This window comes from Mauremys reevesii, linkage group 2, assembly GCF_016161935.1.
Source record: "Mauremys reevesii isolate NIE-2019 linkage group 2, ASM1616193v1, whole genome shotgun sequence".
NCBI classification, from domain to species: domain Eukaryota; kingdom Metazoa; phylum Chordata; order Testudines; family Geoemydidae; genus Mauremys; species Mauremys reevesii.
Window position 1 is genome coordinate 216,277,688 of NC_052624.1, and position 60,948 is coordinate 216,338,635.

General features: G+C 41.2%; 1 protein-coding gene and 1 long non-coding RNA gene across 2 annotated transcripts; both read left to right on the plus strand.

Moving 5' to 3' along the window:
- The first annotated feature begins 22,021 nt into the window (after positions 1–22,021).
- On the plus strand, positions 22,022–25,332 carry LOC120399125. The gene is made up of 2 exons (XR_005594973.1): positions 22,022–22,710; positions 24,809–25,332. It is a non-coding gene; the product is annotated as an uncharacterized LOC120399125 (long non-coding RNA).
- Positions 25,333–32,324: 6,992 nt separating this feature from the next.
- Positions 32,325–37,116, plus strand: PPDPFL (pancreatic progenitor cell differentiation and proliferation factor like). Its single transcript, XM_039521730.1, has 5 exons — positions 32,325–32,556; positions 32,995–33,099; positions 34,545–34,637; positions 34,729–34,828; positions 35,484–37,116. Exons 2-5 carry the CDS (start codon positions 33,045–33,047, stop codon positions 35,494–35,496), a joined length of 261 nt encoding a protein of 86 aa, XP_039377664.1. The 5' UTR covers positions 32,325–32,556; positions 32,995–33,044; the 3' UTR covers positions 35,497–37,116.
- Positions 37,117–60,948: the final 23,832 nt, after the last annotated feature.

Genomic DNA, 60,948 nt, shown 5'->3' on the forward strand with positions numbered 1-60,948 from the left:
ATAGACGTGCTCTTTGTTGCTCTATGGCACAAATTCGCGGGAGACCACTCTTTCAAACACCAGTGCCCTTTTATTTCCTTGTATTTTCCCACCACCACCACGTATATACAGCTTTATACACTTCGCTATCAGGCAGGTAGCCCCTTGGAGAACAGCTTGCTCTTACAACTAGCTGGGAGCAACAGGCCCTCACTCTTCACTTTCCTGTTCCTCTCCTCCTACTTCCTTCCTGCTAGCTTTATAGGCCTTCCCCCATCAGGCTCACAGGTGTCTCTCCTTTAGGGCTTTAATCAGCCACAGCCTGTCAGCTCCAATCTCTTCCCCTCACTGGGAGCTGAGCTAGCAGGCTCTGAGCTAACAGGGGCTGAGTCAGTGCCTTTCGGCCAGCATCCTGTTACACTTACACAATCAGACATAAAAATACAAAAGTGGCACAGCACACTGTTACTGAAAAATGGCTGACTTTCTCATTTTAACCATATAATTATAAAATAAATCAATTGGAATATAATTATTGTACTTACATTTCAGTGTATAGTATATAGAGCAGTATACACACGTCATTATCTGTATGAAATTTTAGTTTGTACTGACTTTGCTAGTGCTTTTTATGTAGCAAGATGTAAAACTAAGCAAATATCTAGATGAGTTGATGTACCCCCTGGAACACCTTTGCGAACCCCCGGGGGTTCAGGTACCCCTGATTGATAAGCACTGCTATACAACCTCTGCTCACCACAGAGCACCCATGAAAGAACCAGGAAGTATCTGGCCCACAATGAAAAGTTCTCATTGCAAAATGGATGAGATAATGGAGATTAAACATAACGTATAGAGATTCTGCTCTGGTATGCACTTTGGTTTGTAAATCAGATAGTTCTATGATGCAGACACAAATTGGTGTAATTCTGCCCATTTTTCCAGAAATAATTGCAGAGATCTGACCTTTCCATAGAGCCACAAAGTACTTTGCTGAGTTTTACAGAAAACAAAACATTGGTTTCCATCCAAAATTCATAATAATGTAGAGAGATACTCCACTTGAAAAAGAATAGGTCATGGGTTGTTATAATTTTTAACAAAATATTTCTAATGTTGCACTTTTAAATTGCTTACTGAAAGCTGTATGCTTTTAAAGGAGATCAGTGTAACTGGCTTATATTGACAGGGCATTTGCCTGGTTATGTCTCTAACAAAGTATACAAGACACATTTGTATCTGGCAGAGACAACAGAATCTGAAATGAAAGGAAATCACTTTATTATGGTGGTACCCATTAGCTTGTCAGCTTGCTGGAATTATTTTAATGAGATATATGAATCTGTCAAGAGATTCGTGCTTACAAAACAGCTACTGAATACTTGCAAAATCTAATTATTGTTTTGGTTGGCATGAAATGTGGTATGTGGACAGCTTAACCTAGTACATACTGTGTTAAAAGATTTAGACAGGTTAAGTAGCAAGTAACATGGGCAAGCTAAGAAAGGATCGCTTAACATTCAAACATATAAATCAATATTAGAGTTGTCAATTAATCGCAGTTAACTCACGCGATTAATTAAAAAAAAAATCATGATTAAAAAAAACTAATCACGATTAATCACACTTATAACAATAGAATAACAGTTGAAACGTATTAAATGTTTTTGGATGTTTTTCTACATTTTCAATATTGATTTAAATTACAACACAGAATACAGAGTGCACAGTGCTTTATATTACTTTATATTATTATTTTTTATTAGAAATATATACACTGTAAAATGATAAACAAGAGAAATAGTATTTTTCAATTCACCTCATACGAGCACTGAAGTGTAATCTCATTATCGTGAAAGTGTAACTTACAAATGCAGATTTTTTTGATTACATAACTGCTCTCAAAAACAAAACAGTGTAAAACTTTAGAGTCTACAAGTCCACTCAGTCCTACTTCTTATTCTACCAGTCACTAAGACAAACAGGTTTGTTTACATTGACAGGAGATACTGCTACCTGCTTCTTATTTAATACGTTACCTGAAAGTGAGAACAGGCATTCACAAGGCATTTTTGTAGCTGGCGTTGCAAGGTATTTACATGACATATGCTAAACATTCATATGCCTCTTCCATGCTTTGGCCACCATTCCAGAGGACATGCTTCCATGCTGATGATGCTCGTTAAAAAAATGTGTCAATTAAATTTGTGACTGTACTCCTTGGGGGGAGAACTGTATGACTCCTGCTCTGTTTTACCTGCATTCTGCATATATTTCATGTTATAGCAGTCTCGGATGATGACCCAACACGTTTGTTTTAAGAACACTTTCACAGCAGATTTGACAAAACTTGGCAAAGAAGGTGTCAATGTGAGATTTCTAAAACTAGCTACACAACTCGACCCAAGGTTTTAGAATCTGACGTGCCGTCCAAAATCTGAGATGAATGAGGTGTGGAGCATGCTTTTAGAAGTCTTAAAAGAGCAACACTCTGATGCGGAAACTACAGAACCCAAACCACCAAAAAAGAAAATCAACCTTCTGCTGGTGGCATCAGACTCAGATGATAAAAATGAACATGCGTCATTCTGCACTGCTTTGGATCGTTATCAAGCAGAACCCAGCATGTCCTCTGGAATGGTGGTTGAAGCATGAATGGACATATGAATCTTTAGCACATCTAGCACATAAATAACTTGCAACACCAGCTACAACTGTGCCGTTCAAATGTGACATAAACAAGAAAGCAAGCATTATCATAGCTCCTGCAATTGCAAACCAACCTGTCTTGTCTGTGAGTGATTGGCTGACCAAAGAAGGAGAAGTGGATTCTAAAAAAAAAATTTTTTTTTTTTTTTTTTTTTTTTTTTTTTTTTTATTTTTTTACTTTTAAGTTTTTTTCATTTGATAGAGAAGAGACTACACAGCACACTTGAAGTGAATGAAAAAAAAATTTTTTTTTTTTTTTACAGTGCAAATATTTGTAATAAAAATAAATATAAAGTGAGCACTGTACACTTTATATTCTGTGTTGTAATTGAAATTAATATATTTGAAAATGTAGTAAACATCAATTTTTTTTAAAATTAATGGTATCTATTGTTGTTTAACAGTGCAAGTAATCACAATTAATTTTTTAATCTAGTACTGTAATAATTTGAAATAGCTGAGTGATACTGAGTTGTAATATGTTAATATAGGAAAATATTTTTACTTTCAGGAGTTCTAATTGCAAATGTTTCCATAGTGCCTTGAAATGCTATTACTCTTTTTAGCACACTAAACAGTAGAAATGTAGTATTGCTCTAATACCAGAACCATATTCCATACTTGCTTTTCTCTTGTATGCTGTCATGTTAAAATTCACCCTAGTACAGAGGTTCTGCACAATGTGTTCTCTGCATCACATAAGCCCTTAACACTTCTGTGCCTGGGAATTTTACTGCCTGTAAATGTTATTAGGAATAAAGAGAACCAATGGTGAAAACCAGAAGGCATGGAAAATACACTATGACATAGGCTGAAAATGAAGACCCAGGAACAGACACACAAACGCGATCTTTGGTTGGGGAAAATATTGTTATCCCAAGAGGTTCTTGCTCATGTCACCTTTAGGGACTGGCTGTTGTGGATTGCACACAAAGAAAACAATAGTAATGTTTTTACATGGATGTGTACACCATGATGAACTACCCTATATCTTTGTTTAGAAGCTACCACTTTTTAATAACCATTCTCAAACAGGCCTCATTCAGTGTCCTTTCAAAAGAACAGAAAGATTCCTACTGACAACAATGATCACTGGATCAGGCCGATAAGACTTGTCTCCATGGGGGAGTGCCATCAATAATCATTAATGTCAATATGCCAACCATAGATTTACCATGTAGTTTTAGCACCCTCATCAAGATAAAAAGATCATACCACATTTTTGTAGGTAAAGCTGGCTGAATAATGTGAACAAAATCCCATGAATACTTGTTAGGATTTTAAAAGAAATTTGCATTGGCTAAGATCATGATCATATTGTGTTCACTTTTGCAGAATGTTGAATGAGCAAATGGGCATGAATGTTCACCAGAACAGTACATTATAAACAAGTGTTGGAGAATATTCATAGAAAGGGAATTTTGAAAGTATAAAGATAAGTATTTGCACTGCAAACTTGACTAGTAGTTATTCATATATGGTCAGGGTTTAGAAACGTGTGCTGTATACATCCAATCAAGAGTAACCAACACAGATCCAATTTTTAATAAGGAATACCTGCAAAGATCTAGGTCACTAAAATATTACTAATTCTAAATGCCTGACATAGATAAAGGGTCATATCCTAAGCTAGTGTACTTCCTTCAATTAAGGGGTATTCAAGAGAGCTACACCATTTTAAACCAGGTAAGGAGCTGTCCCAATGTCTTTGTAATTTATGACAAGTGATCTACAGACCAAGAAGTATTTGCAGAAGGTATTCAGTGACTAATTCTGAATAACAAATATGCTTGAGGACAAGAGCAATCAGCTTCATGAACAGATGGAGGCAAAATGGGTTGAATATAATGCTTTTAAATAATTAATCTATTTACACATATGATACTATAATCCAATCCCTTTAAGGGGTCAGTGAGTGCTGTAGTAGAGCAACCTTTTTTGGCTAGCTAGCCACGAGTTCAGCAGCAACTACTGTTTCACTAAAGCTACTAGCCTGTTTTTTACTGGCGGGAAAGAAAGGGTGCAAATAACCTATGCACAAAGTACTGTCACACACCCAGTTTATTTAATTTCTGTGGGCCAGAAGCAGAACCTTAGCCTGATTAATAGCCTGTCCTTTTTTGTATTTTTTTATAGAAGGCCTCTGTATTCTAAAAGTATGAGATGCTAACAACGTGTTGAGAGGCTGCAGAGTCTAAGCAAAGACATGCTATAAGATATTTGTGACTGAGGCCATGAAAATGAAGATTCTGGGTAGTTTTAAGCTGAGTTTAGCTGAGCAATGAAGAAGAGCAGGTCCAGGCTGTACAAATTGAGTCCTTGATCATCTCAGTGTTCGTGACTATCTTTCACCTTCTGCATGCTGACAAAGGATGAAATGTAAAACCAAAGCAACAGTTCTTGGCTGGAGCCTGAATATCCTATCCAAAGTAAGTGACTGTTTGAAGTGACACAGAAGATCTTATCAGTGAATTTCTTGGCTTTTGTTTGTGTCCATCTCAAAACACAAAATACAAGCAAAACAAAACAAAAGGTCCTACAAATCATCCTCCTGCATAGGAATTATAGAATAAGGGATATTGGAGATCAGTGGTTCTCATTATTTTGTCTGTAGCTAACCAGAAGAGACTTGTTGTGTAAGTAGCATATCTCTGCATGCCTATGTGCTCTTTGGTGCTGTACCTGACACTGGGGAAGCTCACTGCAGAAGAACAGAAGGCCAGATCAGGGATGAGAGAAGGAGGGTCCCTGAGGCAGAAGGGTTAGAGCCTTAGGAATTTGTACCAGACTCTTCAGTGAAGCTTGGATTTCTATGTGAGGATGGTGGAAGAGACAGGACATCAGGCCTGTGGGGCTGTCTTTGGAAGTCAAAGCACACCCTGGTTGATGTTCATGGAACCAGATTCTGCTTGATAGTTGTTCTGAAGCTCTTTCCACTCTTCCTCCTTCCTTCCAAAACATGAAACTGTAGAATATGAGTGAGGTGATGTTCCAAGTAGGGGAATCCTTGGGCTCTTTGACATGGGCCTCACTGCAGCATTAGAAACGTAATAGTGCTCTCAGTTTAACAGGGCTCTTGTTTGTTTGTTTGTTTGTTTATTTAGTCATATTTTTTCAACGGAGCCTTATCCACTAGTACATGAATGGCCCTTCCTATATTTCTATCTTTTACATGCCATGGTCTAGTTTTCAATAGCCACAAAATGCACTTTATTGTGGTATTCTTCCTTTTATCCCAAGTGTCTATGCTACGGCTTTCTGGCCGTAATCAAGAAAGATTAAGTCAGACTGGAGCAGGTGCAGAGAAGGGCTGCTAGAGATAATCAGGGGAATGGAGAAGCAATCTGACAAGAGGAGACTAAAGAACTTGGCTTGTTTAGCCTAGCAAACCAAAGATGGAGAAAGGATTGTCTTCTATAAATACATCGGGGGATAAACAGCAGGGAGGGAGAAGAGCTATTTAAGCGAAAGGACAATGTTGGCACAGAACAAATGGGTATAAATTAGCCATGAATAAATGTAAGCAGGAAGTTAGAAGGTGGTTTCTAACCTTAAGAAGCGTGAAGTTCTGAACTGCCCCCCACCCCAGTATGAGTAGTGGGGGCAAAAAGCATAACTGGCTTTAAGATGGTGCTTGATAATGTTAAATCCTTGGGGCAGCCGGTGTAGGAAGCAATCACTTGAGGCCAGAGAGCAGGCAGCTAACCAAAACCTCCATTTTATTTACAGATATACAGAGAGCTCACTCAGCCAGTTGAAACCGGTTGAGCTAACCCATAATAATCTAACTCAGTTGCCATAGCAACAAAAACCATGACAACCAAATACACAAGATATTCCTCCCCCCCAATAAGAACATCCCCTAAATAAAACACACACTAAACTAGAGAAGGAGGGTAGACTGCCTCCATTCCCGGCTAAACCCTGGGGATTATTTTGCCCCATAACCGTGGGTTCGCCCTAGCTAAAGATCCAGCCGATGAGGAGGCCTTCTGTCTCTAGGTGGATTACGGCGAACTTCTGGTGTTGTTGCACCCAAAAGTACTATGGGCTCAGGGTCCGCAGCACGAATAGGTGAGGAGGTGGTATCAGCTCGTGCTGGGCAAAGGGGTATCTCAGCTGCCGGCAGTAATGGAGGAGAACAGTCAGGAACAGGTGACTCATGATTCGGTCCCTCACCAGAAGAGGTGAAGTCAGACCCCTCAACTGCAGATGGGTCCTGAGGACTGGCATGACCTGGCAACAGCTGATCTACATGTTGCCGCCAGGTAAGATTCTCTGCAGTCCGGACTGTGTAGGAAACAGGTCCTGTTTGAGTGATGACTGTGGCCGGAACCCATTTAGCTCTGGAAGTATAATTCCGAGCCAAAACTGGCTGTCCCGGGCTAAAGGTTCGGTCTTTTGCTCTGGGTGCCCGTCTGATGACTTGATATTGCTGCTGATGTTGCACAATTTGTCGGGGTTCAGAAGGTTTCAGCAGATCAAAGCAAGTGCGCAGCTGTCGTCCCATCATTAGAAAGGCCGGAGATGCGTGGGTCGTAGCATGAGGTGTGTTTCTGTAGGAAAGTAAAAAGGTATCCAGACGCTTTTGAATGGAGTGTTGTCCCCTTGCTGATTTCAAAGCGTTTTTCATTGTCTGCACAAATCTTTCAGCTAATCCGTTGGTGGACGGATGATATGGTGCTGACGTGATGTGGTGTATCCCATTTGCCTTCATAAAATTTTGAAACTCCTGAGAAATGAACTGCGGTCCGTTGTCGCTCACAAGTTGTTCTGGCAGACCAAAACGACTAAAGAGTCCTCGTAGTTTTTGGATAGTACTCTCTGCAGAAGTGGACTGCATCATAGAGACTTCTGGCTATTTAGAATGGGCATCTATTGCCACCAAGAACATGCTTCCTTCAAGGGGGCCAGCAAAGTCAACATGAATACGTTGCCACGGGTGTTCAGGCCAGTCCTATGGGTGTAGGGGTGCCCACTGGGGTGCATTCCTCACACCCTGACATGACATAAAAGCTTTTGCCTTCTCTTCAATAGCGCTGTCCAGTCCAGGCCACCAAAAATAGCTTCGTGCAATTTCCTTCATGCGCACTATTCCACAGTGACCGGAATGTAAATGTTCTAACATCTGTGATCTCAGTGGTGGTGGAATAATGACACGTCTCCCCCACAACAAACAACCAGATTGGACCGATAACTCCGTCCGCTTGGACATGTAGGGAACAAGGTCGGGTGAGACCGGAGAGGTTTGTCGAGATTTTCCATGCATCACCAGGTCCATAACGTGGGACAATACTGGATCAACGCGAGTTGCCTTCTTTATCTGAGTAGCAGTGATGGGTGTATTCTCTACCTGTTCAAAGTAGAAGATTTCCTTTTGGGCACTATCTTGGTGTTTGACCGGCAAAGGCAACCTTGAGAGGCCATCTGCATTGCCGTGCAGAGTGGATTTCCGATATTTGATTTCATATGTGTGTGCTGAAAGTAACAATGCCCAACGTTGCATACGACTAGCAGCTAATGGGGGAATGCCTGTGTAGGGTCCAAAAATTGATGTCAGAGGTCGATGGTCTGTGAGAAGAGTAAATTTTCGCCCAAACAGGTACTGATGAAACTTCCGAATTCCAAAACAATTCCTAATGCCTCACGTCGATTTGGGCGTAGTTAGTTTCTGCTTTGCTTAGAGTGCATGAAGCAAAAGCAATAGGTCTCTCTTCTCCTGAAGGCATAATATGTGACACGACTGCTCCCACTCCATAAGGGGAGGCATCGCAGGCCAATTGCAGTGGTAAGGATGGATCAAAGTGCGTTAGAACTTCAGAATTTAGCAATGCATCCTTAGCTTTGTTAAACGCAACATCACAGGCTTCAGTCCACTTCCAGGCCTTGTTCTGCCCAAGGAGCTCATGAAGTGGTTTTAGCAGTGTGGCTAACTGTGAGATGAACTTTCCATAATAGTTCAGGAGTCCTAGAAACGAGCGCAGCTGGCTTACATTTCGAGGTGGGGGAGCCTCCACAATAGCTTTAACTTTTGCAGGGGCCTTATGAAGACCTGCAGAATCAATGATGTGTCCCAAATATTCAACAGAGGGCTTGAAGAATTCACACTTGTCTTTGCGAACTCGTAGGCCATACTCTTCCAGTCTTTGTAGGGTAGCCTCTAAATTCTTTAAGTGATCCTCTTCATTTCTTCCAGTGACCAGGATATCATCCAGATAGCACTGAACTCCTGACAAGCCACACAAGATCTGGTCCATAGCCCTCTGGAACAGGGCGGGAGCAGATGTTATTCCGAAGGGTAGGCGACAGTATCGATAAAGCCCCTTATGAGTCACAATAGTCAACAGCTCTTGGGACTTTTCATTGACGTGCATCTGTAAATATGCTTGACTCAGATCAATCTTACTGAACTTTTGTCCCCCAGCCAGGCCTGCGAAGAGGTCATCGATGCGGGGAAGTGGGTATTGCTCTGCACACAACACTGGGTTGACAGTGACTTTAAAATCACCGCAAATCTGGAGAGCCATCTTTCTTCACGATTGGAACGATAGGAGTGGCCCATGAGCTATGGGTAACTGGTATTAGGACTCCATTGGTGACCAGGCGCTCCAGGTCTGCTTCAACTTTTGGCCTGATGGCATATGGCACAGTTCGGGCTTTCAGATATTTTGGTGGACTGTCAGGTTTAATGTTCAATGTCACAGTGATTCCCTTCATACTTCCCAAATCATCTCCAAAAACAGCAGCATGTTTCCTTAGAATAGGGGTTAGACTGGTTTCTTCTTTAGTCATCCGGTGCACTTCTGCCCAGTTCAGCTGAATCTTCCCAAGCCAAGACCTACCCATTAAGGCTGGGTAGTCACCTCTCACCACAAACAGTGGCAATTTAGCCACCTGTCCATTGAGCTCCACCTTAACATCAATAGTGCCCAACATGGGCACAGCTTCACCTGTATACGTCTTCAGAACAGTTTTTGTTGCCTTAAGCGGAAGATGCTGTAGCTTTTCCTTATACACAGTCTCAGGAACCAGCGAGACAGCTGCACCGGTGTCTAGTTCCATGCTTATAGGTTTGCCCTCCAATAAAGGGGTTACCCAGTATTCATGTGAGCCCGCTGCCAAAGACAAAACATGCAGTGGCACTTCCTCTTGTGAGGAGGTGTCACCTTGATCATCCTGGGTCTGCTCTAGGGTATGCAAGGTTCCTCTTTTTGTCGGCCAGACCACAGGCCTCTTTTTCTTTTATTTACAGGCATACTCAATGTGTCCTTTTTTGCCACAGTGGCGACACACCAGGTCCTTACACCAGCATTCTGATGCCTGGTGACCCAGCTTACCACAGCGGTAACATTCTTGACTCTGCACCGTTTTGTGGGTCAGTTCTTGTGACACTTTTTGCACCCTAGGGGATGCACCGATGTATTGTGCCTCCCTTGTAGCCAGTTCCATGGAGACAGCAATATCAACAGCCTTCTGTAATGTAAGCTGAGCCTCTGTCAGTAGGCGCTTCCGTATAGCTTCACTGCAGAGGCCACACACTAACCTGTCACGCAGGGCATCATTTAACATCTCTTTAAATTCACAGTGATCTGCTAGCTTTTTTAAAATGGCTACAAATTGTACAACTGTTTCATCTTCCTTTTGGTCTCTTTTGTGGAACCTATATCTTTCAGCAATTACCAGTGGTTTGGGGAAGAAATGAGACCCCAGGATTTCCACAATGTCACTGTAAGATTTAGTCTCAGGCTTAACAGGGTGTAGTAAGCTGCGTAGCAGAGAGTAGGTTTTAGCCCCTACAACAGTTAAGAATATTGGCACCTTCTTCGCTTCTGTAATGTCATTTGCAATACCAAAAAGCTCAAAACACTCAGTATACACATGCCACTGCTCTGTATTCTCATCAAAAGGCTCCAGGGGCCTGGTCAGAGTAGCCATGATTTTTAGTTTCACTTTCACAGTCAGTGCAAACAAGCAGCTTTTTTTTTTTGTTTGGTCTTTACCTTGACTTCTACTTCCTTCTGTTACTGGAGCAGCACCAGGATCCCATCCTCGTCGCCAGTGTTAAATCCTTGGGGCAGCCGGTGTAGGAAGCAATCACTTGAGGCCAGAGAGCAGGCAGCTAACCAAAACCTCCATTTTATTTACAGATATACAGAGAGCTCACTCAGCCAGTTGAAACCGGTTGAGCTAACCCATAATAATCTAACTCAGTTGCCATAGCAACAAAAACCATGACAACCAAATACACAACAGATAAGTATATGAAAGGGATTATGGGACAGGGTTGCCTGCAATATCAGGGGACTGGATTCAGTGACTCAGGATTGGTTTCCTTCCAGTCCTATGTTCTTATGTTCCAGCTATGTTATCTTTTAAAATCAGCTGCAACCATCACCCTTAAATGGGCAGCACTACCCTTCACCTTTACTATGTTGACAGATTCAAATGGGTCTTGGCACTGGACTTTGAGCACTGTGGCAGAACTTTGAACTACAGATAACAGGAAAGCTGATAGTGCCTCTGTGTCCTGGTGCAGCAGAATTACACTTGGCATAAGAAGAGAATAAAGTGTGAATGGGAAAGAAACATGCATTAGACTGCCATTGCAGTCAGATGAAACAGAAATAAACTAAGGGTAAAGGCTGTGCCAAGTTTATTTATACCCCACGGGAAATTCAATAATTAAAAAGCAAATTTCTTTGTGTAAAGAAGAGCCACTCCCATGCATTACAGATTAAAGAATGGACTTCCTAACAGCTAGGTTGCCCCAAGTGGTGGCATATACACGGGGGATATATTCTGGGCTAAATTCACCTCCCCATTGCTGTGGTGTAAATCCTGATTACTTCCTTTGAGGTGAGTGGAGCTATTCAAGATTTATACCAGTGTAACTGAGCGTAGAATTTAACTCACTATTTGTTTTTTAACTACACTTTTCCCTTTTCTCTGCTCCATTTTCACCCTACTTGTTAATTAGATTTTTCTCTCTGCCTCCACAGTTTCTCCAAACCAGGCTGTGAATCCAAGAGAATTCATGTATTCAATGAACTTTCAAAACTACTAAGTTTGAATGGGTTTGAAATTAAACAAAACGAGTTCACCCATCCCTAATAATAAAGTTGGAATGCAAGTGGACCAAAGCACAGAATTAGGATTTAAGGGCTGCTCTATCTTTAATTCGGTCTTTTATAGCATATGTGCATATTGTAGAACATATGGTGGATAAAATTCTGAAATAATTTAAGATCCTTTTAATCACATAGGGTGACCAGACAGCAAGTGTGAAAAATTGTGACAGGTGGTGGGGGGTAATAGGAGCCTATATAAAAAAAGACCCAAAAATCAGGACTGTCCCTGTAAAATCGGGACATCTGGTCACCCTATAATCACAAGATCTGATCAGTGAATTTCCTGGCTTTTGTTTGTGTCCATCTCAAAACACAGAATACAAACAGACAACTCCTCCTTGCTAAACTGAATTAAAATCACATTGTCGGTACCGGGCAAATTAGTTGAAACAATAAAATTGTCAGACACATAGAAAAACATAAACTCTTGAGCAATAGTCAACATGGTTTCTGTAAAGGGAAATCGTGTCTTACTAATCTATTAGAGTTCTTTGAAGGGGTCAACAAACATGTGGACAAGAGGGATCCGGTGGACATAGTGTACTTAGATTTCCAGAAAGCCTTTGACAAGTTCCCTCACCAAAGCCTCTTACGTAAATTAAGCTGTCATGGGATAAAAGGGAAGGTCCTTTCATGGATTGAGAACTGGTTAAAGGACAGGGAACAAAGGGTAGGAATTAATGGTAAATTCTCAGAATGGAGAGGGGTAACTAGTGGTGTTCCCCAAGGGTCAGTCCTCAGACCAATCCTATTCAATTTATTCATAAATGATCTGGAGAAAGGGGTAAACAGTTAGGTGGCCAAGTTTGCAGATGATACTAAACTGCTCAAGATAGTTAAGACCAAAGCAGATTGTGAAGAACTTCAAAAAGATCTCACAAAACTAAGTGATTGGGCAACAAAATGGCAAATGAAATTTAATGTGGATAAATGTAAAGTAATGCACATTGGAAAAGATAACCCCAACTATACATACAACATGATGGGGGCTAATTTAGCTAGAACAAGTCAGGAAAAAGATCTTGGAGTCATCGTGGATAGTTCTCTGAAGATGTCCACGCAGTGTGCAGAGGTGGTCAAAAAAGCAAACAGGATGTTAGGAATCATTAAAAAGGGGATAGAGAATAAGACTGAGAATATATTATTGCCCTTATATAAATCCATGGTACGCCCACATCTTGAATACTGTGTACAGATGTGGTTTCCTCACCTCAAAAAGGATATTCTAGCACTAGAAAAGGTTCAGAAAAGGGCAACTAAAATGATTAGGGGTTTAGAGAGGGTCCCATACGAGGAAAGATTAAAGAGGCTAGGACTCTTCAGCTTGGAAAAGAGAAGACTAAGGGGGGACATGATAGAGGTATATAAAATCATGAGTGATGCTGAGAAAGTGGATAAGGAAAAGTTATTTACTTATTCCCATAATACAAGAACTAGGGGTCACCAAATGAAATTAATAGGCAGCAGGTTTAAAACAAATAAAAGGAAGTTCTTCTTCACGCAGCGCACAGTCAAGTTGTGGAACTCCTTACCTGAGGAGGTTGTGAAGGCTAGGACTATAACAATGTTTAAAAGGGGACTGGATAAATTCATGGTGTCTAAGTCCATAAATGGCTATTAGCCAGGATGGGTAAGAATGGTGTCCCTAGCCTCTGTTCGTCAGAGGATGGAGATGGATGGCAGGAGAGAGATCACTTGATCATTGCCTGTTAGATTCACTCCCTCTGGGGCACCTGGCATTGGCCACTGTCGGTAGACAGATACTGGGCTAGATAGACCTTTGGTCTGACCCGGTACGGCCTTTCTTATGTTCCTATGTTCTTATATAACACATTGAATAATCATTATAGGGACTCTCTCTGTCTCTCTCTTGCTCTATACATACTACTTCTCTCTGAAGACTGTAGGATACAGTAGTTCAATAAGTCATGTTGCTTATATTAGTATTATGAACCCATCATGGATAATAAAGAAAATAGCACTAATGTGCTTTTTGGTGGAATATGGTCCCAGGTCTGGAAACAGTCCACCCCACTCTTCTGAAACCTTCCAATCTGTGCCCTTAAAAGATATTTTAACATTTCTGTAATAATCCAAGGGCAGTCTTTTTCCCAGAAGGTATGTACTTTACACTTATGGCTGATTGGAATGTAATAGGGCTGGGGAAAAAATTCTAATGAAATTTTGCTTGACAGCCATCACTTCCTTCCATTGTAACCTGTTCTTAATGCTGGAGAAGAAGAGGATTTTATTCCCTTTATAAAAAAATCTCACTTCTTCCTGGCACCTTGATGGACTCTCTCTTTTTCCTGCATGTTTGAAAATGTTCTGTATTGTGTATGAATTTCCTAAAGTAGTTTTTTCTATGACTTTTCTTCATAATTTATTTTTGTAGCGAAGTCCCTATCCAATATGTAGTTAATACAGGTTAACTAATGTTGTATTTAAAGACTTGTACATGCACACAGGCATAATTATAATTGATACATTTTTTTGCATGCATTAGAAAATAAATGAATGACAGAGTTTCTATCAACACATTAAAATCCAGTAATGATGGAATTACTTAAGCCATTTAATCTATAGGGGTCTGATTTTTTTTGTAGCTAGAATCAATACAAGTTACACATTCTTCACTTAGAACTGTTTTAAGGCATATCTCATCTTTTTCTCTATGACTGTACAGGTCTAAATTGTGGTTTTAAGACACAGACTAAGCTAGGGCGCATTGTAGAGGTGCACCACACCATTGGTAATTCTTGGAGGAAGGACTTTCTAGTACATGGAGGCACAATCCTTCCCAGAGTGGCAGGGAGGATTATACAGGCCACACCATCCTGTAGCTTAGTGCAGCCAGCTACCCTTGATGTAACAGGTCCACTTGCCTTGGCCCCACTTCCTCTTGTTGCTCTTGTGTGTTGACTAAAAGTGAGCAGTCCCTGAACTCCCTCCCAGGCCTTGGGTCTGCAATTGTGACAGGCCCTTGGCTGTCCACGCTAGGTGAGAGACGCCTTGTGTTCCCCAGCCAAGACCCCTGTATCAGGGCCTGTTAGTGTCTGGCCCTTAATATTTGTTTAACATATTAATACATTCTATAAATGCACTACACATAAGAAGGAGACAAAGGAAAGTGAGAATATTTTCATTACTTGGTGTGTAAGCAGAGCAAATAATGGATGACACAGAGACAGGTGAAAGGCTTAATGCCTTTTTTGCTTCAGTCTTCACTAAAAAAGGTTTAATTGTGTTAAGTATCTGGTCACAATTAATATTATTAACAACATGGGTGAAGGAACACAAGCCAGAATAGGGAAAGAATAGGTTAAAGATTATTTAGGTAAGTTAGGTGTATTCAGGTTGGCAGGGCCTGATGAAATTCACTCTAAAGCACTTAAGGAACTAGCCAACACAATCTTGAAATCACTAGCAATTACCTTTGAGAACTCATGGAGGATGGATGAAGTCCCAGAAGACTGGAGAAGGGGAAGCATAATACCTATCTTTAAAAAGGGAAACAAAGAGGACCTGGGGAATTACCAACCAGTCAGCCTAACTTCAATACCTGGAAAGATACTGGAACACACTCTTAAAGAATTGATATGTAAGCATCTAGCAGTTAATAAGGTGGTGAACAACAGCCAACAAACCATACCAAGACAATTTAATTGCCTTCTTTAATAGGGTAACTGGCCTAGTGGATAAGGGGGGGAGCTGCAGATGTGATATATATCTTGACTTTAGTAGGGTTTTTGATAGAGTCCCACATGACATTCACGTAAACAAACTAGAGAAAAAATGGTCTAGACCATTTGGTTTTCAAACTGTGGGGCACACCCACCTGGGGTGCATGATGAGGTTATTGGAAGGGGTGGGTGCAAGGACCTGTTGTAGTTCCTGCTGCTTCTGCCAGACTGGAAGAACAAAGAGGAGGAAGGGATGGATGAGGAGGGACGGGGTGTGACCTTTCCCAGCACGGGAGGTGAGGAGGGACCCATTCTTGCTCCTTCGCCTCTCCAGAGGATGATGCACATGCGCCACCTTGCTGGGGATCACACCAGGGCCAGAGGAGCCTGCAGCCTATGAATGCAGACAGGGGCATGATGACAGGGATGCAACTCAGCTGTCTGTATCCTGCTGGCACAGCCTACCCGGAGCGTGTCCAAGGGAAGTGATACTCACAAGCCACAGAGCAGCAGGCACCCTGGCTGGGATGGGCTCCTGGATCCCCGGCATTCCTGGAAATACTGTTTCTTAGAAAGAAAGGGGTGCATATGTGACATGAATCTCTGAAGGTGGGGATCAGCAAAAAGTGTTCAAGAATCTCTGGTTTGGGGGAAATAACTATAAGGTGCAGCAAAGAATCCTGTGGCACCTTATAGACTAACAGACGTTTTGCAGCATGAGCTTTCGTGGGTGAATACCCACTTCTTCGGATGCAAGATCAACTATAAGGTGGATTCACAGCTGGTTTCAAAAACATATCAAAGAGCAGTTTGTCAAGGAAAGGGGTACTGGGTCTGTCCTGAGACTGGTAATATTCAATATTTTAATTAACAACTTGGATGACAGAATGAAGAGTATACTTATAAGACTTGCAGATGATACCAGACCTGGGAAGAGGTTGCAGCACATTGGAGGACAGGATTAGAATTCAAAATTATCTTGCTAAATTGGATAATTGCTCTGGGGAATAACTAGCTAGGCATTAGTATGGCTGAAAAGGATTGGGGAGCATGTAGTGGGTCATGAATTGAATATGTCAAAAATGTGATGCTGTTGCAGATTGGGCAAATGTCATTTTGGGATGTATTAATAGGAGTGTCATATGTAAGATATGGGAGGTAATTGTTCTGCTCTAATTGGCACAGGTCAGGCCTCAGCTGGAGTACTGTGTCCAGATTTGGGCACCATACTTTAAAAAAGTTGTGGACAAATTGGAGACAGTCCAGAAGAAAGCAACATAAATGAAAAGAAGTTTAGAAAACATGATCTACAAGGAAAGGTTGAAAGATGTAGGCATGTTTAGTATACAGAAGAGAAAATTGATAACAGCCTCCAAATATGTTAAGGGCTTATAAAGAAGATGGTGAACAATTGTTCTCCACGTCCCCTGAAGGTAGGACAAGAAGCAATGGGCTTAATTGTCCTAGGTTTAATCTGCAGCAATGGAAGATTTTAGGAAAAACATTCTAAGCATAAGGATAGTTAAGCACTGGAACAGGTTACCTAGGGAGTTTATTGAATCTCTGTCACTGGAGTTTTTTAAGAACAGGCTAGACAAACATCTGTCAGGGATGGTTTAAGTGCAGGGTGTTGGACTAGATGTACTCTAGAGGTTCCATCCAGCCTTACATTTCTATGATAAATCCTTGGATGGAAAGTGTTGTTTATTATAGGATCAAGTCCTGAAGTTCTTTCTTAGTCTTTATTTGAGTCAATGGGAGTTTTGTCTGAGTAAGGAGTAAGATCTTGAGAATTTGGCCCATTAGGTTATTAATACCTAATAATACAATATCCACTATGGTCTGCTTTATTTACTTGCAGAAAACTTTAAACTGATCCAGGCATCAGCAAGGAAGGCACAACTGGAATAATTCAGTTTCTCATGTATGTGTTGGGAACCTGATCATAATTAGATATGATGCATTTTCAGTCAAAGCCACATTAAATCCTTGTCTATATATTGGGTTGGAGTGAGGAGGTTATTTAGGATTTACAAAGAAAAAGATTTAGATTGGATAAAAAATACTCTATTGATGATTCATGATCTCAGGTATTGTGTTTAGAAATCTGAACTTAAGCTTCTTAAATATCAGGAGGATGTTGTTTATCTGTAGGATTAGACCTTGAACTATTTCTTCAGGCAGTTTTTACTTAAGCCCACAGGTTACCTTTGCTCTACAAAAAGGCAACTGGTTACTAGATGGTATAGTATGTGCAAAGAACAAATTACAAACAGAGACACATGTCCACCGCATAACAAGCTATTTTTAATACCCACTAAGAACTCAACTAAAGGTTGCATCTGGTTAACAAACTAATTGACAGTGCATGTAGAAAAGTGAAAAGGAAACCCAAAATGCTGAGCTCTGCACTATCAAAAACTTTAAAAGCATATTAATTTTTGAATACCATAAATAGCCTTGCCCTAAATGTACATGCATAAAACAGCATCCATAACATGATTAATAGATTACAAGAGGGCTTAAAACAAAGAGCTGCTGACACCAATTTTTAAGGCAACCGCAACATTACAGTTCATTGAAGGAAATTCATTTCTGAGGTATATATATTAGGGCAGGTGAATAACTCAGGCAGGAATATCAACCAGCCTGAACCAGCTACATTCATGCTGTTCTGTGCCTCACCATTACAAGCTGGGTTCAGAAGACAAGGGATAACCTTATTTTAGCAAACATCACCACATTATAGCAATTACTTTTGTCCTGACAGCCTAGTGAAGCCCATTCTTTAGGCAGGTCTGACCCTAAGAACTTGTAACCACAGGAGGCTCTCAGTTCTCAGGGATCATTCAATGAAAGGAGGTGTGAAAGACAGTACGATATGTACAGGGTGTACTCACTCCTGATTTGACCTTCTTCACAGAGGTCTTCATTTGACCATAGGCCAGCATTACCTAAAGGGTGGTAAGGAGAGGACTAAGTAGTTGGTGATGGCCAGGTGAATGGCCACTCTCTACCTACCAGACATCAGCATAGATTTCCAGTCTCAATTATGCCGTTCCTCTTCTCAGAATGCTAATGTACTTTTGCCTGACCATTGTATAATTTGGCCCATACTTCTGTCATGTGACAGACTACATTGACACAAATTCCTAATGTGACCCTCTACATTTTGCTTGCTCAGTTGTCAGGTGGGTGAAAAATGCACGATGTTATGCTGGAAAATATTTTTGGAAGGTGGAATAATATTTCAGAACTTTCTGAAAAGTACAAACTGAACAAATGCCGATTACTGGAGATGGCATGAACTTTTCATACAATAAATACAGTATTTGAGGCCTGTACCACAGACAAAAGATTGGCATTGTTTGGGAGGAACTCCTTTTTGATCGCTGAGTGGTTTAAAATTTATGATTATTCCTGGTATATGAAAGATCACTTTGGGAATCTGTTGGGAATGTGTCTTGGCAAGTTAGTAAATAGGATAGACAGTCCTTGGTTTTAGACTGGATAGGTACAACATTTCATGTATGATATTACTGGACTTCCATTAAGTGGCTATAAAATGATTCATCCAATATTTTTGGAAATGTATGTACCCAGGAGGTCTCTGCTCAGATACAGCACCTGATTTCAGTGATATATTGCTTTTACCTTGCTCTCTAGCTTGCCTGACTAATACACAAGATGGCTGAAGAGACTTGCCCAATACCATCATGTAAGTGTCTCAAACCAGATTATAATCAATACTGCTTCTATGTCTGAAATCACTTCCTGTGGCCATGAGGCCATATAGCCCCCTTTGAACTCTTCATATTGTTTTAAGTGGATTTATTGCTTAGGAAAGGAGAAGGATTGATAGCCTTGGGACACAAAGTTTTATATTGCTCCCCAAACAGGTGTAGCATGGATAAAAACAGTGCATATTTCTGCACAACAATATATTTGCTTTTAGAAAATAGCTTCCTATAGCCCAAAAGTATTAAAAATGACTTCCAAGTTCATTACATAATTAAATATGATAGTAAGCAAACCAGTGCATGAACACGCTGACAGGAGATCGGCAGTATTTTCCAGTTTTTACTATCTGGTCACCTACCGTATCTATCTTACTGGTGGTATTTATAAAAAACACAGTGCTGGAAATTCTGCAACATACGACAGCTTTCAAGAAAGCTCAGATTTTATGTTTAATAACTTTGAGCAAGATTGTGAAATTGATGCGCAATCAATAAGGGAACATTTTGGAGCTGCAGCACCCCAGATGGAGCACTGCAAGGCTCCCAGGTACACACAGATGCTATGCTTGGTACTACATTCATGGGGGTCAGTAGCTGGAACAAAGGGTCACTTGCGCCCCTCACCTCTGCTCAATGCTGACCAAAGGAGCATCTCCCTGTTCCCTTTGGGATGCTGTGTGCCCATGAGGAATAGGGAGTAGAGACAGGGCAATCCTACACTCCCTTGATTTCAGAGCCTACTGTGCCACGTGGCCCTTAAACATGCTGTGAAAAGGAGGGAAGGATGCTCCTTCAGCCACCACCACACTTTGAATGTGCAACTGCACAAGAGCCAGTCAAATCTGTCCCTTTGATAGTTTCCCTTTTAAGTACTTATACCACATTTAGGGCCTAAGCCTGCAAGCTTTACTCCCATGAGTATTCCCTCAAGTCCCATTTAAGTCAAATGTTGAATGCTCCTGAAATCAATAGAATTATTAACGTGGGAAAGATTTTCACGATCTGGCCCTTATTTTGTAAAACACATTCCCAAAATCCTTTGCAAGATTAAGTAACAACTAACTGTAGATGGAGACGGTGATGTATCAGGGCACAGTCCAGACTAATAAGCAGCTGTATCACCCCTGCCCTGCAACCTTACAACGCCTTACAATGCTTGGTGAAGTAGCTCCCACCTGGGCCTCTCATAAACAACCTTCCAGCATGCAGACCACACCCTGAGTGTCTGTGTGTAACTGCAGCCTGCCAGCCACACTTGGGTTATGCTCTGGCTCTCACCATCCTTAGTTATAAAGCAGAGTGACCCCAACACACCCCCAGTCTGAGATTTCCCCCCAGACCTGTATGTCCTGTACTGCCCAGCCCTTTCCTGGGCAGTACAAGTTATATTAAGTCTGTTATTCCTTTAAGAAGATAATATGCACACCCCAAATGAAGTTACCCAGACACTTCAATTTAAACACACTGGATTAGATAAAACAAGTTGATTAATTACAAAGAAAGATATTTTAAGCGACTGAAAGTAATGAGACTTAAAAGTCAGAAATGGTTACAAGAAAAACAAAGATAAAATGCTTATTAATGCCTAACTTAACAAACTATGTAAGATTCAAGAAAAGTTTTTCACCACATGCTTTGACCAGTCTCATTGACCAAGCCATCTGGGTCAGAACCCCTATCCCAGAGTCCAACAAATTCTTCCTTTGTCCTTCAGGTGCTGTGAATACGATAGGCAGAGAGAGGGGGGTGCTTTGGGAGTGTTCATCCCTCCTTTTTATAGTTTCAGTACCTCTCTTGAAAAACATTTCCAGCTGGGCACCAGGAGATGGAGAATCTATGTGGGAGGATGTTCCCTGTTGGTTTTTTTCTCACCTGTTTGAGCTTTCTTTGTTTCCCTTCCTGCTTGATGATTCTTTTTACTGCTAAGATGCAAATTAAGCAAAACACACGTTCCTTTTTTTAGGACAAACTACTTTGCCAATTTCTGTTTGGGCAATGCTGTGGGGTTTGGGACATGTTTTAATAACATCACACAGGGATATCTTATAACTTCACATGCAATGTTGACACACATTTTACCAGGGCAATAATGACCAGCAAATTATGAGTTTACAGATAACACCTCACAAGACATACTTTGTGCAAAGACTATGACAGAAGTGGATAGGCTGTGAATATAGGGGTGTATTCTGTCACAGAGACAAAAAGCTAGACATGAGAAAACATATGGTTTGGGTAACTTTCACAAATGACCTGGAGAGCTGAGAATGGAGGAAGATAAGACAGGCTTTTCCAGGAGGCAGGAAAAGCCACAAATTTTAAACAGTGAGGGTAATTAACCATTGGAACAAACCACAGCAGAAATGATTTTTCTAATCTCTTGATGTCTTCAGATCAAGATTAGATGCCCGAAATATATACGTTAGCCCAACACAAGTTATTGAGCTCAATATAGAAGTAATCTTGATGAAATATAATGGCCTGTGATATACAGTAGGTCAGATTAGATGATCTAATCATCCTTCTATGAATCTTTAAAACACATTTTGGAAGGTTCCTGCATTATCAATGACCAGATGATGTGCAGGGGTATTGTGATGGGGTGGACTAGGCCTAGAGGCCCCTTGCTGGAGGCAGGGAAAAGAGCAGAAGAGAAGCCCTCCAGGCTGCCTAGAGTGGATGCAGGAGAGCAGCCAATCAGAGGGGCTGCTGGAGCGACCAATCAGTGGCCAGGAGCACATAAAGAGAACCAGTAGAGGCACAGCAGTCAGTTGCTGCCTGGAGCTTGAAGAGGGAAATCTGGGTGGCTGGTTGGCTGGAAGAGCAGAGGACTGTGTGCAGCTCACTGCACACAGGACTGAGCCTAGGGAAGTCTGCCAAAGAATGGGTGCCTGGATGGCTGGAAGAGCAGCAGGACCATGGACAGGTCTGTGGAGGCAGGCTGAGCCCAGGGGACTGAGCCCAGACCCTAGCCAAATACTGTGATGAGTCCTGCTGGTATGGTTGAAGACTGAGCCCAGGGAGAGCTGCCGAAAGGACAGCAACTGAGGGTACTGAGATGGGCCCCTGTTGGGCTGTTAAAGAAGACAGTGTCTCCGGGGAGGAAGCCTGAGTGCTACAGTCCCATAGCAGGGCCATGAGAAAGAGCTGGAGACTGTATACCCCCAAAGGCGGGACAGTGTGTATGACTTGGCTGGAGGCTGAGTTGTTGAAGGCCTGCTGAAAAAACATTGGCTGGGTGCGGGGGTGGAGAGTGCTTGTAAGAGGCGTTTGCCACCCTATTGTAAGAACTGAAAAAAAACACAGGCTCACATGCAACCAAAAAGGGAGTGCCTGCCAGAGGTGGGTGCTGTGAAAAAGACTGAATGATTGCAGGCACGGTGCCAATGCCGTTACAGGAAGAAAGGAAGCCAGTGCAAGATGAGTGGAGAGAGCAATGAGGAAAGAAGAGGTAGACCACTTAATACAATGGTAAATCAAGTGATTTTGCTGACATCAATAGTTACACCAGTGCAGCATGAAAATTGGGCCGTGTGTGTGTGTGTGTGTGTGTGTGTGTGTGTGTGTGTGTGTATTGACAAGGCTTTCAAGCAAAGGAATAAAGGTTCGGTTATGAAGGACTTTTAGAAAGGGAAACCTGAGAATGTACATTCATAATACTGTCTTTTTTTAGATCTCTTAACACATGCAAAATAACTACTTATGTGCATTATGTGAACTATTCAGGGAAAATGGTATCCCCTGAATGAACATGTGTTTTTCCCCAACATCAAATGATCTTTGGGTAAACATAGTATTTTTTCCATTTACCTAGTCATTTTTAGTAGTACTGATGATAATATATGTGAACACTGCAATAAATACAAGTTAAAATATTGGAGTCTATATTGAAGAAAACCAATAAACAGCTTGTATGTATGGATAGGTGTGAAATTATTGCTTACTCTTCAACAATGCTCTAGCAAAATTGTGATTTTCAGATATGATCTGTTCAGTCAAATTAAAGTTTAGTGACTGCCTCCAGACATGCATTTATCATCAAAAAACAAATCAAACAGAAAGAACGGTCAGCAATACATAACTGTATTCAAAAGCAACAACAGCAGCACTGGTGCGTGAACTTTACAGCAGTAGGCAGATAACAGAAGCAGGAAATAAGAGTACCATAATAGATCGCATTAGGACAGGATATTATAGTATCTCAACCTTGTTCACTAATATAAAATTATGAGCTACAGCTTTCATAGCCATACTTGTCAAACTATATTAAAAAACTAGAAAAATGTGATTGTTTCCTTTCACATGTGGTGATTTGGTCAAGAAATTAGGTGTGTATGGTAACAAACATACAATATGTCCTGCATAATTCAGAACTAACCCCCCGTCCCCCGGCATATTATAATACTGTGTACTGTATAATAATGATCTGTATCTCACTAGGTCCCCCTTGGCTCCATTCACTGTATTCAGATGAATATCTTGCAAACCTTTTCTTGCTCCTTAAAGCTGAGGGCCCACTCATTGGTGTAGGAACTAGGAGTGCTGAGGGTGCTTCCGCACCCCCTGGCTTGAAGTGGTTTCCCTTATATACAGGATTCACAGATTGGTTCAATGGCTCTCAGCATCCCCAATATACAAATTGTTCCAGCACCCCTGGGTACACTAGTGAGTAGAGTTGTGCCAGTAGAACATAACCATCTGGCTCTTTGACTGTGGTACCAGCTCATACTCTATAGAGAAGACTGCAAAAGCTAAAGAATTTGCAATCCCCCTGTCACCTTAAGTAACTTATTTTCATTTAATCTATTTTTATTAGCTGGGAGATGTCTGAATATTTTTATATTCTTAATCTTAGGGTGTGAAAGTGTGGCTGGCGGCATGTATGTGTGTATGAACTCCCAAAAAGTCCTTATGGGTAAGGCACCATAAAGAAATTCCCCAGGTTTAAACAGCCCTAAATCATCTCTTATTAGATTAATCATTAGTGTGTGTTCTATATTTAGAAGCCCTGAGAGATTATCATTTGACATTTCTGGTAAATAGAACATGTGAAACTTTTGTTTATTAAGAATGTCCTGTTAAAGTGGCTATTATGATATCCTTATGATGGGGGAGAGAGGGAAGAAAGGGTTAGCCACCATAGGAGTTTTAAACTAACAAGGAAGCTTTGTAAATGGCTCTGAGACATATAATTCGTTCAGACATAGATAATTTGATTTCAGAATTAAGTTATTTAATCAGCTCCAAGATTTGATTTTGGGAAAATTCCTTAGTTAGGCCAACTTGGCCAACTTCCTCCTTACACTCCCTCTTAGAATTTATAAGGATTTATTAGTTTTGGTATTACTTTGATATGACAAATGTGATTTTACTACAATCCAAAGTTGAGACTAACTTGTTTGCTATCTTGATTAGATTTTGCTATTAAATTGATAGTTGTATTGCTTTATTTCTAGTTTAATTTAATATTATTAATAGCTTATCTTTTGTGAGGTTTTCTTGATTTTTATATTGTTTGTTTCAATGAAACTTATAAAAAAAAATACTGAATCACACTTATTTCAACAAGCAGTCCACATCCAGCCCCTTTGAGGACCTAAGTGGATATCAACTGGACAGACTGAAAGCCTGCCAAGCTCCTTCCATGGCCCTCCCTCCTCTCCCGGTAGTGTTTAGTTCTCACAAAGGTGTAATGTTAAAATGTCCAGGCATCACACTGAAAATGTATTTCTTAACCTGGCATTAAGATAATATTTTCTTTGGTGTTTTTGTGTATGTGTATGTGTTCAAGTACATTTGATGTGCTACTGTATGTATCACAAAGAAAATACAAAGCAGTAGTAACTGAGGCGATTTTATGTAGGTTAGTTAGATCCACTCAGCAGGTAGAAAAAGCAGAGACTAGATAAAAAATGTTTATTTGAACCAAACAACATAGATATTAAAATGTTCATATTTTTAGCTGGTAACTGTAAAATGGACATGGATTTGAGTTGCCTAACCATCTCCTCTCATGTCTGCAAAAGAGTCTGTATTTATATACCCATAGGGTTATATTAACATGTTTGTAATTAAAATCCTATTTTAATCCTATTCCACTTGGTAAGGCTATGATTTATGATCGCTATTCCTTATTTAGACACTTTGTCTATTGCTTAAGGCTTCTTGTTTGGAATACTTAAGAGACGAAGATAATGAAAGAATCCCAAGTGAGAATTGGAAACTATACATGTGCTATCTTGGAAAGGAAGCAAAAGATTCAGTTTGCTGGAGGTATTTAATCATCTTGTTGAGCATATAATATGTGCATCCTCCCCAAAAAGCATTTTAATTAAATGCTAAAATGTAGAATGAATGCTAATATGACAAGTATTGAAGTGTCTGTTTCCTTGTGACAAGATCATACCATTGTGAGCACCATGCTATATAGCTGCACATAATATATGCATATTGAAAAAGAGAAATGTTATCAATACCTTTGACAGTTTGATGTATGTACTCATCTGTGAATGATCTTTAATCTCTTTTTAAGCTAAAAATTATATTAGTAGAGTTGTGCAAACAATTTTGCAACACAGACAATCTTTTCCAGGAGTTTTTGGTAACACAACTTACTGCTGAAAAGTATTTCCCCTCTCACTCTTGTTGAGATCTGGTGAGTTGAGTTGCACATCACTGAGCTGTAGTGAAATTCAAGAATTACTTTGCTTTTGGTGTTGCCTGGTTTGAATCTACAACTTGCCAAGATGATAAGTAGTGTTTACTCTTGCAGACAGACAACACAAGGAAAGGAGCTAAACTGAAAGAATGATGGACCAATCGGGAAAAAATGCAAGGAGCATCACAAATTTGTTTCCTGATTTAAAAAAAACAAACCAATTTCACCTAATGGGTGAGATTGTTTAGTACATAAGCAGTGATGGTGTAAAAGGTCCAAATAGCAGCCAGAACTGCCAGCTGAGAATTCCACAGTTCATGGGAGTTCTCGTTTGGTAAAGAGATGGCATGGCAACATTCCACACCTAACCCTGGCATGGGGTCAGAGAAGGGCATATCCAGTCCATCATGTGCTCAGTCTATGGCCTCTTGCGGACTCTTGCTAGCTGGCATAGGTTAAAATAGCCCCACTCTCTTTACATGCCCCACACATTTCTGTTTAACTCCTCATGGGTCCCCCAAACCCATATTTCCCTGAGCCCAAAGCCATACTTCCTGCTGTCTGGTCTGGTTCTCTGGCTCATTAGTAGTGCGTGCAAAGCCCAATCAGTGAGACAGGCAGGCTGCCAGCATTGTTCAATGGAAGTAGCTAACAAACCGGAGAGTTTTTGATAGCTAATCTTTGCATAGCTCAGAACCATTATTCTGAGCTATGCAAACATAGGCCGCTTTGAAATGTTACTATTAAACATGAAGAGTTATCACAATGAGTGTGTGAAACTTGGGATTTGCAGCAACTGGTGTTTAGCTATAGGAACCCAAAGAAATGTGAGGGGAAAAAATAGGGCGACATTTCAAAAAGGGAGCACTTTTAAATATTTCCTCTGCAAAAGCTGGCAACGTTTTCACTAAAAAAATTACAAAGAAATTAAATCTTCCTGTGAATTGTTATTGTGCCAAATCCAGAGATTAAACTCCATCTTTAACATGTGAAACAGAGTGATTTCAACTCTGCTTTAAGTGCAAATCACAGTGCAGTCTCAAGGGTGGAGTCACTATTGACATGTCTATGACTTTATTCAGTCTTGCCATCTAATTCTCATGTATATGAGAGCCACTTGTGCCAACCCACATTTAATGAGATGACTAGATGATGTTATAATATCCTTGTGTTTCTCAGATCCTCTTGAACATCAGAGGCAGGGTACTGCCTGCTCTCAAAGTCTTGAGAGAATGGAATGCTCTACTCTTTATCATATGCCAGAGAAAACCTGTGGCATCCTTTCAGGCACAGATGGGTGGGTATTACCAAAAATATTCTGGTTGAATGTTTAAATGAACTTGCATAGGCCATTCTCATGCCATCTGTACTGGATAGGAGATGTATTTATTTTGGCCATGTTGCTTTTGTTTTTCAAATTTGTTTTATTTTATAGTTGTGCTAGGTGCTATGAAAGTTTGGGGCACCATATAATTCAATCTTGTAACTTTAATTATGTGCATGCATACATACATAAAACTACATTAAAAGCAACTATTAAGGTTGCAAAGTCAAGTACTCAAAAGTTAGATATGGCAGAATTGAGGTAGCCTGTACAACCTTTATCTGGTCCCTTGAGCATATGCATTATGATACAGTCTTTAATTACATGATCTCATATTTTTTTCCACCCTTGCCTTATTCGGCACACAGAATGGAAATGCTTTGGTGGTGGAGCATGGTGTGCAGTGTAGGAGACTCTTGTCTGCAGGACCCCTGCTTCATTTGTTGCAGAAGTTGGAATTCAATGAAGTGGGAGATTGCAGGAATAGGGAGGATGGTCTCATGGTTAGTGAATTGAATGCAGCCCTGGAGAACTGGATTCTAGTCCTGTCTCTGCCACAGAGTTCCTATGTGATGTTAGGCAAGTCACTTAAACCATGGGTGGCTGTTAATTTTGTGTTCGCTGTTAATTTTGTGTTCGCCTGACTGGCCTGATCTGCAGAAATGCTGAAACCTCACAGCTGAAAACTGAAGGTAGAATGGTCTATGTTCAAAGAGCTATAAAATAAGTACTCTGAAAAATCAGGTCCTGGGCACATCAGATTTGGCACCCCAGATCAGTGGATACTTTTGACCTTAAACTTTCTGTGCTTCAGTTCCCTATCTGCAAAATAGGGATAATAATACCCTTCATTTTACAGAAGTATTGTGAAAAAATTATTAATATTGCTGAAGCACTCAGATGCTATAGTGATGAGCACCACAAAAAGGCCCATGAGGAAATTAATAATTCTGTCTTCAAGCAGGATTTGAACAGTGTGCGGTAAATAAGGCCTGGGGCCGCACACTGAACAACGAGGAGAAAACAAAATAGAGAAAGCTTCTCAGCAAGTGAGCACCATCCATCCTGTCACTGAATGAAGTCAGAGTCCTGTGGGAGAAAAAGCAATAGGTGATTATGTAATGGCAGACTGTATCATAATGCATAAGCACCATGGAACTGAATTAAGCTTACACAGGCAACCTTAATTTGGGCATTTCCAAACTTCAGAGTGGACGACAGGATGACAAAAGTAATATTCCTGATACAAAGACCATGCCCCTGCCATAGTTCAAGTACCTGATCCAAAGCAGAATGGTACTAGAGCTTTTCAAAGAAAGGGTCACCAGGATTTTTTTTACAGGGACAAGACAATATTTTTCACTAGCCTCATTCTTGGAAGTGGCTGAACCAACTGGCTAAAATTTAATAGGCAAAAAAAATCATCTTAAGACAGACACAAAGAATGGAAAATTTCATCCCAAATAGTTAAGGTTTGGTAAAATTATAAGCAACTGAAAACAGGTTCCTATGTTGGGAAGTGTTTGGCACCTTTAATCAGAAGTGGTGCTACCAGCTCCTCCTCTAAGACTGTGGTGAACATGATAAATGCCTTTCTAAACCCTGGACCCAGTTACAGTGGGGTTAACAATTAAAGGGCCTTTGTGGCATTTATGGCATGCAGTAAATGAGAGTAGACAGTAGCATCTAATGTCTGCCAATACAAAAGCACCAAGAGGGAAATTCTCCACTGAGTCAGTAAATATGATCTAACAGGTGTTAGATAAGCTGAGCCAATAATGCAGATAAAATCAGTTCAGAGTTCTGTTTCGCTACCTTGAAACAAAATTCTGCAAACAACATCATGTGGAACTTAAACTACTGTGTTTTAAAGGTATATTATTAATCTTTCAAAACTAACATAATGAAGTGCTACTCTGTAGATCTATTTACTCACATTCCAAGGCAAAAACAAGAAGTAAATCAGGGATCTCAAACTCAATTTACCTTAGGGCCAGTGCCAGTTCTCAGATCCTCCCAGTGGGCCAGTGTCACCCATGCTGCCCAGAACCCGTCCCCAAAAACTCCACCCCCCAAAAAACTCTGCCTCCACCTGCCTAAGGCTCTGGGATGGAGTTGGGAGGGGGAGGAGGTCTGGGGTAGAGGTCTGGGGTGCAGGCTCCGGGAGGGAGTTTGGGGGCTGGGGGGTGTGGGGACAGGGCACAGGCTCTGGGAGAGAGTTTGGAGGTGGGAGGGGGTCTGGGGTGCAGGCTCTGGGATGGAGTTTGGGGGCTGGGGGTGTGTGGGGAGGGGGTGCAGGCTCTGGGAGGGAGTTTGGGGGCTGGGAGTGTGTGTGGAGGGAGTGGGGGTACAGGCTCTGGGAGGGGATCGGGCACTTATCTGGGGCTCCAAGGCGGGCTGGGCCGGGGGGCCTCCACGTGCTTCTGCCCCCGGACACTGCCTCTGCAGTGTCCCATTGGCCACAGGGACGCTCGGGGCAGGGGCAGCACGTGGAGGCACAGCCCTGCCCCTCCCCTGGGCAGTAGGGAGGGGCCGGCATCCACTGGAGCAAGCAGGCAGGCTCCGCTCAGCTCTGCTGCACTGCTGGGGCTCCTGAGGCGGGAGCACCCGGGGGCGGCAGATGGGGCCAAGGGAGAGATCTGGCCTCAAAACCTCCACGAGCCACACCGGGGAGGCTTGCAGGCTGCAGATGGCCCAGAGGCCGGGAGTTTGAGACTCCTGAAGGCAGGGCCGGTGCAAGGATGTTTCGTGCCCCAGGCGAAACTTCCACCTTGCGCCCCACCCTGTGCCCCTGCCCTGAGGCTCCCCCCCCTCCGTCCTGAGGCGCCCCCCTTCTGGTAGCTCCCCACCTCCCACCCTGAGACACCTCCCCCATCCCAGCTCACCTCTGCTCCACGCACGAGCACCCCATTGCTACTTCACTTCTCCCGCTTCCCAGGTTTGCGGCACCAATCAGCTTAGGCGCCGCAAGCCTGGGAGGCGGGAGAAGTGAAGCAGCCACGGCGTGCTTGGGGAGGAGGCGGGGAAGGGGGGACTGGGGAGCGGAGTTCCCCTGCATGCCACCCTCCCCCCTTACTTGCTGCAGGCGGCCCTTCCCGCACTCACCTGCCCCAGCTCCCGCCGCCTAAATGCCGGCGGCGACTGGGGCGGCCAAAGATCCGGCTGCCGTGGTCGCTGCCGAAGAAAATGGCGCCCCCCAAATCGCAGTGCCCTAGGCGACCGCCTATTTCGCCTAAATGGTTGCACCGGCCCTGCCAGAAGTAAATGATCTAAGTACAATTAGTACCAAACCAATTGCCAGTTACTTATCCTGGTCAGCCGTACTATTTTAACTAAGGCAAGCCTCCATGTTCAACTCAGGATAGTTAGTCAAAACTGCCATTTAAGTCTCTGACAGAAGATCGCAACGGCCCTATACTATATAGTGTTATTAGAGGATGATCACAGGGCAGGAACTCTGCTGTTGTACACTTTCATAAGCAATATGTTTCCCATAAGTATCATTTCACTTTTACTAAATGCACTAGAAGAAGACATCACCAATCCTGTTCCAGTTCTTTTGGTATAAGATAGGATATACCACTCAAGGTGGTTAAGCAGCACAGAGCGATGTGGCAACTGCAACATAAGCTGTGTTTTCATCTCTGCCAATCCTCCTATGAGATATGGCTAAAAGTGTTCCTCCTTAAGATAAAAAAGCCATTTTTTAAATTGTGAAACAAAATTATATCATTTTTTTGGGAAATCAAAATGCTTTGTTTATATTTTGAGCCTTTTACATTTTTTAATATAACAAATTTTGAAATGAAGTTTTTTAGAAAAACATTGACATTTGTTGAAATTGATACAATTTTGCAAAAAAAAAAAAAAGTTTGTCAAAGAGCATTTTCCAGCTGAAAACCATTTTTGATTAACAGTTTGACTAGGTCTATTGCTGTTGGCAATTCTGCATCGCTCTAAGGGCAAACAAACCTTTCATGACTAGGCTGTTTCAGATTTAAAGTGTTCAGATGCTATGGTGATGATTGAGTATGGTATAAATACATAGACAGACATGCCAACCCCATATGTTTAAAAGAAAAACAAAACACCATTAGTCACAGCCCCATTTTTTTTTAAATTGGGTTGTTTTTATTTGCTATGTAGTTTCTGAACCTTTAGGGTGCAGTCATGGCACATTTTCAAGCTTTTTTCTGCAATCAGAAGAGTTGGAAACTAACTTTTTCAATGAAAGCTGAGAGTCTTATCTAATCACAGGATTTCAGAAGCTGGGGTTTTGAGAAACGCAACGCATACCACAAGACCCACGATAAAATTGTGAGAGCTGCTGGCAACTCCCTTCTGCAAATCCTCTCCCCACTGACTGCTTAAAACAAAGGGCTTTGAATAACACTTTTGGGCCACTAATCTTTTCCCCCACCATGCAACCCCAATAAACGGCCTGAATATTAGGGGACAAGGTGGGGCCGAGCTAGAAGCCTCTCTATAGGCCATGAGCTCATCCGCAGTGGAGTGATTGTACGGCAATGACCCCCTCTTCCAAATAGGAGGGGGGGAGTAAGGAACAGGGGCGGCTCTAGGAATTGTGCCGCCCCAAGCAGGGCGGCATGCCGCGGGGGGCGCTCTGGCGGTCGCTGGTCCCACGCCTGCGGATGCTCCACCGAAGCCGCGGGACCAGCAGACCCTCCGCAGGCCACGCCGCCCCAAGCACGCGCTTGGCGCGCTGGGGTCTGGAGCCGGCCCTGGTAAGGAATGAAAGGGTGGTTCTCCTGTCTCCACCCTCCCTACCTGCCGGGAACCACCTGCTGTAAGAGATGTGTGCGCCCCCCCCCAAAACCCTGCCCAACCCCATTCCTTACAGCACGGCCACAGCTGCAAGGACGGGGAGGGGCTGTCCCTCAGCAACCCTCTCTCCTTATAGCGCCCAGCCCTCTGCACCCCGCGGCCACACAGGCCGGGGCAGTGCAGGTCCCCCGAGCCCTTCGCGGGACGTTCCCAACCAGGGCAGCACGCGCTGCGCCGCCGCTCGTCAGCTGGGCAGCACGTGCGCACGCCCACCCCCCTGCTCAGCGCCGGGATTTCGCTCCGCCCGCCTGGCCCGGGCCGGGGTTGTGTGAGGTCACCGGGTCGTGGGGGAGGCGCCCCGCGGCTCGGGTTTCAGTCGCGCGCCAGGGCTCCTCTATATACAGCCGCCCCCGCCTCGCGCTTCCCGATCCCTCAGCGCGCGGAAGTAGCCGGGCGCTTGCTGCTGGGGAGGGCTCGCGTGTGCGTGCAGAGCCCCGTCCCGTTTGCTGGCTGGGTGGGGGCGGCCTTTCGGGGAGCGTGGGCCATCCAGGTAAGGGGAGCAGGATTTCTTCCTCTGCAGGGGCAGCGGGGAGTGTGGCTAGGGGCTTATGGTTGCTTTGCACAGGCCGCCAGGATAGCTGCTGGGGCGTTAAGTTGGGTTACCCAGTGGGTGCTCTTGGTGCTCATTAGAAGTCTGTTGTATTGCAAATTGGGGAAGACCTGCAAGTGCTTTCTGACCTTATACGTTTAAGGTTTCTTTGGGACATATTTTGTCCTTCCCTTACGCTGGTGTAAATACAGTAAATCGGAAGTTATTTAATTAAAATCTGCTGGGTTCCATCAACGTCAGAATTTAGCCCAAAGATCAGAAGGGCCCTAATAAAGATGTTGCACAAGGTTGTGCTGTACCTTAGTGTAAAGTGTCTTTCACACCAGAGCTCATTATTGCCAACAGATTTCTTTTTATTTCCCTGTTGCTCTCCTGCAGATTGTTCTGTGCCAGTCTGCTTGACTTTTGCCCCAGTCAGCGCCTTTGCTATGGCATCTGTGCCGTCAGCTGGCTGCCTCCTGGCCAAGAATCAGTACTACAGAAGTAAGGTGTTTTTTAAAACGAATAAAAATCTTTAAACAAAACCTGGTGCATGTTTCCTGTTTCGTGGCAATATCTTCTTGTTTATGAAGGACAGAGTTACATGGCTGAACATACTCCATCTCTTTGGATTGGAAACATCTCAAAACTGATGCTGATTATGAAAAAAGTTTCAATACCTGGTTGTAGCGTGTTTAAGTCACTTTGAGGGATTTGGAGGTTTGAAGACAGTTCTATTTATTTTGTTCTTTATTGTCTACGGAGGGGGGATAATCTTAATTTTTAGGGGGCTTGCGTATTTCTGTGACTTATTCTCCTACTTCTCCTTCCTCATATGAAGAGGGAAGACTTTTTTACCTCTTATGAGGAGTGTGTAACTTGCATTGGACATTAATAAACATCAAAAGGAAGGATGTGTAACCCACTGGTGAGTTTGTTGCAGGTCCCCCTCTTTGCTGACCCATAGTGGACTATAGAACTTTACTTTTTTAGCTAAAGCTGTAGCACCTCTTGCTTTGAAGTCTGGAGGCCCTTGGTGGGTCATTACATAAAATCTTATGGCTAACGCAGAGGACTAGGAATCAAGTGATTTGGCTTTTGTTTGTGGTCCAGACTTCCTGTGTGGGCAGGTCACTTAATGTCTCTGTGCCTTTGTTTCCTCATCTGTAAAATGGGGAAATGCTACTTGCCTGCTTCTCACAGGTAGTTGTGAGCCTAAATGTTCTGATGCTTTGAGATCCTTGGATGACACGCTATAATGTAAAGCATTATTGGTATTAATGTTGTTAGGAAAGCATAGGGAGAAAAAAGGTTCTAGTCTAATGTGTCCTATTTCTTATGTGCAGTGTTGTTGTAGCTCTGGTCCTGGGATATTAGAGAGAGCACGTGCGTGAGGTAATATCTTTTATTGGACCAACTTCTTTTGGTGAGAGGGAAGCTTTGGAGCTTACACAGAGCTCTTCTTCCGGTCTTTGGAAGCTTGTCTCCCTCATCAACAGAAGTTGGTCCAATAAAAGATATTACCTCACCCACCTTTTCTCTCCTATTAGTTATATCAAAGGTCAGTATTCTAGAACTGAATCTCTTGTATTAATAGCAATATATATGCCTGATCCTAAAATACATCTTGTGGACTTAACTTTCATTTAGCTTCAGTGAAAGTTACACCAGGAGATTACATCTCAGCATGTCTCTTCTGGTGAGGAATAAGTGGTAGCCGTAGGTGAACTCATTAAATAGTTATCCTGCCTTCATGCAATGTCCCTAGCAAAAAAGGGATATAAAAATACTGGAAAATTAGGTTTACTGGAAAAAAAGACATTGTCTCTAGCTATACAGTGTCTTCTATGAGGTATCAGGGGTCTGTAAAGTCTTGGAAAAAAAATCTTTAGTGTGAAATTAATGTATATTCTGTAATTTAAGATCATTGCTTTGTTTTCTACACTCAGCTCGATTGAATTCTGAATCCAGTATTTCATCAGGCAGTTCATCCTTCTGTTCTGATCCCGTGAACTTCTCAGACCAGGATAAAGCCCATCATGGTATTGCCCATGTCTTTCAAACATACGTTTTTTCTCATTTTTGGCACTTTAATTAATGCCAATCACTGCTATTTTATGTTCCCTTTTGTAGGGTTACCTGAATTATTTGATAAATGCTGGTGGATAAAAAACTTTTTCCACTCTGAACCATCTTCTCCAAATGTGAATGGAAAAACAATATCGACCAGCAGGTAAGTCTTGCTTCTTGAATGATGGAGATCATTTACTTGTTTTATTTTTCTTCTTTACTTTACTGATTGGAATACCCCCCTCTTTCCCCTGCACTCCACACCAACTTTAGGGATACAATATCTTGATGTTGATTTTAAGTGAAATGTAGTGGAAATGCAAGGTCACAGCTGAATGTCTGTGGAAATTTCCACTTGTTTCTTGTTAGTGAAGTTAGTCAAGTCCTACAAAAGTTTACAGTAAGCAGAGAATAGTGACCATAACTATTCTGACTGCTTGAAGTGATAAAGCAATATTTTGTTTGTTGGCATGTTTGTAAAATAATGCTTGGCTACCTGGCAAGGCTTAGAAAATTTACTGATATAGTGTCTTAACTAGAGGCCATAGAGAACAGTACAATACATACAAATGTGAACATCTATTCAGTTCAGTAAAATAATACAAATTTTAAAAATACAAAAGATTAAAAACTTACGGTCAGCTTTCCCCTGGATCAGTTACACTTTTAAATCACAACCTCTAAAACAGTGTAAACTTGAGTACCTAGATATACATTTCCTCTTCACCCTAACTTAGTTGACTTAAATACATATTTCATAATTTTGTTTACACTGGATATTATAATCCTGTTAATAACTTGTTTTTATCTGTTTACAGTGTTGCAAGTTGACTTTACCTGCAGTGATGTTACTCATATAGACTCATTTATCTAAAGCTCAGGATCTTTCAGATGGCTTCATTCAGCTGTGTGAAGAAAATATACTGCTTGAAACTTCACTTCCATGAGAAAGTAGAATTTCACAAAGATTTGTCAGTAGCTTAAATGGTTTTGCTTAAGGCAGGCATAGTTTCTACCTATGCTGTCCGCTACTGAATTGTTAATGTTTGATAATTTCCATTTAAAAATATTAAGAATACATTTAAGTGGATTTAATATCCTAATGACTAGCTCATATCACTGGAAGAAATGACAGTAAAAAGTAAGATCAGCATAAAGTGGCCAGTGATTATCTAGGTTTTATTCTGTAAGTTGAAAAGCTTCTGTGGACTGTTAGTGTCAAAAATTTTCAAGAGTGCTGTGACTTAAAACAGAACAGTTTGTGTTTGAAATGTCTATTCAGTAAGTAGTATTTTCCCATAAGCTTAAGTTTTACTATATCAACTGTGCTGACATAAATGGATATAAATTAGTTTCAGATTAAGATTCTTGTTTTATATAATGGACCTGGCACATCTTTCCCAAGTGCCAGGTATAGCAGGTACATACTGTTGAGAAGGAAGTTTACAAAAAAGTTAATAGTTTTAATTGTGGAAAATCCTATTAAACAACAATCATTAGCTCTGTCCCCTTGTTATGGCTGAATATGGATTCTGACCTTAAATACAAGTGTGTACTTCTCATTCACATGCATGCACCTAAGTATTTGAGGGCAGAACATGAGGACATGTCAAAATCCACAAAAGTTAGACTATTTACCCTTTTGATTTGCAGCCATACTTCACTTTTTTTTATGCTACTCTTACCTGTTCTACTGTTGGTTAAAGAGCCTCTTGTTTTGTATTAAGTGCTGTCTATAAATTTACCTTATTGGATGTGAACTCTTTGACAGTTCCAACTCCTTAAATAATCACAGTTCTGTTATTAACAATTATCTCTGTCCATTAAATATATTTTTACACTAATCATGGTTTCCCTTCTTAAAGGATTCCAAGCTGCTTAAACTAATTATTCACATAATCACCACTCAGTGATGAATTGCAGCCCTCTCTGGTGTGAAGTATGGTAGTTTAACAGTGCACAGTTATACAACAGCAGTTATGTTTTGTGAGGCAGATGAGTGAAACTGCTTAGGAGAGGGTATTGCAAATACTTGGTTTGAGCATTTCATATCCATAAGTTTCAGGACTATTTCTCTATGCAGCTTTATGATGCATCAGGTCTGTTCAGGTCACTTACTGAATTTATCTGGTACTTTTTTAAGCACTTCAGGTATTAAGTAACAATGTGTCCTTTTAAAGTAAACATGTAAACTTTATCATGACATACAGATAAGTGCCATGGACATCTATAGCACTGAGAAAATAATGAAGAAGTAGTTTATAATCTATCTTGAGACGGTATACACAGAGTAGGTGAGAACAAGGATGAAGACAACTGTTAGAAGAAATAGTGTGCTGGAACTCATTACGTGAATATAAAAAAAGCAATTTATCTATTTTTGTTTAAAATGATCACATCTTTTGATCTTAGAATTATTTTAAATGTATGTTATAAGCTATTCTATTTTTATACTAACATTTTATATTAATAAAGTTTAATTATTCTGAGGTCTGAAATGTTTCTTCTCTAATGCAAAATAGTGGTCACCGTTGCATGTGAATTTGTGGCAAAATCTACAAAATGCCCATGAACAGAAATTAAAGAAGTCATCTTTCAAAGCAGCAAAGAGTCTTGTGGCACCTTATAGACTAACAGACGTTTTGGAGCATGAGCTTTCGTGGGTGAATACCCACTTCGTCGGATGCATGTGCCACAAGACTCTATAAGGTGCCACAAGACTCTTTGCTGCTTTTTCAGATCCAGACTAACATGGCTACCTCTCTGATACTCATCTTTCAAAGTAATTTTTGAAACAATCGTAACAGGAATGTGAGAGGAAAGTAGGAGTTTAAATTAGGATAGAGAAACCAGGAGGAAAAAAATGCTTTAATGCCTTAGTGAAAACATAGTAAAAGAATATGGACTTGTAACTACAAATTTTGAAGATGATGATCTTCTCATTTGTCTGTGAGTCTCATCTGTGACTGCTAGTAGCAAATATCCCCAATGGCCAGAGATGAGACACTAGATGGGGAGGGCTCTAAGTTGTTACAGTGAATTCTTTCCCAGGTATCTGGTTGGTGGATCTTGCAGAGATGCTCAGGGCTAACTGGTCATCATATGTGGGGGCAAGAAAGAATTTTTCCCCAGTTCAGATGAGCAGAGTCCCTACAGGAGGTGAGGGGGTTCACCTTCCTCTGCACCATGGGTCACTTGCTCAACATAAGAACAGCCATACTGGGTCAGCCCAATGATTCCTCTAGCCCAGTATCCTGTCTTCCAACAGTGGCCAATGCCAAGTGCTTTAGAGAGAATGCACAGAACAGGGCAATTATTAAGTGATCTATCCCCTATTGTCCAGTCCCAGCTTCTGGCAGTCAGAGGCTAGGGACTCCTAGGCATGGGGTTGCATCCCTGACCATCTTGGTTAGTAGCTACTGATGGACCTGTCCTCCATGAATTTTTTTTTTTTAACCCAGCTATAATTTTGGCCTTCACAACATCCCTGGCAACAAGTTCCACGAGTTGACTGTGTTGGGTGAAGAAGCCCTTCCTTTTGTTTCTTTTAAACTAAAGCCTATTGATTTCATTGGGTGACCCCTGGTGCTTGAGCTAGGTGAAGGAGTAAATAACACTTCCTTATTCAATTACTCCACATCATTCATGATTTTGTTAGACTTCTATCCTGTTCTCCCATCCCTCCCCCGAATCATCTCTTCTTCCGAGCTGAAAATTCTCAATTGCCTTAATCTCTTCTCATATGGAAGCTGTTCCATACCCTTAATCATTTTTGTTGGCCTTCTCTGTACCTTTTCCAGTTCTAATTTGTTTGAGATGGGGAGACCAGAACTGCACACAGTATTCCAGGTGTTGGTGTACCATGGATTTATAGAGTGGTATTATATTTTCTGTCATATTATCTATCCCTTAATGATTCCTAGCACTACTAGCTTTTCTTTTTACTGCTGCTGCACATGGAGTAGATGCTTTAAGAGAACTGTCCACAATGACTCCAAGATCTTTCTTGAGTGGTAACAGATAATTTGGATCCCATCATTTTGTATGTATAGTGAGGATATTTTCCAAGGTGCATTAATTTGTATTTATCAACATTGAATTTCATCTGCCATTTCAGTCAGCCAGTTTTGTAAGATCCCTTTGTAAGTTTGCAGTAGGGTGACCAGACAGCAAGTGTAAAAAATCAGGATGGGGGTGGGGGGTAATAGGAGCCTATATAAGAAAAAGACCCCAAAATCAGGACTCTCTATAAAATCGAGACATCTGGTCACCCTACTTTGCAGTCTGCTTTGGACTTAATTACCTTCAGTAATTTTGTATTGTCTGCAAACGTTGCCACCTCACTGTTTATTCCTTTTTCCAAATTTATAAATATATTGAAAAGCACTGGTCCAAGTACAAATACCTGGAGGACACTGCTCTTTACCTCTCTTTTCTGAAAGCTGGCCATTTATTCTTACCCGTTGTTTCCTGTCTTTTAAGCAGTTACTGATCCATGAGAGGACCTTCTCTCTTATCCCCTGACTACTTTGCTTAAGAGCTTTTAGTGGGGGACCTTGTCAAAGCTTTAAGTCCAAGTACAATATTGCTGGTTTAAACTAGAGTAAATGGTGAATTCTCTGTAATTTGAGGACTTCAGTACTCCACCAGAGGTTATTGGTCTATTACGGGAGTGGGTAGGTGAGGTTCTGTGGCCTTCAAGGTGCAGGAGGTCAGACTACATGGTTATGTTGCTGTCTTCTGGCCTTAAAAATCAGTCTAAAGCTGCTTTATGCCACTGGTAAAGTTTCCTACCCTAAGATGAGCCAACTGGGGACAGCTACTTCAGTTTTAGGCCCGCTTTATGATGTGGTGCAATGCAGTGCAGCCCAGGATGGAGTCCAGTGTATCTAACTGATGATAATTTGCAGTAAATTGTGTACTTACCCCAAGTATTGATAGAACAGAACACACAACTTGATCAAATCTACAAAACACATTTATTGCCACACACCTAGAAACAGTTAACAAATAGCAGAGAAATTCAATAGGAAATACAATGTAAATCAGCATATTGCTACTAAGTTAGATCTTATTCAGAGGACAAGCATGTTGGCAACTGAAATGAAGGACTTGATTTTGCTCCAGCATTCCAGTACCAATAGTATATAATAATTCCTCCCAAAAGCAATGGCCAAAGCATAGCTGGTTGATCCTTGTAAGGTCCCCTTTTGGCACTGATACTTGCAAACAGATGCTGCTACCACAAAAGTCAGTGGAAAAGTACCATTCGCTTCAACAGGAGAAGGACCTATTAGTGCATGTTAGCTATGAGCACCTAAATTCATAACCCTGATAAGGTTTCCCAGATCATGTATCAACTACATGCCATTCTCAGCATTCCCCAGGTTAATATTAGGTTACATGACTGACTCCTACATAATATAAGGGTCTTGCTACTTGCCTGCATTTGAGGGTTTCCCCCTCATCAAAACAGGGGTTGAGGTGCTGTGCTTATTAGACCAGGAAATCTGCAGAGATATTAATGTTTGTGTGTGAAATATGTTACTGTGATAATTATAATGGCTGAATTTTAGCAATTCTACATTATTCTTGGATAAGTAGTGAATACATTGTTTTACTGCATTTAACTTTAGAAGTGTTAACTCCAGTACTACAGATTGTGGAACACTGTGTAATAATATTGACAGTCACCAGATAGTCCTAAACAAGTTCTAATTAACAGAATGTATAGACAGCTAGAACGTGGACGAAACATTGTACTGCTAACAGCATTTTGCCCACAAGATTTAAATGCCTGTTAAACAGAAATTGTAAGAGTATATGTAATAGCATAATTACATATTGTGTATAAGAAATGACTTTAAAGGGGGGAGGGGATCTACTGCCATGATATAATTTTGAGTTTCCTACTTTGTACAGTTCTCTGAAGAAGAGAGAGTGTTAAATAAAAAGGATTCTAAAATACTTTATGAAAATGCAATAGCAAACTGCAAAGGGAGCTAGTGTAGGGGGTTTGAAATAAGCGTATCCTTTTCTGCACATGTGCAGCCATAAAGACTGTCACAAATTCACAAATAACATTTTACATCAGGACTTATTTGTAGCTTTCCCAGAAGGGCTACGCCACCTATGTCTTCTGGTTAAGGTATAGAGCGTCAGTATTCATCAGTATAGATTCTGCATTGTTTAATGAGTTACTGTGGCAGTAAACTGCTGAGGATGCACTAACCCCAAAAGAAAAGGAACTATAAAAGCTAGCTATTTTTGTGGCCCCTTGACACTAAACAAAGAAAGGCTTCAACAAATCTGAAGCCTAGGATAGATTAGTTTTCGGCTGTTATAACTTACGCAACAGACACTTATGTGGCATCTTACTTTAGTTTTCACTAACACTGAGTTTTATATGGGTGATGGGTTTTTTTGAGGATCAACAGTTATTACACTACTGTTCCCATGTATGGATTATTTTTGTACAAGTTACATGAACGTATTGCTTATGTCTCCCTCACACCCTTGATGCAAAGCTTTAACAAAATCTTTCTGAATAATGAATTTGCATGACAACAAGGTGAACATGAGAGAGCAAGTATTATTTTCTACCCCCTGCAGAATGAATTTCACACTCTCACTATTGATGATAACTTGTTTATTGGTCTTTCATACTTCTTCCAACAACATGGAAAACTCTACTGGATTTTACTAGAACAATATTTTTTATTAGTAACTTATTTTTCTGTTTGTAATGGCACTACAAAATTGTGATGTTACAAAATAGAAAAGATCCTGCCTTAAGTTATATGATTCCCCGTGTTTCCTTATATGACCTTTATAAAAGGGCATCAGGACATAGCTAATTGGGTATCTTCTTTCTGGGGAAGCAAGATGTGTCTGGCATCTCACAGCTCTGCAAATGAAAACCTGGTTTACTGCTCTTCAGTTATTTGCACCAGGATTAATATTGTTTGGAAAATGTTTCTCAGAGTGTGTTTGGCAGCTGGCCACTGAAAATTCTGCCCATGTTGATGCTGAGTGCCCTGCCTTGCCTTTGAGTGTTAGGAGCGCCCTGTCAGATATCCAATTTCATGTGCTCTGTCATACTGCCATTTTAGACTGCTCCTGCAGTAGCAGATCTGAAATATGCCGTTCAATAATCACAGGAAGATACGTCAGTGCAATAGGAGGAGGAAGCTATTAGCAACAGGGGAGGGAATCTGGTCAGAATATTGGGAAAGGTGGAGGAACAAACCTTTATACACCCTTTGTCTCTGACAGATACTGGGGAAAATACATTTGCTTTCCCCTTATTCTGAGCCTATGGGTCAGATTCTGATCCCAACTACTGTACACGAGTGTAAATCCAGAGTAACTCAAATGGCTTAGACAAAATTACTCCATTTCTACACTTGTATAACTGAGATCAGAATCTCCCCCACCAGCTATGCCTGGGCTGGTAGTGTCAGGTGATAGAGGATATTCTTTGTCTGCTAGTGTACAGCATGAGCTGCAGACTCCACAAGGACAGCCTGAAGATTTATAGCCCGTGTGGTAGCAAAAGGAGTGGGTTAGGGCATCCAAGATAGATTTGCAGGAGTTGGAAATATTTTGAGTGGTTACTCAAATGTCCTCTGCTTGTCCTTTGCAGCAACCGAAATCACTAGAACATTGGAATGTATCTGATCCATTTTGCAGTATGTTGCATGTGGATGATTATCTTTGAACAGTAGTCGAGATTAATCAAGAACCTGTGACATAAATAAGATATTTTAGAGCCTGATATAATGGTAGTCTATATTGATTTTCAGTGGGCGTTGTCATCCCACTGATGATTTTCTGACAACAGCAACAACTGTACAGTTAATTGTTGAGCTTAAAAGATGACAGTGAGGATGCTGTGCTTGGGTATGGCATTTATTGCTGAACACATTTTTAAAGCATGTAGGTGTTCTATACAAATCAGTGCTATACTAAACCTTTTTTCCAGAGTCTGATCTCTATATTTAACTGCAATTTAGATCACTTGAACAGCTGAATGACAAATCAGACATGTGTTAGGAGTTGGATCACAGAACCCCCCCCCGGGAGCTGCCACCCGCTGTGCCGAGACTACTTCTGTCCCTGCTTTCCCTGCCAGCTTGGGACTCCAGCACCCTGTCTTACTGAGCCAGACGCGCCCGTCTGCTCCAGCAAAGACCCAGGGTCTGAATTACTTGCCCCAAAGCTGCAGGCTTAACTGAAAGCAGCTTACAGAAGTGTTTGTCTTTAACACTCAAATGCCCAACTTCCAGCGGGGTCTAAACCCAAATAAATCCGTTTTACCCTTTAAAAGATTATACAAGGTAAACTCAAATTGTTTGCCCTCTATAACACTAATAAAAAATATGCACAGCTGTTTGCCTCCCCCAGGTATTAATACATACTCTGGGTTAATTAATAAGTAAAAAGCAATTTTATTAAATACGAAAAGTAAAATTTAAGTGGTTTCAAGTAGTAACAAACAAAACAAAGTAAGTCACCAAGGAAAATAAAATAAAACACGCAAATCTATGTCTAATCAAACTAAATACAAATAATCTCACCCTTAAAAATGCTTCAGTAAGTTTTTTCCTCAACCTAAATACCTTCCAGGCCTGGGCACAATTCTTTCCCCTGGTACAGCTCTTGTTCCAGCTCAAATGGTAGCTTAAAAAAATTCCTCATAATGGCTCTCCATTTTGTTCTGTTCCACCCATTTATATATCTTTTGCATAAGGCAAAAATCCTTTGTCCCTCTCTGGGTTCCAACCCCCTTCTTCTTAATAAAAAAACCCCACCAGGTTAAAAATAAATTCCAGTTAAGGTGACATAATCACGTCACTGCAATACTTCATTACCCACGTGCCAGCACATACATATACAAAAAAAAACCTTACAGGTAAAACAAAGCCATCTGCAGTCAATTGTCCTGGTTAATAAAAGTCATCGAAATTCCAAACCAACATTAATGGCCCACACTTTGCATAATTACAATAGGCCCTGAAAGTTATATTCCATATTTCTAGTTTTAAATACAAAAGTGGTACATTTATACAAATAAAATAATCACACGTAGTAAATTATAAGCTTTGTAATACCTTACAAAAAACCTTTTGCATAAAGCATATTCCAGTTACATTATATTTACTCATTAGCATATTTTTATAAAATCATATAAAGTGCAATGTCACAATATGCACATGCCAAGTGACCTAAGCTGCAGGCAAAAATAACTGCAGGTTGTAATGTTGCAAGTACAGTCACAAAAATGGAGGAAAACTGAAAGTTGGGCCTTAAAACTATAAATTGTTGCCTGCAGCCTGCTTCACTTAAAGGTAGGATTTAAAAATCTCACACCTTCAGCTGTATAATAAAATAGTGCTAAGGGCATTGTTGTATGATGACCATAAAAAAGATGCAACAAAGAAGCATCTAAATAAATCCATTTAGTTTTACACCATTGAACCCATTTCATCCCATTGGCCCTCACAACACAAAGGATTCTATGCAACTTCTTCCAGAGACCTTCAGTGCTGCTCCCAAAACATTAAGAGGCTCTTCCAAGTGCAATGTTCACTCAGTTCACAAGGGTACCTGTACACTGAAGGGGTTGGAGAGTCAGGGTCAAGCCAGAAGGTGTAATTAATTCAGGTTAGTGAACCCAAGCTCCCCTTTCGGCTTTAACTTGAGTTGCTAACCCAAGTTAAAAACTGAGTTGCTGTGTCTTCGCTGTTATTTTTAGCCAAACTCACTGTTACCACAGGTCTCTCAGCTAGGCTGTTGAGATGGTTGCCTGATGTAATCTATTTTGTTTAAAACTTTTAATAATTACTTAATTGCAAATGATTCCGTGTTTCATAAAAGCAGAGAAATGAAAGAATAATTTTAATGGCAGACTATCCAATGAAGTAGGTTCCTTTAAAAAGGTATTGTTCCATTATATTTGAATCAGGTTAATTTAATTCTAGCTTGACTCCAGTTCAAATCTGCAGTACATTTTAAGTGTAGGTGAAATCTAGAATTACTATTTGAATTACAACTAGCTGGATTTGTTTGTGAAGGTCTAGTACTTAGTGGTGCAATCATAGCAATACAACTCAAGTTTTGAACATACAAAGCAGACTAAATATAAATTATACTTGGCAACTCCTTTGTATTCCATCACAATAAAATGCCTGCCCACAAAATGTATGATCTATTTTTTTTTAAATCTTCTCATGATGTTCTTCTTTATAAAATATTTTTTTTCCAGGTGAAGCATCAGTTGCTTCATATTTCACACTGAATTTACCTAGTAAAGACCAAGGTAAATGGATGAGGTAATATCTTTTATTGGACCAACTTCTGTTGGTGAGAGAGACAAGCTTTCGAGCTTACATAGTAGATTATTGCTTTCTCTACTTATTTGTTTCAGTTGTCATAATTTTTGTTTGTTTTCTGTCATTTAATGTATTTGGTGAAGGAGTTATTTGTTCTGTTTTATCTATTGCTATATAGTGCATGTAGCATCAGTGGTACTGGAAGGAGACGGCTTTGTGCTTTGTGCTTTCAACATCAGGTTTAAATACCTAGACACCTTGGAATTACAGCTTCAAATCCTAGGAGGGTCAGATCAGACCTTCAGGCTTCTGAGATAATTTAATTAGACTAACTCTGGTGTGGGGACTGTCATTAATTCTGTGTTTTTATAGCACCTACGTATAATGGGGCTCCTGAGTGCTACTATAACACAAATAATAATATTGTCATGCATTATAGTACTGTGTCGATCTTTCTAATTAAACCATTAAAATGGTAGCCCTCTATGTAGGCATTAAAGACTCCATGGCACTTTTAATAAGAGTAGGGTTTTGCCTTGACCAAAATTTCTGTCACACAGCACAAAATTGTGGGCAATTTGTAAGATGACTATACTCTATATAGTATGTTATAGCCTAAATGTATTTATTGTTGTCACTGATTTCTACCACTTATCTTAGTTTGAAAACTAAAAGTTAATATACTGTGTTTGAGCTCCACTGGCGTAAAGGATGCTGTTCATAATAAATTGATGAAAATTCTTCATGGTTGTTTCAGTATAGAAAATGAGCATAGCTTACCATGGGCTCAGTGGTTGCCACTCACTCCCAAGTCCTTGTCTTCACTCCCTAAAAAATAAATGGCTTCAACAGCAGAAAGTCATAGAAGCTAAATGGGCCAGGTAACTGCACATTTGACTCACTCTGTGGTCTGCTCTAGGAATGCCTGTAACAATTCTAGCCATCACCTTTTTGTGGGTGGAGACCTGCATCCCTTCTCTCTCCAGACCAGAGTTTTAGACAATATGGTCCCTAAAGGTACTGCATGAGGTTGCAATATCTGCCACAATATCCTCTACCCTTCGACAGCTAATTTATTTTGGATAGGGCTTGCAAGCATATTAAGATGTGGATTCAGTTGGGAGGCAGAGAGATTGCACAAATGAACTCTTTCTTCCCTGTACCTCGCTTTTTGGTTTTTAATTAACCCAACCACATTCTGGTTGCCCACAGAATATAAATTGGAGTCACTTTAGATCTCTTTAGCTCCTCCATATATAGGTGATACAGAACTACTGTTTTACCTTGCCACATCCTGTCATCCTCTGCACAGCAGAACTACACAGATTCCTTTGCTTTCTGGGCCTTCTGCACCCATGGAAGGGATCAGGGACTGGAAGTATTCCTCAGAGCTGCAGGATATGATCAACACATCTAGAAGACAGACATCTCTTCCTGGCTTGTGTTAGAAACAGACCTGACAGTTTCCCAAGGAAGAGTCCAGGCCTACATTTAGAACCCCACATAGATTCTAGGGCTGGAAGGGACCTTGAGTCCAGTCCCCTGCCCTCATGGCAGGACCAAATTCTGTCTAGACCATTCTTGATAGACATTTATCTAACCTACTCTTAAATATCTCCAGAGATGGAGATTCCACAACCTCCCTAGGCAATTTATTCCAGTGTTTAACCATCCTGACAGTTAGGAATTTTTTCCTAATGTCCAACCCAAACCTCCCTTGCTGCAGTTTAAGCTCATTGCTTCTTGTTCTATCCTTAGAGGCTAAGGTGAACAAGTTTTCTCCCTCCTCCTTATGACACCCTTTTAGATACCTGAAAACTGCTATCATGTCCCCTCTCAGTCTTCTCTTTTCCAAACTAAACAAACCCAATTCTTTCAGCCTTCCTTCATAGGTCATGTTCTCTAGACCTTTAATCATTCTTGTTGCTCTTCTGTACCCTCTCCAATTTCTCCACATCTTCCTTGAAATGCGGTGCCCAGAACTGGACACAATACTCCAGTTGAGGCCTCATCAGTGCAGAGTAGAGCAGAAGAATGACTTCTTGTGTCTTGATCACAACACACCTGTTAATGCATCCCAGAATCATGTTTGCTTTTTTTTGCAACAGCATTACACTGTTGACTCATATTTAGTTTGTGGTCCACTATAACCCCTAGATCCCCTTTTGCCATACTCCTTCCTAGACAGTCTCTTTCTCTTCTGTATGTGTGAAACTGATTGTTCCTTCCTAAGTGGAGCACTTTGCATTTGTCTTTATTAAACTTCATCCTGTTCACCTCAGACCATTTCTCCAATTTGTCCAGATCATTTTGAATTATGACCCTATCCTCCAAAGCAGTTGCAATCCCTCCCAGTTTGGTATCATCTGCAAACTTAATAAGCGTACTTTCTATGCCAATATCTAAGTCGATGAAGATATTGAACAGAGCCAGTCCCAAAACAGACCCCTGTGGAACCCCACTTGTTATACCTTTCCAGCAGGATTGGGAACCATTTATAACTACTCTCTGAGTACGGTTATCCAACCAGTTATGTACCCACCTTATAGTAGCCCCATCTAAATTGCATTTGCCTAGTTTATTGATAAGAATATCATGCAAGCCTGTATCAAATGCCTTACTAAAGTCTAGGTATACCACATCCACCGCTTCTCCCTTATCCACAAGACTCGTTATCGTATCAAAGAAAGCTATCAGATTGGCTTGACATGATTTGTTCTTTACAAATCCATGCTGGCTATTCCCTATCACCTTACCACCTTCCAAGTGTTTGCAGATGATTTTCTTAATTACTTGCTCCATTATCTTCCCTGGCACAGAAGTTAAACTAACTGGTCTGTAGTTTCCTAGGTTGTTTTTATTTCCCTTTTTATAGATGGGCACTAGATTTGCCCTTTTCCAGTCTTCTGGAATCTCTCCTGTCTCCCATAATTTTCCAAAGATAATAGCTAGAGGCTCGGATACCTCCTCTATTAGCTCCTTGAGTATTCTAGGATGCATTTCATCAGGCCCTGGTGACTTGCAGGCATCTAACTTTTCTAAGTGATTTTTAACTTGTTCTTTTTTTATTTTATCTTCCAAACCTACCCTCTTCCCATTGGCATTCACTATGTTAGGCATTCCTTCAGACTTCTCGGTGAAGACCGAAACAAAGAAGTCATTAAGCATCTCTGCCATTTTCAAGTTTCCTGTTACTGTTTCTCCCTCCTCACTGAGCAGTGAGCCTACCCTGTCCTTGATCTTCCTCTTGCTTCTAATGTATTGATAAAAAGTCTTCTTGTTTCCCTTTATTCCTGTAGCTAGTTTGAGCTCATTTTGTGCCTTTGCCTTTCTAATCTTGCCCCTGCATTCCTGTGTTTGCCTATATTCATCCTTTGTAATTTGTCCTAGTTTCCATTTTTTATATGACTCCTTTTTATTTTTTAGATCATGCAAGATCTCGTGGTTAAGCCAAGCTGATCTTTTGCCACATTTTCTATCTTTCCTACTCAGCGGAATAGCTTGCTTTTGGGCCCTTAATAGTGTCCCTTTGAAATACTGCCAACTTTCCTCAGTTGTTTTCCCCCCTTAGTCTTGATTTCCATGAGACCTTACCTATCAGCTCTCTGCAGGGCCGCTGAGAGCGGGTTTGGGCCCTGGTGAATTTTTTTTTTCGGGCCCCCCAGCAAGGGCAGACCAGCTAAACAGGGCCAACAAAGCCGGGGAAGTCAAGCGCTGGGCCCCCTTCCAGACCACTGGGCCCCAGTAATTTGTAGCAGCTTCCCCCACAGCTCTCGTCGGCCCTGGCTCTCTGAGCTTACCAAAATCCACCTTCCTGAAATCCATTGTCTCTATTTTGCTGTACTCCCTTCTACCCTTCCTTAGAATTGTGAACTCTATGATTTCATGATCACTTTCACCCAAGCTGCCTTCCACTTTCAAATTCTCAACAAGTTCCTCCCTATTTGCCTCAAATCTAGAACAGCTTCCCCCTGTAGCTTTTTCAACCTTCTGAAATAAAAAGTTGTCTGCAATGCAGTCCAAGAACTTATTGGATAGTCTGTGCCCTGCTGTGTTATTTTCCCCAACATATATCTGGATAGTCAAAGTCCCCCATCACCACCAAATCTTGAGCTTTGGATTATCTTGTTAGTTGTTTAAAAAAAGCCTCATCCACCTGGTTAGGTGGCCTGTAGTAGACTCCTAGCATGACATCACCCTTGTTTTTTTACCCCTTTTAGCCTAACCCAGAGACACTCAACACTTCCATCTCCTATGTCCATCTCCACCTCGGTCCGAGTGTGTACGTTATTAATATATAAGGCAACACCTCCTCCCTTTTCTCCCCCATCTATCCTTCCTGAGCAAGCTGTACCCATCCATACCAACATTCTAATCATGTATATTATCCCACCAAGTTTTGGTAATGCCAACATTTATTAGCACTTCCAGTTCTTCCTGCTTATTACCCATACTTCTCGCATTTGTATATAGGCATCTATACCTATAGTCTGTACAAAACAGTGTGTAGAACTGGATGGAAGATGTTGGTTTTTTCCCCCTCTAAGGAAAGTTTTGACTTTGAAGAGAAAAATGAAAACTAAATTATTTCAATTTGTATATGCCACTGCAGTGCCTGATGGAAGGTTTAGTTTCAGTACCTCTTGCTCCTGTTCTGCTTGATAGGCTGCACACTCTGTTCTGAATATGTCTCCCATATTGCACCACAGTCTCATGGCTACAGTGCCTCATAGGAAATTAGGTCCAGTTCAGGGTTCATAGACCAGTTGGGGAGTCTGAAGCAAATGAACTACAACTCCCATGGGAGAATATCCAAATCAAAATAATTTGGCAGAAATATTTCAATTTTAGAAAAAACTTTCAGCAAAAGTCAGGAGTTTTCCATGGAAAGTTGACAACTTAATTTTCCATTGAAAAATATCTCTGATGGGCTTTTTTGGTTTGACTACATCAAATAGTATGGGCTAACCCTAGGTGAGCAACAATAAATTCTGTGGCTATCTGCATATGTGGTTATGTCTACACTGCATGTGGGAGGGAGCCTCCCAGCCCAGGGTAGCCAGTCTCATGCTAGCGGGACTTGAGTTAGCACACAAAAAATAGCAGTGTGAATATTGAGGCTTAGGTGGCAGTTCAAACTTTTCAAGCCTACCTGACCTCCTAGGTCTAAGCTTGGGTGTCTACACTGTTTTTATTGGATTAGCTCAAGCTCCAGTACCATGAGTCTTTCTACCTTGGCTGGGAGGCTTGTTTCCATCTGTAATGTAGACATACCCCTGAGGCCTGATTCTGCCTTTTTTTTTTTAATAGGCAGAACTGGTAGCTATGCCTATAATTAAGGTTGCCCCACACTTTCCATTAAAAGACCCTGTTTTCAGTTCCTTATAACTTTATCATACATTAACAGTTTGGGCTGAAATTTTCCATGCCCATTGTCTCTCTTAGGCTGACTTTATTTTTGGAAAAGCTGTTGCACAGGCAACCCTAAGCCTGGCATTTCCTAACTTTGGATTGCTTTACTTTTCTATCCAAACCCCAGCCACCACTCAGCCTAATTTCCATTTCCCTTTTTTGTAGAGGAGTGGCCTATAGAAAACTGCTTATTTTTAGCTCTCTCAGCTACAGTCTTTCCAGTTTAGGAGGAGGAGTTAATCACATGTAGCCTTCTAGTTCCAAGAAATGAAAGAGCCGTGTAATATTACATAAGCTAGCCAGCATACCTTGGTTAAAATCTCTGCTGTGTAGCTATATTCTATAATTAGCTGACAGGTAATAGAACATTTATTACAAGAATGAGAAGGACAAGCAGATTCATAAATAGATCATGGGGATGCATACATTGTCCAACCCATTTGTTTATATAATGGTCTTTAAAATATATTTTTCACTGAAAGCAAGGACTTGCATAGCTTAGAGTATTCTGCTTGCAAGCCAACATATTGCACGTATTAATTTTTTATTTCAATTGTTATCCTTGAAGAAAAATTCTCAAGTGATCCTCCATTCTTCATATTTATAGTACTGTACAGTAATGTTTAAAAGTGCACATTGGAGGGAGGGAGAGATCCTTGTGTACCTTGTGAACTATCCACAATCTAGCCTTTGGGGTTTGGTGGGGAAGGCAGGTGGATGAAATTTTGATAACAAAAGGTTATAAGCTGCTGAACATTGGTTCTGAGTATGCTCAGATGAGATCTGCTAATATTTCTTTTAGCAGAAGCTGATTAGGCCCTGTTCTCTTTGTGCCATCACTCAGGGGCCGCTGCTGTCAGGTGGCTCCTGGGGTAGTTTGTGAGAGGAAGATTGGAAACGTTTCATTATATCATTCACACAAAAATTAAAAGGAATAAAAACAAAACCCTAACTTTCCTTGGTATCTAAACAAAGAAAATCATAGGTGGGGCAGGAAGGAATGCAGATCCTATGATTTTTAGTTTTACTCTTCGAGGTTTTGCTTCATCCTGCAATATTTTGCACATTCTAAAATTGTCATTTAAAAGTAAAAAGTCTGTCTTTTTCCATTGTGAAGTTATAATTATTCTGCTGTTTTGTTAACCACTCTTTGCTGCCACAAATTAAACAGCACCAGCACACTTCCCCCACCCTTAACCTCAGTGATTTGTGAAATACAAAGTCTGAGATCATTTAAATGTTAACATTAAGCAGCACAAACCTTTTCTTTAAAATAAAAATAAGATAAATGCAAAAACTACATTCACAAAAGGATAAAGTTACACAGTTAAACTTAATAAAATTAAAAAAATAGTATCTGGAGCAGTGCTAGCTTGTGAATTTTACACAATCCTCTGTATTTTATGGTGCACATTAAACAACAAGCACAGATATGTACTGAAGTACACACACACAGAAAGATAGTATTGAAATACTACTTGTATACAACATGGTCAAGACATCATTGTAGGAATTTGCATTTACTGAAAATTTTTGCTGTTCAATTTTAAAATTATATTAAGTTTTTTTAATTTAAAATGGATACTAATGTGTATTTCATCATGCAATCTGTTTAGTATTCTATATCAAATCTCCAAAACCACCACCAGTGATACTTTTTCCTAATTGGAGGACTTCAATTAGAACAAGTTTAAATCCAAAAATTGCATTGCAATGGTGCCTGCATTTCTGCAGGAAAAATAGTTTCTGAATGCTGTAAGTCGTTATAAGACACTATTACTAAGAGAGTGTGAGGAAAAAGAAAAGAATTGTCTCAATTTTTGTGTACCACGTATGTAAAATTTATTTCAGAGGAGACAATTGAGACTTTTTTACATTTTCATTGTACTACTATTTATTTGGAAATAGTTTCTCTTTTCTCTTCAGGTATTTGCTTGTCCCTTGGCAAATACTGTCTCTCCCCCCACCCCTCCCAGTGTTTCTATTGAACTGTTTTATTTAACTAAAACTTTGGTTTTCACGTGATTGTCTATGTCATATCATCTCTGTCCATACAACAGCATAGTTAATGATGTCACCACACCTCTGGGAATGATATTTGTGAGTTGAGCCAGCAGAGAGAGCACAATAAAAATTCTTCCAGGTTTTTGGTGATGCTGGTAGATTTAAAAATATGTATATTCACAACTGTTGTCTGAGGTTCTAATTATGGGGTGAGGTACTTTGGCCTGTGTTAGGCAAGAGGTCATAATGGTCCCTTCTGGCTGTAGTCTATGAATCTACAAGCCTACGAACCAATGTGTTACATGGCAGGGGCACTCTTTTTAGTTTTTACAGATGATTAACCCACTGATTCAGCATGGCTGAACATTCTATAAGGGATCCTAGTCTCAAAAATGAGGGGTCTCTGAATGAATATGTGGCCATGGGATCAGTCATCAAGTGAAGAGATTTCCGCAGCATGTTAGGTGTAGTGGCCAAGCCCAAGCAATGGCGTTCCAATATTCACATCATGGCATTATGCCAAGCCATTGCATAATACTATATTTAAAATCAGCAACCACATAGGGGGAGTTATCCCAGATGCTGCAACAATGCTGTGATTAAATTATCAATGCCAGAAATCTTCTGGCCCAAGTTATTCTCTGACTCTGCTATTTGGATTTGCAACCTGTTGTTCTATACCATAAGCATCAATCATTATGGTCAATGCATGTAGCCAATGCTCATTCCTTTCTAAGGGTCTCATCCTACTTCCATTAAAATCCAATAGCAAGACCATGCACAGGAATTTAAATTTGACCACTTTTGGAGGAGTATGTTTTGTATTCCCGCTGCAGCCCTGGGGCCGGAGGAGCTCGTTCTCCCCTCCCCTGGGGCTGGAGGAGTTCTGCACCCTTGCTGATTATTGGGGGAGCCCATTTCCTATTTGCCCTCCCTCCCTCTTGTGGATGCCCCTGATCAATATTAAAACCCCAACTAACTTCAGTAGGTCAATCCTATAAACTGCTGTGCAGGAAGGCAAAATCTTCATAGAGTGATATTTCATCTCAGCAAATTTTTAACTGACCTTTGTGACTTAATGTAATACACTGATTTAATCTTGAATACATGATTTGCCTTTACATTCGTCATGGGCAAACATTCTTTTTTATGTATGAAGCCATCAGTGTACTTAGGGCAATTTGCTAAACATGGCAACTTCATGAGGCTGGAAAGGCTGATGTTCCAGGCACTGAATACAGCTGTAGATCAGTTACTTTGTCTGCTTTTCTGAGCAGGCATAGCACCCAATGCTTGCATCATCAATAATACTTTGTATTTATATGGGGCCAGATTCTGCTGGGCCTTTATGCTACTGCACAGAGGGGAGAGGCATAGCCTGCATAATGACCAGGCAGAACTGCAGTCCCAGCTATATAGTATTTAATAGAATATACTATTATGTAACTATTTTTACTGTAATGGTGCTTCACTACTTTTTAATCTCCTTATATGTGGGCCTTGTCTTTTTCCCACGGGAGTCAATGGGAGCAGGAAGCAGGCCTTTTGCTTATAGAATCCATGTAATGTTTTTATGTATGGGTTTTTTTTCCCTACAAATGCTTCAGGGTTGATTTGTCTTTTAGCAAATATATCACTGAGGACCCAGACATCAGTTTCAAACATTCAAGGTGTTTTAAATGGCAGTGAGGAAAGGAGTGAATTTAAATAGTAATAACTTCACGTTTCCATGTCTTCTCCATCCTGAGGGATTCTAAAGCACATTCCACACAGGAAAAACTGTGCAACAGATTTCTTTTGGGAAGTGTAGTGAAAAATAACTTCTCTAGTTTAAACCAGAGGGGAAATTATAGGTAAGTAGAATATCCATACCCAAACTGGATTTTGTCCAGTATGTCAGGGTCAACACCATTATTATTACTTTATTATGTTCTGTACTATTTGTTAAGTGCTGACATGCACAGTTCTGAGGACAAAGATGTAAGATACAGTAATTACCTACCCCAAAGTCTTAGAATCCAAACAAGACAGACCCAGAAGATTGGGTGCCCAGGAAAGCCCCAAAGCAGAAAATAATTTGGACTTTTATTTTGGTTTTATTGTTATTCACCTGCTTATTACTCTTATGAAAAATACCCCAGGATCTTTTAATGATAATTGTTCTGGGTCTTGATTTTACCTCTCATCTGAAACATGACACCTCCTGGAGCACTCTGCCCTCTAGTGACTATGTTAACTCTAGTGTCCAGAGTTTCAAAGCAAGATATGTACAATTTCCCACATACATTTGCACATGCCTAAATTATGCATGCAGGTACCCAATATAAGTGAATTGCACACTCACTTTGCCAGTTACCACCTCATTCTCCATGTACCTGCACAGATACCTGATTTGTAGACACACACACACACACACACACACACACACACACACACACACACACACACACACAGTGTTTGTACTCATAAGTTAGGCACATACAAATGTACAATGGGAAGCTGCACCCTAGCTTTGAAAATCAGACCCAAGGACTATTACCAAAAGATGGCTGCAGACTGTAGCACTGAGAGCCATCAAAGAAAGGAAATCACAACAAAAGGGAAAGAAAATATACCTTTAGATTTTGAGCATCTTTGCTCTGGTCAGTTTTCAGACCAGTGGGACTAAGGCTTCCCTCAGTGTGGTTCAGCTCAAAGAATCCGCTGTCAGACTGAGGAAGGCCTGCTTCAGTAAAAGGAAATAAATAGCTTTATCTCAGAGTACATCTACACTGTAATAAAATACCTGCAGCTGGCCTGTGTCAGCTGCCTTGGGCTTTTGGGGTTATAACATTTCAGTGTAGAAGTCTGGCCTGTGACAAGATGGCCAATGTAGTATGGTGGGTCCTGTGCTTTTCTTGGTGGGGCGCTAAGATGCCACCCCTTGCCCCTGCTCTTGGGGCACCAAGGACCCCACTAGGGGCCCAGGAAAGTGGTAAAGGGGGAAGCAAGGGAGGGGTCTGGGTTTGCTCCTCACTCTAATTCCAAGCCCCTCTCAACCTATGCAGGTCCTTACCCTCTTCCCCCTTGGGTGGGATACCTTCAGTCCTTAGACACTGTGGGAGGGAGTCTCCCCTTAATCCAGTTTTCTGATCTTCTAAGTCTCACAACACCCCTCCAAACTCCAGTCCTTTCTCCTTCTCACCTGACTGCCTGAAGTGGGGGGTGAGGGGGGGTTATTAGGTTGCTTACAGGGCCTTAATTGACTACAGGTGCTCCAATTAACCTGTAGCAACCCTCCGAAGTCTTCAGGGAACCACACCTTAATTAGCCTAGGGCTTATATACTTCCCGTCTCCCACTGCTCCCTGGCTTTCCTGTATCACAGGCCTCAGGCTGGAGCCCAGGCTCTGTGACCTTGCAAGGGAGAAGGTTCCTAAAGTCTGGGCTCCAGCCTGAGTCTGGATATCTAGAAAGCAATTTTATAGCCCTGCAGCCTGAGTCAGCTGACATGGGCCAGCCATGGTTTTTTTTATTGCAATGTAGAAATACCCTCAGTGTCTCTGGCAAGATGTACTGGCTTTGGTGGCAATGATATAGTCAGCATCCCAGGTTCTCCATGCTCTTAGGCCAAAGAATGGTCTGGGAATCTCTTGGGTTTCTTTACTTTACTAGAATTGGAGGAGGACAAAATGACCCCTTTTGAGTGACTAAGCAATCAGTTTCCCACAGGTTTCATGCCACCTTATCAGGGCCTGCTGTAGGTTTATTTTGTGAGTATTGCCTTCATAGACAGGATGAAAACAGAGGGTGAAATTTTGTCAATAGCAAAATTCCCATTGGCTTCAGAGAGGCCATGATTTCACCTAGAAATAATTCCTGTCTTCCAAGAACTCTTGGAAAGGAATTAACTTCTTCCCAACCTGATTTAGTGTAGAATATGTACACACAATCCTTTAATTGGAACAATAGTGTGGTTGGAACAACAAATATGACTTAGAAATGACTGTACCAATTCCATGACTGAAAGATATAACATGAGAAAGGCATAACACCATCCAATGGCTGTATAACGATGCGGTTCTGGCGGGACCCAACTGAGAGTGCCAATTCAGGACAAATTGCTTAAAACAGGGCAGTTACAGCCCTAGGCTGGGATTTTTCCACCTCTAAGGCAAACCAAACCAGCCAGCCAAAGAGGACTTTGGTCTCACCCCACTGGCTAACCAGAAGTCACACAAGCAATTTCCTTAGACACTCCAGTTTCCCAGTATCACCACTAGTGCCACTTGTTATGGGGACAAATGGTTATGAAAACCAATACCTCATTAAAAGAAAAAAAAAAGATTCTCCTGATCCCAAAGGATCAAGCCCCAGACCCAGGTCAATATACAAATCAGATCTTACCCACAAATCGTGCTGTTGCCAATCCTTTAGAATCTAAAATCTAAAGGTTTATTCATAAAAGGAAAAAGATATAGATGAGAGCTAGAATTGGTTAAATGGAATCAATTACATACAGTAATGGGAAAGTTCTTGGTTCAGGCTTGTAGCAGTGGTGAAATAAACTGCAGGTTCAAAATCAATACATCCCTAGCTGGGATGGGTCCTCAGTTCAGAGCTTCAGTTTGTAGCAAAGTCTCTCCAGAGGTATGAAGCAGGATTGAAGACAAGATGGAGGAGAGGCATCAGCCTTTTATAGTCTTTTCCAGGTGTAAGAACACCTCTTTGTCCTTACTGTGGAAAATTACAGCAAAATGGAGTCTGGAGTCACAGGGGCCAGTCTCTGCATACTTTGCTGAGTTGCAAGGTGTATCTGCCTTCTCTCAATGGGTCAACTGTATAGCTGATGGTCCTTAATGGGCCATCAAGCAGGCTAGGCAGAGCTAACACAAACTTGTCTGGGATGTCTCCCAGAAGCATAGCATAAGTTTGAAATACAGACAGTTTTTAGGATATAGATATTCAGGCCTGTCTGCAAAGGCCTATACTTTAAGAATTTAGGTGTATTCTTATCACTTAGCTAGTTACAGAGGTATAAAAGAAAGAATCAAAAATCACTGACTGTGATAGCCTTCTCTTACTGTGACAGTCTGAGGCCTGAGTCTTCGGCTAAGCAGCAAAGGCAGCCATAAGCTGGGAAGTGTATGGTCACATCCACACATTCCAAACTAGTCACATTGAAATAAGGTGCTATTGGGCTGTTAGGAATACAATCCTGTCCTGATATTTCTATCACCTCCAGAGAAAGGGAAGAGCCTAGAAGATGTAAAAGAAAACTTTTTTGATCACATCCTGTCTGGCAAGAGCTCACTTATCAATAGACACAGCTGGAAAACCCTTATGTCTGTATAAATGTAGTTGTGAAATCCTCGTTTCTGTATTGTTTTGTATGTTTATTTGCATGGTCTCTGTCTGGTTCTGTAACTGTTTCTGTCTGCTGTATAATTAATTTTGTTGGGTGTAAACCAATGAAGGTGGTGAGGTATAATTGGTTAAATAACCATGTTACAATATGTTAGGATTGGTTAGTTAAATTTCAGTAAAATGATTGGTTAAGGTATAGCTAAGCAAAATTCAAGTTTTACTATATAGTCTGCAGTCAATCAGGAAGTAAAGGGTGGAGGAATGGGAACAGGGACTGGGGATGGGGGAATTGGGATCATGTTTTGCTAACGAGGGAAATGGGAACAGAAACAGGGACACAGACAAGGCTCTGTGGTGTCAGAGCTGGGAAGGGGGACACAAAGGAAGGAAACTGGAATCATGCTTGCTGGACGTTCACCCCAATAAACATCGAATTGTTTGCGCCTTTGGACTTCGGGTATTGTTTCTCTCTGTTCATGTGAGAAGGACCAGGGAAGTGAGAGGGTGAAGGAACAAGCCCCCTAACAACAGTATAGAGCCAATATTCATAACTTCAACTACAAAATTGTTACACACGTATAGACAGCATAATCATAACCAGCAAACCATAACCTTGTCTAAGACACCTCATTTGACCCCCTTTATACAAATTTTGGTGCCACTACAGGACCTTGGTTGCAACCAAATTCTATACGGTCCCAGATTATATCAATAACGTCACAGGCTGGGAGCTGAAACCAGACAAATTCAGACTGGAAATGAGGTGTACAGTTTTATCAGTGAGGGTAATTAACCATTGGAGCAACTTACCAAGGGTCATGCTGGATTCTCCATCACTGACAGTTTTTAAATCGAGATTGGATGTTTTTCTAAAAGCTCTGCTCTTGGAATTATTTTGGGGAAGTCCTGTGGCCTGTGTCATACAAGAGGTTAGACTTGAGATCATCCATGACTCTATGACTGAGAGAAAGTTGTAAGTCCATTTCTACAAAATTAACATCTAAAGGGTGATCTGACGTTAAGAATTTAATAACCAATTTTGCAAAAGCCACTAATTAAGAGATAAGCTGTGAAAGTCAAACAGCAATAAAATCACACATCTAAAAAATGTGAAGAATAAAACATCAGATTAGTCAAGGGACATCTGGAGGGGAGAGCTGTGATCATGAATTACTAGTGCTAGCAAAGCAAGAGGTTCAGCGTATTAACAACAACAAAAAAATCATTCCACTGATGCTTGTACAAGATCATAAGGTAACTCCTGAATTAATTATCATTCAACAGTTCCAAATCAGGTGCAAAGGAATTGAAAGAAGGTCAACTCAGAATGATAGTTTGTTTGTATTTTAACTTTTCAATTATATATAACTTTACTAAATAATAGTTCCAGAGAGCAAAAAATAATGACATTATTAAAACTCCCATGAGGGAACTTAGTTCTTTCTAAGATTGCTCATTAGGAGCTATTTTACATTTCTGGTAAATATGATGAGCAAGATTCTCTTCTCATACCCGTTAGTTATTAGTATAACTCCACTGATTTAAGTAGAACTACTCCTGCTTTTCCCCAACATGAGGGGGCCATACGTGTGTTTTGCACTGGGGATGTGTTTGTATCAACAGTTGAACTTCATAATAAAGGGAGCGGAGGGCAATCAAACCTGGGAAGGGCAGGGAGGGAGGGAGAAATGAGTCTATTTGTTTTATCAACAACTAAAAAAATTAAGGAATTTTTGAACAAAATGAATTGCTTTTAAATGGAAAATCCGTTTTTTTTTTACCAACCCCTAAACATGAAATGACAAAGCATTTGAAAAAATCTCCAGACAGAGGCCACAGCAGGGACTCAGCACAGTGCTTCATGACAAGCGTAACGGAAAACCAAAGAATCAGATGGATGCTCATGGAGGGAATGAGGGGGCACTGAGGACTCCAGCTATCCCACAGTCCCCGCAGTCTCTGAAAAGCATTTACATTCTTGGCTGAGCTCCCAATGCCTGTAGGGTCAAACACATTGTCCGGGGTGGTTCAGGGTATAGCTCGTCAATTTACCCCCCCCCCCCCCCCCCGTGAAAGAGAAGGGAAAAAAATAGTTTCTTGACTTTTTTCAATGTCACCCTATGTCTACTGAATGCTGCTGGTAGATGCGATGCTGCGGCAGTGAACAGCAGCATCCTCTCCCCTCCCCTCCCCGGTGGCAGATGGTACAATATGACTGCTATCCATCGGCATCATCAGCCCGTGAGTGCTCCTGGCTGGCCTCAGGTGAGGTCTGCTGGGGGCGCCTGGGTAAAAATAGGAATGACTCACGGTCATTCCCAGTAGATGGTACAGAACAGCTGGTAACTGTCTTCATCATAGCAACTGGGGGCTGAGCTCCATCAGCCCCACCCCATTCATGTCTAAAGAAAAGATTCTGTACTGCCTGGACTATCATAGCAGCGGGATGCTGGGCTCGTCTCCCTCACACTGTTTAATGTCCTGCCTGGACTATCATAGCAGCTGGAGGCTGCCTCCCCCTCATTTTATCTCACTAACAAGTCAGTGTTTCTTATTCCTGCATTCTTTATTACTTCATCACACAAATGGGGGGACACTGCAACGGTAGCTCAGGAGGGTTGGGGGAGCAGGGAAGCAACGGGTGGGGTTGTTGCAGGGGCACCCCCTAGAATGGCATGCAGCTCATCATTTCTGCGGGATCTGACACGGAGCGGCTGTGCTCTCTGGTACACTGGTTCTCTAGCACACTTGCCCCATATTCTAGGCAGGACTGACTCTATTTTTAGATACAAGATAAAGGAGGGAATGACCCGGGGAGTCATTCCCATTTTTGTCTTTGCGCCCCCGGCCGACCTCAGCCAGGAGCACCCATGACAGCAGCAGACGGTACAGAACAACTGATAACCGTCTCTGCTATCTTGCAAAGGCAAATGAATGCTGCTCTGTAGCACTGCAGTACCGCCTCTGTCAGCGGCATCCAGTACACATACGGTGACAGTGACAAAAGGCAAAACAGGCTCCATGGTTGCCATGCTATGGCGTCTGCCAGGGCAATCCAGGGGAAAAGGGCGCGAAATGATTGTCTGCCGTTGCTTTCACGGAGGAAGGAATGAGTGATGACATTTACCCAGAAACACCTGCGACACTGTTTTTGCACCATCATGCATTGGGGTCTCAACACAGAATTC

Bases quoted from the DNA above. Each gene is read 5' to 3' on its own strand.
- PPDPFL (XM_039521730.1), top strand. From the start codon at position 33,045: ATGGCATCTGTGCCGTCAGCTGGCTGCCTCCTGGCCAAGAATCAGTAC. The intron at 33,100-34,544 runs GTAAGGTGTTTT...TTCTACACTCAG, and splicing joins CAAGAATCAGTACTACAGAA to CTCGATTGAATTCTGAATCC. The intron at 34,638-34,728 runs GTATTGCCCATG...TCCCTTTTGTAG, and splicing joins CCAGGATAAAGCCCATCATG to GGTTACCTGAATTATTTGAT.